The 72,089-nt window shown below is 37.5% G+C and overlaps 1 protein-coding gene and 2 pseudogenes across 1 annotated transcript; 2 read left to right on the top strand and 1 right to left on the bottom strand.

The window, feature by feature from the left end:
* The first annotated feature begins 7,655 nt into the window (after positions 1–7,655).
* LOC145108317 (putative UPF0481 protein At3g02645) lies at positions 7,656–9,464 on the top strand (annotated as a pseudogene).
* Positions 9,465–26,360: 16,896 nt separating this feature from the next.
* LOC145126611 (uncharacterized) lies at positions 26,361–26,987 on the bottom strand. Its single transcript, XM_079061945.1, has one exon. The coding sequence runs from the start codon at positions 26,985–26,987 to the stop codon at positions 26,361–26,363; it is 627 nt and encodes a 208-aa protein (XP_078918071.1).
* A 3,717-nt stretch (positions 26,988–30,704) lies between these two features.
* On the top strand, positions 30,705–32,248 carry LOC145108308 (putative UPF0481 protein At3g02645; annotated as a pseudogene).
* The last annotated feature ends 39,841 nt before the right edge of the window (positions 32,249–72,089 follow it).

Raw genomic sequence — 72,089 nt, 5'->3', positions numbered from 1 at the left:
CGGAAATTGCGGTAAGGGAAATGAGGGACCTTTTCGGTCCGGGTTAGCTTGCTACCTGTGTGGGAAGGATGGGAATATGGTTAGGGATTTCCCCAAGGGATTTCGGGTTTGCTTCAATTGCAACCAAACGGGCCACGTGAAGGCCAATTGTCCTCAACTTGAATCTTGGGCGGTTCAGACTCTGGCCTCAGCAACCCTACGTATAACTGATGGATGGCAGGGGAAGGCGAGCCACCGAGGGTTCGGGGAAGAGCATTTCAGTTGACAGCAAAGGAGGCCCGTGCAGCTCCAGATGTCGTGGCTGGTATGTGTCCTTTATATTTTACTGTTGATTTATTTATTCTTATATTATCAATTGTGTAGGTACTTTTCTTGTGAATTTTGTGCCTGCGCTTGTGCTGTTTGACTCGGGTGCGAGTCGATCATTTGTGTTATCATCATTTTGTCACAATTTTAGTATTCCGCGAGAGACCTTGAGCAAGCCTTTGAGAGTCTCGATACCTGACGAGCGTCCTATCTTAGCTATTGATGTCTACCGTGGTTGTTTGTTAGAGATCTTCAGTGTTGGATATCCGATAGACTTCATCCCTATCACGATGGGGGATGTTTGTGTGATCGTGGGTTTAAATTGGTTGAGCCGGTTTGGGGCTCTGATTGACTGTGAGAGTCAGCTAGTGATAGTTCGGGATCCTAGTGGGGGAGTGCTGACTATCTATAGCGAGGGTACAAGATCGAGATCAACCTTCTATTATGCCGTCAGGGCAAGACAGAGTTTACAACATGGGTGTATGAGTTTTCTGGCATATCTAGAGGATACTCGGGTTGAGGAGAAGGGATCGACCTATGTTTTTTGATGTTCCGGTGGTATGTGACTTTCCTGATGTTTTTCCCGAGGAGTTACCAGGTGTACCTCCTGATAGGCTGGTGGATTTCAGGATCGATCTGGTTCTGGGTGCGGTACCGATCACAAAGGCACCAACCCGTCTTGCACCTCCTGAGAAGCAGGAGTTATCCTCTCGGTTGTAGGAGCTATTGGGGAAATGGTGATGGACTTTAAGCATAACAAACAATCCTATGTGTGCATGCAACCTTCGGATAATGTTTATCAAACTTCTTTATCAAAATACATGCATATTTGTGAATATAAATCGTTATATAAATCATTAAACCTTAGAATAATGTAGCTATAGATACTATACCTAGTTATAAGCTATGATATTATGCCTAAGAGTTATGATGTCCGATAGTCAAGGAAGGGATATAACCTACATGTCATAACGGCCAATTTCCAACGATAACATAGTACCTATATGTAATGCTGGTCAAATATAGGGATATGCACTGTACCTAATCGTTACTCTATCCAAATATCTAGTTTTCAAATTAACCATGATTAGGGCATATATATATGCCAAATAATATATACATAAATATATATAAATATAAATATAAATATATATATATATATATATATATATATATATATATATATATATATATATATATATATATATATATATACTAGATAATTATGAGATCTAAAATATCAAATATAAAAATAAAAGGTTTATATTATGATAGTTATAGGAAATCACTAAGAAAGAAATATAAAAGATAAAATACCTAAGGTTAGTGCGTTAGTGACCTGTTATTATTCATCCTTAGCCTGATTAAATTCGGCTACCATGGACCCGAATCGTTAATCTTGCGAGATCCAAAAAGATATGTATAGATCTATACGGGGATTCACACCCCACCTGCGATTGCTAGCTACAATCCCGGTAGGATAACTTTCTTATTACTCACTATTCAATGTCCGATGAAGCGTCGTGCGGGGAAATCACTAGTCAAACAACGTTGATTATGGGGGCTTATGGTAATACATTACAACCACCTTAGAGATCCGACTACTAAGAGGGACGCCTTTGAGTAGTAGATAAAATACGTTAGGATTAATAAAATATCCTAAAAGATAATAAGATAGGATCGGTAAATATCCTACAAAGATTCTAAATGAGGATTGATAAAATATCCTTAAAGATAATAAGATAGGATCAGTATATATATCCTACAAAGATAGTAAATTAGGATTGGTAAATTACCCTAAAAGATAATAAGATATGATCGGTAAATATCCTACAAAGATAGTAAGGTAGGACTGGTAAAGCATCCTATAAAGATAATAAGATATGATCCGCAAAATGTCCTAAAAAGATAATAAGATAAGAGATAATAAACCATAGGAAAACAGGAATTTTAGAAAAATGAATATAACCATTGTAAAAATATCTAGATAGTTTTCAAAGAAAGTTTATCATTTATCTCAAAAACTATGAACTCACCAACATCAAGTTGACATTTCCAATTCCTTGGATGAAGTAAGGATCAATGCATGGAAGGACTCTCAACTCGAAGGTAAACATGTTTCGTTTAATAGATAGTTATGGTTTACGCTCTGTGATTTGGGTAATCAATGTAAATATCGTCACCACTCGGCATTTTTGCCAATGGCCGGGGAATGTGTGACAGTTAAGGACCCAAGATTGAGAAAGTGGTGTGTTATTGACTTGGATAGTGTAAATACCTGATGAGGACGTCTTGATCTTTCCATCTTTCAAGTCTAGCAAGAATTTTGGGCAGCTTCTTCTCCAATGACCCTTTTCGCCACAATGGAAGTAGGTGACGTCTTTTGGATCACTGATCGTAGGGACATCAAAGTTGGGCTTCGTCTTGGATCCACTGCTAACCCCTACAACATCGACCTTCCCTTTCCTGTTGGATTGGGAAGGAAACTTCCTATTTTCCTTTTATTTATATCCAATAGTTAGGATAGGAGCGCTTGTTGCAGAGGGAGCATGATTCTTCTTCACCCCTGACTCTAGAGTTTGCAACAAGTTATGGAGCTGGTCAATGTCGTCTCCGTGTTGTTCAAATGATAAGTAAGAACAAACTGATCATAACTAGGAGGCAAAGAGTTGAGGACCATGTCAATGGCTAACTCCTCGTCAAATGACACATTGAGCCTTTATAGTTGCTCCATGTACATTTTCATCATTTATACGTCAGCAGAAATAGATTCTCCTTCCTTAAGCTTGCATGCCATAAGAGAATTCAGCACTTCGTAGCGCTCTTGTGTCGCCTTCTTCTGGAACTTTCCTATAAAGTCAAAACTCATCACATATGGCATGTAGTCCTCATAGAACATGGCCAGATCAGGTGCTATAGTGGCCACCACGATGCAAGAAACCTTTGTGGCGTCATCATAATGTTTGTTGTAGGAAGCAATTTCCTCAAGATTACTAGCTGTGGAATGACTGATTTCAACAAGAGGCTTCTCGAGAACATATTCTTTTCCCTTGTATAGAAGATTCATCTTCAATTTTCCAATTCAATCCATGTAGTTAGGACCAGTTAGCTTCTCTTTTGACATAATCGAGAGTTGGGAGATGTCTGAGTTGGAGGGGGCGGATTGAGTAGTAGCGAGATCACTAGTTCCATAGATCTATATAAAGAGACATAGTTTTATTTAATGATATAAATCCTTAATATTTTAACCCAAAAAAAATATTCTAGTCTAGGATCTAAAATACAATTCACAACAAAGAAGAGAGATGTCGTAATCTAATTGCGAATTTATTAAGGTAGGTAATACAAATTTTCTAATTTCAATCTAACATGAATTTCCTAGATCATTTTGAGATTCATTGAATCTTATCAATGACATTTTTAATCTTAGATTATGCTCTTCAATTTGTGACTGGGATGCCGAGGATCACAAATAAGATGCGAATAACCATGCAAACCTTCTTGATAACCTCGAGGTCATTTAACATCTCAAATTGACGTGTCGGTAAGCCCCACACACTTCATCAATAATGATAATTTTTGATCTGTCCATCACTCAAATTAATCGTCCCTAATTAGTATGCTGGTTAACCAAGCATACTCTACTAACGACATATAAAGAGTGATGTGCGTTTTCATGGATTAGCATACACTTCACATTTTGTCCTAAAGTAATTAGATTTGAGATTTATAAAAGTTTTTATGACTTTATAGTATCATACTTTTAGAGGTTATGTCCTATCAAACCCGATTGGCTAACGACCCTCCACCATACAAGGGAGCGGTGGGTGAGAGTGGACACACATTCAACAGTCATTTTATAGGTCGTTTTTTTATACCTCCCTTAGAGTATAGCTTCGTGAATGAGGCCTACTATTGATTTGACTGGTTTGTCTTATACATATCTTATACTATATTATAAAACATATTAGTCATATCTTGAATTTGAAGAGATATAAATTACAAAGCATTTGGTACAAATCAATTTAGGATAAATAATTCATTAATACTTAACAAAAGTTTGAAGACTTGAATTAAGGAAAGTAATTAAGAAATTCAGTTTGGAGCAAAACAAAAATTTTAAAACATTAAATTCATGTATATAAATTAATTTACATTTTTTAAACTAGACCAATATTAATTAACCTACATCCATAGTATAAATACGGAATATAAATATAAGGTATAAAGATAAATATTTTATTTAAATTTGGTAATTTTTTATTACATATTTACTAATAATAAAATCTGATAATTATTTTTCCCGTAAACAATTATTTGCCAAAAAAGATATTTACCGCCGCCGCTTTGCGCGGACACACATCTAATAATATTTTATACATTTAATCATATATATATATATATATATATATATATATATATATATATATATATATATATATATATATAGTATAAGGTGTATTTTAAATTTTTTTCAAAAGACAAGGTTTAAACATTAATTATCTAAATTTTTTCAAAATGAGTTTTATAATTATCTTTTAATTACTTTACAATTAAATTATTTATTAAATTCATAACGGATAATTCAATTTAATTAATCTAATTAAAATTTATAAAATAATGATATCTCATAATATTTAGGGTTTCAATAATTATCACACAAGGTGTTCAAAATTCAGAATCATATAGAATCAATATCAGAAAATTATAAAAAATAATACCATAAATCATATTAGGCATATAATTACTGAAAAACAAGAAAATCACTTGCCATGTCGTGGCAGAAGCACTTTTTTGCGAAAAAACAAGTTTTTCCAGTTCATCTCATGTGCAATCAATGTTTGACAAGCCTAAGCTCTAATACCACTAATGGGTTTTATAGAAAGCAAGACTTGTACAATGCGGAAAACAATTAACAATTAATAGGGTACTTGCATCCTATAAAAGATCTATGTCATACACATTGAAATAAACATACAACGAACAACTAAACCTAGCATAACCCTAATGAATTTCGAAACTATCAAGCTTAGGATTACATACCTTTTGATTTGTTGTTGCAAAATTGCACACACTAATCCTTGTGGTTGTAGGACTTGGAAAGCCTAAAACCAAAGAGATGATGCCTCTAATGTTTTGTACCCAAACCCTAGTAACAAGGGCACAAGAGGAGAGAGGAGAGGGGAGCAGAAATTCGACTCTTCTAATTTTATATGAGTGCACTAAAATTGAGAACCTAGTGGGTCTTATTTATATATGATAGGGTAACCTTGGAAACCTAAATCTGGAATAAAATAATAATATATTTAATTCAGGTAGTTATCAAGTTTCCTTATATCAGGGAGGCTTCCAGAATGCCCCATAACGGCACTCCAAAACCGTCTACAAAGGAAGGTTCTGGAACCTTCCTTTGTTCAACTTTTGAACATTGTTAACTATAGTCCATGCACCTTAATTAATTCTAAATTCTAATTAATCTCAAAATTAATTCCATTTAATTTTTGATTAATTCTAAATTAATAATTACAATTTCCAATTATTATATTAATCATATAATATATTAATAAATCATTTATTTCAATTTCGAATTAATTTATTATTGTCATAATAAACTAACATCTTATCTTCTCTCTCCAAATGCAATCATTGTTAGTTGCTAGTTATGGGGGAAACCTAAAAAAGACTTTGCTCCTAATTGAAAAATATATCAATTTAGTTATTGACTTAGACACCCCTATTCTAACAACCATAACGCATACAAAAACTCAAAACACTTTTCTTTTTCTGTTTTTATATTATCTGTTTAATGTTTACTAATTAAAAGAATTTAATTAAAAAAAATTTATAAATAAGTGTGTCTAACCACTCCATACTTCCTCCTCCATTACCCTCTACTGTCCACCTCTACCAACCTCTCTGTTCAACCACCACAATTCATCTCCATTCGCCTTTGGCCGGACCTCCGTTCAACTCTCGACGGTTCACCTCTATTAACCACCACTTGTCACCATACCAAATCAAAAGAAATTCAAAAAAAAAAAACAAAACAAAAAAAAAAAAACAAAAACTCTACATAATCAAAATCAAAACTTCTAATCAAACCAAACCTACCTCTGTCGTCAAACCACCACTTCTGCCATCACACAACACTAACCTATCCTCCATCAACAATCACTACCACCACTCTTTACAAAATCAAAACCACACCATAATCAAAATAAAAGGTTGTGTACAAGATCAAAACCTATAATCAATAATAAACTGAACTAAAATAAAAAAGAAAATTGAAAATGGTTCCAAAAATGGAAAGTGTTCCTTAAAATGGTTCCAAAAATTGAAATAGTTCCCGAATATTGTTTCAAATGTTAGAATTGTTCCATAAATCAAAACATGTTCCAAAAAATTTTCTTATTTGCATTTTGTGCTCCTTTATTTTCTTCGGTTCACGTTTCAAAAATGTTAAATTATTTTTTAGAAGAACACACTAACGATTTTTGTCCGCGCCATGTTTTATTTAGTCGACCTGATTGAGGTACTCAGAGTTTCAAGTGAAACAATTTATGTGGTGGACTATGCAAATGTATGTGTTGGAGGTTTCTTTAACGTTGTCGGAGTTGGAGAAGGTGGTGATGTAGTCATCGGAGTTGTAATAGTTATGATGCCACGGTGGTGATGAATAGGCGGCATATCTTATTTAGGGTTGGATTTAGTTATTCATAGAATAAGAGGGTAAAGGTAGGTGAGGTGGAACCAATGCTATAATTTTAAAATATAATTAAAAATATATATAGTAAGCGTAATATAATATTTTTACGTTAATTAGGGATGAAAATCGCAACAAAAATAATTCCCAAGGATTGTCCAAATACAAGAAAAGTTAGGGACAAAAATCCAAATTTACCCAAACCATACGTCCAAATTTATTACGTCCAAATCTATCCAAACCATATCGACATTTCAGTCATTTGTTCTAATTATTATGCATTAATTAAAGTGTGACATGGGTATAAACTTTTTTGTGTTATAAAGGTGGAAATCGAGAGTATTACACAATAACGAACAATAAAGATAGTAACAAAGACAATTTTATGTCACCAAGCAGGCATTCAACGACCAGTATTATTATTATACCAATATTTTGGCTGGTTGGTTAGGTGTGAAATGTGTTATTATTTCGTTTCATTAGCTTGTTTAAAATACTAACCACGTGGTTGTCAAATAAATATTAAAAATTATGAACAATTTTTTAAGACGTACCTATCACGTGCTCGACGTTGACGAAGCTAAAGCATTTGAATCATTTAAAGTACAAAAAATATACAGAGAGCATTTGAAGCATCGGACCCATTTGGGAGTATCAGATGGCTTTGGTAAACCCATTTTCCAGCCTAACCTCCGGTGATAAGCAATGGGTAGATCACATCAGCAAAACCTTGAAAAAACAGCTTGCCATTAACGTCGATACACCTCCACTGTCCATATTTCAAATTCCTCAAATTCTAAAAGACGAAAAGCCCGAAGTTTACGTCCCTCAACGGATAGGGCTTGGCCCTAATCACCATTTCCAGCCAGAGCTCTATCAGAACATGGAGCAAAACAAACTCACTTCCGTGAAAAGGGTACTTAAGTCTAATAAAGTTCAAGTCTCTGAAGACCAAGTCGTAGATAAAGTCAAAGAGATCATCCCTATAATTTGTGCTTGCTATGATTTGTACCTTGATGCTGATGATGACACCTTGGCATGGTTATTCACCATTGACAGTCTCTTCTTTATTGATCTACTTGGTGCTTATATTGATCAACAGGTTGCAATAGATGCAAAAGATTTTATCATGTTAGAGAACCAGATTCCTCTAATTGTATTGAAGGAAATCCAAAAGGTCCTATCTGGTAGCTATGATGAAACCCAAGAAGATTTCTGGGAATCTAAGTTTGGGTATTTCTGTAAGTGCCACTCACCATTTATCCTCTCTAAAGAGAAAATCGATTTAGTAGAGTAAACCATTTACTTGATTATATGTACCAATCCATCGTGACCAATGAAGAATCGATCTCACCAGAAGTTTACTTTCAAAAATCTGGAAGTGGTCCATCTGAAAAAGACGATAAACTAGAACTACTTGAAATGTTTCTCCAACTTATGACACTGATCCCAGGGACTAAGCCATTTCTTCAGATCTTTGAATCCTTCATGAAAACTTTCTCAGAAAGTATTGAGAAGATGGTGACAGCTGATGAGATCAAGGTGCCTTCAGTTTCAGAGCTTCGTGATATTGCAGGAGTGAAGTTCCATTTGTCACCAACTGACGGAGGCATCAGAAACATAAACTTTGTAGGCGAAAATGAGCGGTCTTGTTATCTCCCTCTAATTACACTTAATATTGATTCAGAGGTGATATTGAGAAACTTGGTGGCTTATGAGCAATTAATGGCAAAGAAAAGTTTTACCACTGGATATGGTCTTGAACTCACTGAATATGTTGATTTCATGTGTGGTATCATTGACAATGTTAAGGACGTGTGGTTGCTACGCGAAGAAAAGATCATCAAAGGTGACTTGGGTGATGAGGATATTGTTAAATTGTTTAACGGGATTGGGAGATCTCATGGGAAAATGAATAAGGTGTCGGATTTGAGGAAGACTGTTTATCAATTAAACAAAGTCTACCAAAGCACGCCGAGAGTTTGGGTCCAGAAGCAACTCCGGGCTTCTGCCAAGATGATCACATTCCTCATTAGCATTTCGAGCACACTGATCTTGATTCGTGAGGTGTATTTGAAGGATTATGGTTTGAATCCACCAAACATGAATTTGGATGATATTGTTAGGACCACATTGAGTTCTTTTCTTCATTGATAAGGGGATGGGTTTGTGTATTATCTAACGTACTTGTTTTAATCATTCGATGTACTATATGCCATGAGCTAACTTAGTTATAAATACATCTACAACAACAATATCCGATACTGCCGAACAACTACCAGTACATGAAGCAGCCCAGTTATCACAATACGAGATTCACTCGGCCCAAACGAATCATCAAGAAGCCTGGCCGATTTCTAGAATAAAGCATGTAAGCTTTACCAAGTCAAACAGGTTAGCATTGGATAGTTTTCATTTCTTCTGTTTAGCATGTGTTCCTAATAATTGGGTTCTACATTGGGAGTAACGCACGATTATAGTAGCTGCATTTTCTATTTTTCTTACTCTTAGTTATTGGAGGTTGACCACCTCGAATACGAACCGTTCTAATCATTTGGTGCTTTCATTCCCGATATCCCAACTATGCCTCCCCGGAAAGATACTACAACCGATATACCTCCTAAACCAGAAAATGAACCCAATGAACCTCTCTGATGGACCACCTTCAAGCACTTCTCCATCTCGTTACCGCCACCAGACCAACACCCAGCTCGACAGCCCTCCAAAATTGCTTTATTTCCGGTTTGCGTTCCAACATTCAAAATGGGATCGCATTACACCACCCACCGACCATACAGATTAATGAAACTTATCGAAGAGAAATTAAACACCAATCAAAATCGCTACAAGCTTACAACTCCTTCTCTAGCATCTTCCCCTCTTCTTCAACCTGATACCAAAAAAACAGCTCCACCTTCCTTTTCCTACAGGTGTCGGCCACTACCATGCTACCGCCACCCCAAAACTTTTACACCACTTACCTTTATAAACTTTCCGCCGAAGTAATTCAAAAAAGACATGCTGAAGGTCTTTGTTTCGAATGCGCATCCAAGTTTCACTCAAGTCACGTTTCCAACCCACCTCAGTTCCTTCTTATAGCCGAAAACGAAGAAGCCTACAATACCACAACCACCATTACCAACCCTGCTGCCATCACGAACTTTCACAACCATACATATTAAAATTCAGACCATGACTTCACAACACCTCCTCACTTCCTGTCCCTGTCCCTATCAGATGTGGCTTTCTTGGGGTTGCAACCCCCACGAACACTTCACGTCACCGATTACATCAATGGTCACCCCGTCACAACTCTCATTAACTATGGAAGCACACACATAATTAATCAACCAAGAATCGCCTCTCTCATCAAAACAAGACACCCCCATCAACCCATTTCTTGTCATGATCGACACCGGTTAAAATTTGAAGTTTATGGGTTCTTCCCCATTATACCCCTTAAACTCAACAAAACCACATTTATAGTACCTCTATTTTTACTTCCTGTGGTAGGATCTGATATAATATTAGTGATGAGTTCTAGGTTACAATTAAACATAAAACAACGCAGCGAAAATTACAAAACTATTTGTGGGCACATGTAACCTAGAGTTATATGGCATTTTCTCATTATAGCAACATACTATGAAAAACCATTTAATCTACTGTTTGCAAAAATAAAATAGATTATAAAACATACCTTTTCGTATAAACAATTTGTAACGACGTGAATTTTTCAAACAATTTTTCACATTTTATAAAAACACATTTCCATTCATCATTGTCATAAAACACCAACGGTAATCATAAAAACATAATGTGTCCACTGTAACATAACAAAACATGTCCCAAGATCTCATATACATAAATCCTCTGTGTGTACGAATCATGTCGGCGCCTTCCCGCGATCCTCGCTGGTACCTGAAACACATATCACAACAACTGTAAGCATAAATGCTTAATGAGTTCCCCAAAATACCACATACCCCACATACACCTTTCCAGGCCATAACTCTATAGGATCTTCCGATCCATGTGTCTCAGGGGACTTCCGTCCCAAATCCCGGTAGACCTTCCGGTCCTACCCGTATTGACCTTCCGGTCCGTAACCTCTTGACCTCCGTAACCTCTTGGCCTTCCGGTCCGTACCCTCTTGACCTTCCGGTCCGTAACATACATAACATACACAACATATACATATCACATAACCGCATATAGTACATACATCATAGCATACAAGACCTTCCGGTCAACTTATACATCTCATAGCATATAAGACCTTCCGGTCACACATAGGTACCCTTCCAGGTACAGTATAGTGAGAAGACTCACCTCGTATGATGTCTAGTAACTCACGTGCTCGATATCCCTGAATCTCGAAACAACGACCTAGACCCGCCAAATCACATAAGGTAATTATTTCAAATCATTAACGGCTCTCAAGGCTAGATTAAATCCCTTTCTAAAATCCCACAGAAGGGTAAAAGACCATTTTACCCCTCCTTGACTCAAAAGTCCACATGTTGACCAAAACCCTAAAAGTCAACAAAAGTCAACAGCAAGCAGTACGCGGGGCGTACCAACTCCTGTACGCGGGGCGTACTCTTGCAATCCAGAATCGGGGAGCGCGACCCCTTACGCGGCGCGTACTGGGATTACGCCCAGCGTAAATCCCAGTTTCCTTCTTTCTTCACTCTAGGTCTTAAACAGTTAAGACACTCCTTCAACTTCCAGATCTGACTCTCCTTAAACCTCTTATCCCATAAAGTCGGAACCTTTAAGGCTTTGCATGGCTGTAAAGGTCCTTACACCCTCTAACACCTTTCATTTTCCCTCCAAAGGTCTAGATCTCATGCATTGCTCAATAACAACGACCAAGATGGAAACTTTATGGATCTATAACTCATATATCACTGAAAAGGGACAGATCTAGGTTCATGGAGTCCTTTATGCTCATAAAGTCTCCACCTTTGGGACTTTATCCCTAGAAATGGTCCATGAATCACAAATCAAAATAACAAGGAAAGCTTTGAGCTTTATACCTCCAAGTGAAGCTCTTCCCTCTGTAGAACTCAGATCCAAGCTTGTACTCCAACTTCTAGCCTTCACAATAATTTCCTCTTCTTCCTTACTAGCACACAAAGGCACTTTAGCTCCAAAAACACTCACACAGGTTTAGAACGAAGGTTGACTCTCTTTTAGGGTTTCACTCACTCAAATGGTGGCCGAGGATAAGGCCATAACCTTCTTTATATAGGGCTCAAGTCTAAATTAGGGTTTTTCATCTGGGTCGGTTACGCCCAGCGTAACCTTGGTACGCCCAGCGTACCCGGATGGATCCGCGTCCAAAATGAAGCGCGCGAGTACGCGCAGCGTACTCCTCAGTACGCCCATCGTACTCACAAGCCTAGCATTTCCTTTTTAAGGGCCAAGCTTGACAACTTGGAAAAGACGAAGGGTTAAATGGTTGTACCTGAATTTCAGGATGTTACAATTCTCCCCCACTTAAATTAGGCTTCGTCCTCGAAGCCTGTGGCAACACTAACTACTGGATGATACTCCCATAATGCATCCACAGATCCCGAACCGACCCAGATTCTCTAAACGCAGATATCGAATCTCCAAACATCCATCTCTTCCTTTGCAGGGTCCTGATCAACTGCCTCAAGCCGGCCACCGGCTTCCTTTCTCTGATAACAACACTCATCAGCTAAGTGTCACCTGAAGACACTACCTTACTTCTGTCTTACGCATTCATTCGCAACCTGCGAAATTGGATACCACAACACCCACTGAGCTCCGCCAAGACACTAATCCAACTTCCTTCGCCCAAGATTTGCGACAACCCCGACAACTTGCAACCTGGAACGAATCCTCCTGACGGAATACCCCAGGTTGGAATACATCCACATATATAACTCAAGTCTACAACCATACTCGGAACTAAGGACCTTGTCCTTGCGTCACCCTCGAACCCTTCGGTTCGACACAACAGAGTGCAACCCACTCGCACGTCCCTATTGTTGGATATAGTGTCTAAGTCCATAACTTTATTTGGTATGTACTTGACCCGACCCGGCATGGTCCATTTGGGTTGCATGGCATTGCAATACTTGGATAGACTAGATGAGAGAATAAGGCACTTATGATTATTAATATATTATAAGTTCTAATATATTAATAATATTATTATTTAATTAGTATTGATCAAGTATTAATCTAGTGTTAATTTGGTGATCAAAGTGAGACCAATTAAATATATAAGGGTTGATTATGACAATCATCAATTCTTTTATGGTGGATTAATGATCCATGGTTTATGGGTTTGGTTATAACCATATGGAGCTCCATGGATAGTCCATGAGAGTTACAAACCCATGGGTCATGAGAAATCAAGAGTCATGACAATTAAGGGCATTCATTTGTAAACCCTAATTGTGACAACACTATAAAAGGAACCCTATGGCTAGCAAAATCGTGACCTAGTGTTACTAGAGAGGGCATAACCGATTTTGAGTGTAAGAAGTATTCTCTCAAGTTATTCCAAGTCTTGTGGTGTTGTGTGAAGCATTTGAGGCACAACATTTGGGGTGCTAGGCTCACAAAGTCTTGAAGGAATCCAAGCAACAACAAGGTATGTATTTCTACTAGTTTTATGTTCTATGTAATCCCCATGCCATGCTAGTTAGGAAATAACCTTGAAAAGAAATTTGCATGTATATAGAGAAAACATAGATTCAAGGTTATTAGGGTTTCATGTACACTTAGGAAGTGTTAGAATGCTCAAAACCCATCACCTATCACGACCTCTAGGTCCTTGACCTCTGACTGTAATATTCTTATACAGTCCCCAGCACCGGTCCAGACTACTCCCGAGTCTGTCAACCTGCTGTCTCACCTTCCTCTGTCCCAATCTCCAATCTGGAACCACTTTCCTCCTCCTCTTCCAAGGAGACTGAAAACATGCTTGCGCATCATTCAACATTGCTACAACCTCAACGACATCCAACCTATATGTGCTCCCATATATCTGATACAATCCCAGTGCTTACTACCAGTAACCAAAGCACTTCTGATCATCCTTTTACTCTGCCGCCTCCCTCTCAGAGGACCCACACTCCTTCCGGAGCTACCTACATTTCCTTTCCAGGAAGTTTACTCCACAACCATAACCGCACCTATATGTGCCACTGAGCTAAACTCCACTCTACCGATCCACTAACACAGACAGAGTCTTCAGCATGACTGGACCGCCCTTCCAGGCCTTCAGCCTATCTGGACCACTCTCAGAACCTTCAGCATGTCTGGACCACCCTCCTGGGCCTTCAGCCTATCTGGACCGTTCCCCGAGCCTTCGGTCTGACTGGTACGCCTTCCGGCCTTCAGTCTATCCGGACCGCTCAAATGCCGTCGCACATCACCCTGAACCATTCCTTCCGGGAGTCTCTCCCATGTAGTCTGTTCTAGCCCTCTAGGGGTTCCGAACTACAACTCCATTCTATCTACTCAGATCCCGGCCTAATCCTAGGCCTTACTATAACCATTCACCTTTTTCCGAAAACCTTGGACTGCACCCCGCCCTATTTGTCTGTCACTTACTCTTACCAGTCCACTCCCTTGGCTGACTGAAACATTGTTGAACCTCAAACAGCTAATCAACCTCTAAATGCTTGTCGATCCTCCTGAGAATTTTCCAATTCTCTCCACTTGGAGCACTGACTACCATCCACCGGTGACTCATCCAGCATAAATCAATCATCTGATACTCTTCGTTGGACCCTTCGGTCCGGTCTATAGCGTTGGACCCTTCGGTCCGGTCTATATCGTTGGACCCCTCGGTCCGGTCTATATCGTTGGACCCTTCGGCCCGATCTATATCGTTGGACCCTTCGGTCCGGTCTAGTCAACACACTACTAGGACTCAACTCAACTCGAGAGTTTGGTCCGAGCCGTGGTTGGAATCGCTCGTTCCAATGACCCATTCAACTCATGCGTACTTTACTTATTCAATCCCTTCGGATTGTGATGTTCACACTTACTCAAAACATAATGATTCATAATCATTGAGGAGACCCTGGTCTCACCCCTGGTCCGATCACCAGGCTACCAAAACTCATGCGTAGAGTTTTCCAAGCCTAAAACCCTCCTGAGCCATGCTCTGATCAAGAAAGCTTCCTCATCACAACCTCTCGCTAACTAGTGCGTATTACGGCTTCCCGTAGCATCAAAACACCCTCTTTCTGACTGGTGAGTACTACGACTCTCTGCAGCATCACAACACCCTCTCTCTGACTAGTGTGTGCTATGGCTCCTCGTAGCATCACAACACCCCCTCTCTAACTAGTGAGTACTACGGCTCCCCGTATGATCACGACAACCTCTGACTAGTGAGTACTACGGCTTCCCGTAGCATCACAACAACCTCTGACTGCAATTGTCACAACAAAACACCCTTCCCTAGCAGCTCCTGAAGCTGCAAGGATAACTCCTGCGTGTCTGGCGGCATAAGGCGATAAGGCGCCTTGGCGACAGGCGCTGCCCCTGGAACCAAATCAATGTGGAACTCTACCTGCCTTTCAGGAGGCACACCCGACAACTCCTCGGGAAAAACATCTGGGAACTCATGCACTATCGCAACGTCATCCACCGAACTCGGCCTCCCAGTGGCCTCTCGTGTGTCTATCACATAGGCCACAAACCCGCTGTAGCCCTGCTGTAAACTCTGTCTCGCTCTGGCAACCGAAAAGAATGCTGACCCACCTCGGGTACCTTCGCGGTACACCGTAAGCACTACCCCACTGGGGTCTCGTATCGTCACCAACTGTCACTCGCAGTCTATCACAGCCCCAAATCGGCTCAACCAATCCATGCCCACTATGACACACACGTCCCCCATCGCTATCGGGACCAGATCTATCGGGAACTCCACACCGAAGATCTCGAGTACACATCCTCGTTTCACCTCTTGCAACATACACTGCTCGCTCGTCAGCTATGGAAACTCGCGGAGGTCGACTCAATGCCTCTCGTCTGCTACTGATGTGCCGACTAAACACTATCGTCACAACGATCGACTCGCGCCCGAGTCAAGTAACACTAGGGTAGGTACAGAACTCACAAGAAAAGTACCCACGCATATCATAATATAATCATAATATCTCATCTCAGCATAAATAAAGAATACGTACCAACCACAACATTGGGCGCTGCGCGGACCTCCTCCGCTGTCAACTGGAAAGCTCTCCCACGAGCCCTCGGTGCCTCGGCCTTCGCTGGCCGAATCTCAGTAGCCCTAGCAGCAGGTGTAGATCCCTGTGCTGATCCCTGATGTAGCTGCGGGCACTCGGCCTTCCGATGGCCAGTCTGGTTGCAATGAAAGACCTTCCGGTCACACATAGGTACCCTTCCAGGTACAGTATAGTGAGAAGACTCACCTCGTATGATGTCTAGTAACTCACGTGCTGGATATCCCTGAATCTCGAAACAACGACCTAGCCCCGCCTAATCACATAAGGTAATTATTTCAAATCATTAACGGCTCTCAAGGCTAGATTAAATCCCTTTCTAAAATCCCACAGAAGGGTAAAAGACCAGTTTACCCCTCCCTGACTCAAAAGTCCACATGTTGACCAAAACCCTAAAAGTCAACAAAAGTCAACAGCAAGTAGTACGCGGGGCGTACCAACTCCTGTACGCGGGGCGTACTCTTGCAATCCAGAATCGGGGAGCGCGACCCCTTACGCGGCGCGTACTGGGATTACGCCCAGCGTAAATCCCAGTTTCCTTCTTTCTTCACTCTAGGTCTTAAACAGTTAAGACACTCCTTCAACTTCCAGATCTGACTCTCCATAAACCTCTTATCCCATAAAGTCGGAACCTTTAAGGCTTTGCATGGCTGTAAAGGTCCTTACACCCTCTAACACCTTTCATTTTCCCTCCAAAGATCTAGATCTCATGCATGGCTCATTAACAACGACCAAGATGGAAACTTTATGGATCTATAACTCATATATCACTGAAAAGGGACAGATCTAGGTTCATGGAGTCCTTTATGCTCATAAAGTCTCCACCTTTGGGACTTTATCCCTAGAAATGGTCCATGAATCACAAATCAAAATAACAAGGAAAGCTTTGAGCTTTATACCTCCAAGTGAAGCTCTTCCCTCTGTAGAACTCAGATCCAAGCTTGTACTCCAACTTCTAGCCTTCATGATAATTTCCTCTTCTTCCTTACTAGCACACAAAGGCACTTTAGCTCCAAAAACACTCACACATGTTTAGAACGAAGGTTGACTCTCTCTTAGGGTTTCACTCACTCAAATGGTGGCTGAGGATAAGGCCATAAACTTCTTTATATAGGGCTCAAGTCTAAATTAGGGTTTTGCATCTGGGCCGGTTACGCCCAACGTAACCTTGGTACGCCCAGCGTACCCGGATGGATCCGCGTCCAAAATTAAGCGCGCGAGTACGCGCAGCGTACTCCTCAGTACGCCCAGCGTACTCACAAGCCTAGCCTTTCCTTTTTAAGGGCCAAGCTTGACAACTTGGAAAAGACAAAGGGTTAAATGGTTGTACCTGAATTTCGGGATGTTACACAATTATAATAACTCTTGAGTCTTTAAAAGCTCCATGGAAAGCAAACATCTATAGTGTGAATGTCTCTAATGGCTCACACCCAAAAAGCCTAGAACATGAGACTTATGAAATTCATATTCCACCTTGTGTAAGGTAAAATCCATGAAATTTTGATGCCAATGGAAATTATTTATAGCTAGGGGATCTCTAGGATAAACTATTATTTGAGTAACTAAATATTAGATTTAATCTATTAAAGACAGTTATCCTTATCAAATATACGAGCCTTCCAGAATAAATTCTAGAACCTCTAAAACCGTCCAAGCTTATGGAGGATTCTAGAATTGCTTTTCCTTGCTTAATTATGAATAATAACAATTCAGCCCTTTCACCTATAATTAATTCTAATTATTCCCGAACTAATTCCAGATTAAATCTGATCAACAATTATTTAATTCCAATTGTTTCTAATTAATTTATTAATCATATAATAAATTAATAAATAATTTTATCTCTCTACTAAAGTCATTTATGGCCATTTCTAGTTACTGAGGACACCTCAAAAAGGACTTTACTTTTGTTTCATAAATTTATACCAATTTAATTATGACCTTGACCAATTTAGTTATAGCCTTGGACACATATTCCAACAATTAGGAATCACTTTGCTAAGCTTATTGGGATATATGATTGCTGATTTCTCTATCCCACAAATCTCTTTATAGTCAACGATACCCATGCACTCTACGAGAGGACCCTTTTCATACCTGTTTCAAGCAGCTCATTACACACCCTCATCCGCAAAGATTCCATTGCCTCTTTCCATGCCAAGATAGTTCATCGCCAACTACCAACTTCAATGCAAACTACCCAACAACCACACACTAACCCTATCATCAAACACCTACCTACCAAATTCAAACCTCTATTTGAAACACCCAACGACTTACCTCCACCACGAGATGATGACCAACACATTACTCTTTTACCAAATTTCAAACATGTCCTCATCAAACCTTACTAATACCCCTACTACCAGAAAGAGATCAGGACTTCACTCATCACTGACAAGCTCAAAGACGGTGTCATACAACCAAGTCAAAGCCCTTATTCATCACCATTGTTACTAGTTCCAAAAAGATGGAACGTAGCAGTTCTGCATCGACTATCGGGGTCTCAATTCCATCAAAATTAGAGATCGCTTTCAAATACGAATATCAGATGAATTTTTTGGACGAACTCCATGGCGCCACCATATTCTCCAAGAGTGACTCAAGAGTCGGCTATCATGAAATTTAGGTATCGACAAACGTCATTCACTACTTTTTAAACAATTGATGGCCACTAAGAATTTCGGGTCATGCCTTTCCGCCTCACCAATACACAATCCACATTTCAAGTAGCCATGAATGACCTCTTCCGACCGATCTTACTTAAGTTCGTCTTGGTTTTTTTCAACTATATCCTTGTCTAAAACCCCTCAACCGACGCCTACTAAGAACACCTTCAAATTTTGTTTTTTCAAATACGAATGACCAATCAGTACCATGTCAAAGCTTTTGAGTGCATGTTCGCAATATACAAGATACCCTTCTTAGGTCATATTAGTTCAGTCCAAGCCTGGCCCACTCTAACATCTTTTACTACTTTACATGCCTTCTTGGGCCTCATTGACTATTACTTTCGATTTGTGTAATCATATGCCCACATTGCCTCTCCTTTAAGGAACCTCTTAATAAAGTAATACTTCATATGGACAGAAAAAGACACAATCACCTTCACCTCCGCTAAACAAACCATGACACGCCTTCTAACCCTAGCTCACCCAAACCTCATTAAAACCTTTGACATAGCTATCGATGCATCGGGTGTCGCCATTAGCGATGTGCTCTCCAAACATGGAAAACCCATCCACTTTTTTAGTAAGAAACTTTGTGATCGAATGCAAAGTAAACCCACTTACATTTTTGAATTATATACAATCACAAAAGCCATAAAAGCGATGCCAATATCTTTTAGGCCACAAATTTTTGGTGTACACGGATCAACGCAATTTAAAACATCTCCTCACTCATACGATTCAGAAGCCAAACCAACACAAATGGCTAACCAATCTATTAGGGTACTATTTCAAATTAGATTATATACCCGACTAGGAAAACGAGGTCGTAGATGCCTTGAGTCGCATTGACACTCCAACACTAGCAAAACACTTCACATCCACCATACTAGCATCTATCTTCCTACAAGACATATAATGCCTTCATGACCAACCAAAATCTATCATATCAGACAAAGACCCACTGCTTTTAGTCAATTTTTGGCATAACTATTCAAGCAACTAGGTAAGAAACTCAATACCTCAAGTGCGTACCACCTGCAGATCGACGGTCAAACGAAAGTAGTTAAACGGTGTCTCGAATATTACCTTCTCGCATTCGCACACGATAAACTACGCTCATGTCAACACTACATGTACCTTGCAGGGTTTTGGTTCAATACCAATTTTCACACGACCATCAAAATGACTCCTTTCAAAGGCATGTATAGAACAGAAGCCACGACAATCCACGATTACACTCCGGGCCCGAACCACACAACTTCCACTGATTCATCATTGTTAGATCATCAAAATGTCATTGATCTTTTAAAATAATCTCGCTAACGAGAACAAGACATTTGAAAGAATCTCTATAACAAGAACAAGACATAATGATCTAATAGGCTAATAAACAATGGTTAGGCAAGCAATTTAAAGTTAGCGATTGGTCTATCTACCTCTACGTAACTACATACAACATTTCGTTGTTGTATAGACAACAAAAAACTTTCCAAATGCTTTTTCAACCCATTCAAAATTCTGGAACGGATCAGTCCCATCGCCTACCACTTATAACTTCCAGCCTTTTCTCGTATTCACCCTATCTTCCACATTTTGTTATTAAAAGAAAGTCATGATAAAACTGTATCCAACGAATTCCCAACCGAATGGCTAACCCAAAAAGCATTCTCCAACGTCGCCAAGCGGATGATATTGTTGGATTAGGTGTCTAAGCCCATACCTATTATTGGGATGTACTTGATCTGATAGTAGCATGGTCCTTTCGGGTTGCCTTCACAGTAACAACTTGACAGGATGACTTATGGAGAAAGAGGTTGATAGATGATTTATTAATATATTATAAGAATAATATATTAATTGAGAAACCATATTATTTAATTAGTATTGATCAAAAATTAATTTAATGATCAAAAGAGACTGATTAAAAGTAAGGGGACTGATATTGCAAATCATTGATAGTTGCAAGTTGGGCTGATGGACTCCTAAAGGAAGGAGTGGATGAAATCTATGGGAAGCCCATAGAGATTTTGTCCAAGGGGCTTTCTAAAAGGATTCCATGGATTGCTTAAGGCTTAAGTAGAGAATTAGGTTTTCTACCTAAAACCCTAGAAGCTCAGCTATATAAGGAATCCCTTGGCTAACAGTTTTCGGCCCTATGCATTCATAGAGAACCCTAGCCGAAATCAAGTAGCCGCAATCACCTCTCTCTTGTTCATCCTTTTCTAAGTGGTGTTTATGACTCCATTAGAGGTGTAACGCTTGAGGCACTAAGCACTTGAAGGTCAAGATCAAGCTATCAACAAGAAAGGTATTCTTCTAACTCTAATATGATTTATGTATGCTAGATTAGGGTTCTTGCTTTGTAAAATTAGTTTGCATGTATAACTTGAGAAAAACCTAGATCCAAAGCAATTAGGGTTTCATGTGCACATAGGAATGTTGTAATGCTCAAAACCCATCAGTGGTATCAGACCTTAGGGTGTTTTCCTGTTATATATGATGCAATTGTAATGTTTTCAAAGCTGGAAAAAAATTGTTTTTGGCCACTGTCTGTTGAACTCGACGAGTCCATGCCCTAACTCGACGAATTGGTTCATCTGTTGGCAGATTTTTCGGATTTCAGGCCTAAATTAGATAAGGATCATTACCTTAAATTGTTTTATCAATTTAAAATCGAATTTTATGATATGGTAATGAATATCACCATCTAATTAAAAGATAATGGTAAAATTTTAAGATAATGTTCAAAATTATATGATTAGTTCAAAATTATATGATGTGTGTATATGATTCATGAAAAGGTGTTCGAGTCAAAGAGTGACCTGAATATGGATGGTCACTATAGTTAAGTAGTTGTAGAATTCACATATCAATGTGAAATCTAAGTACATTATCCATTGTTTCTAATTGTTTCCAAGTTTCTAGTAGGTTATAACTTAGCTTCTACTTACTAAGTCTAGTATGTGTCGTGCCTATACGTGCAATTAAGTTTATTCAAACCTAGAATTGTCTCGAATTTTGACAGTTGTCACACCCAATCAAAATAGAAGAAGAAGGGGGACCACAAGAATGTTGGAAAAGTGTAGTATGAGGCAAAAGGATATGCTATAAGAGAGAGCGACGCACATCGTGTGCTCGACACGTTTGTTCAAATTTTTCAAAAATTGACACTTTTCATCCCAAAAAACTTTTGATACCCTAGATATTAAAAAAATTTATGAGCTTAATCTATTCAGAAGACTAAGGGTAAAGAAGAGAGATTACCCTAGAATCATAAGCAAATTTCCATTCTTGAGATAAGTTGCTATGGAAGCAACAACATCATACCATAATAAGGAAGCTCCATGAGAGTTGGTAATAAATCAACAGTAGCATGTCTTATCAGGGAGAAAACGAAAATGAAAGAAAAGGTACATAGGATGAAAGTAAAGTCTTTAGGTTAACACGCGATAAGAAGACAGGTTGCTAGGAAAGCAACTCTAGTAGCCTACAAATGAGAAAATAGTAGCATCACAATAAATCAAGAATAGAATGACAAACTCATTATGAAGAACGAGTAACCTTCTTGTTGTCATTTCAGGATAACAACCCGTCAATGCTAACCTTGATTGACCCAACCACCGTTCAGACCATGGTTTAATGTCAAGTCTCTAATACGTTAGGGAATCTCATAGCTAGTAAAGATGAGGGAATCAATAAGGAAGCTACTCAAATGAAAAAAACCTATAAATATTTTATTAACAATAAGTTGTTATCTTTTTATGGAGACAGAGGAGTAGATAGTATCCAATGGATAAAAGAGATAGAGAGCAAGCGTGCTGGTGAACATAGAGTTAACTTTGCAACTTGAACGTTTATGGGAAGAGCTCTCATCTGGTGGAGTATCCAAGTCAAGGCTTTAGGCATAGACGAAGCCTATGCAACCCCTAGGAAGAGTTAAAGAAGTAGATGATAAAGAAATTCCTTTATGGAAAAGACGTGGCATAACCAGAGTAGGATTTCAGTCATCTTAGCACTAACGAATTAGGCCTGACCTTCTATACGGTACGCTTTGAGTACCTAGGCACCATATGCCCTGAGTTGGTTAACTCAGGGATCAAGAAGATCAATGCATATCGCTAAGGGTTAGCTCCCCATATCAGGATCGAGGTCCAAGCATACTAGCCCAATATATATGAGAAAGCTAAATATTTGGCCTTCAGTCTGAAGGAACCAGTGACCCAGAACTCAAGAATTAGTAAGAAGAAGTCTAAAGAACTTAAGAACAAGTAGGAAGGAATCACCTAGGGCAAATCTGGTCAACCCTTGTGGAAGTAAAGACAGGAAAGGAAGCCTCATGAGTGATCACCAACTCCAGTAAGGAGATACTTGGGAATAATCCCCTTGTGTAGTAATTGTGGACTTCACCATCTGGGAAAATTTGAGGATTTTAGGTGTAACAACTGCGGAAGACCAGGGAACATCTCAAACGTTTGCAAGAATCAACCAGGACAGTAATAGGGAATACTAGATGTTAGAATAAGAGATTTAGGAAAAAGTCCCATAGAAATAATCATGTAGTGTTTAATAAGGGAATTGGAAACCTTTGGAGTTGTATTGATCATTATTATATATAAAGATCTATTTTGAGTACAAGTAGTAATAGACAAAGAAACATAGAAATCCTTCCAGAAATCCACAGCAATAGTAAGATAAAAAGTTTAGGTTTCCTATTGGTGTAAAATAAGGATAAAATCAAATAGAATTTTAAAAGACAAATGTCAGATTCTAATTATAAATTTGAAGAATTAGAATTACGAACTAAAAAGGAATTTTAGTTGTCTCAAAAAAAGGAAAAATAGACGATCCGTGATTAAGAAACCAGTCTCCCCTAATAAGGTTACCCTAAGGTTTGAATTTCAGGACATAAACCCTAAAACAGGGGGGAAATGTGACATATGGTAAATTCCCGTCATCGACCATCATTAGAGATTAGCGTTGAGAAATGATGATAATAAATCTTTTCATATTTCAGGAAAAATATGATCAGATATGTAATAGGGTCAAAAATGAGTGACCAAAAACTTACACCACTTTTAATAATGGTGAGTGTATTTGGAAAGTACACGACAAAGTGGCTCCAAGGATATAAACTTTTTAAAAATCTAACTCCGATTGGAGTAGCTATGATTTTATAAACAAATAAAAATCAATTGTGTTAATAATACTATTAGCGCCAAAACGGCACAAGGAAATCAGTTTCGTTTTGGCTAATGTCATTAAAAGGAAAATTGTAGTACTCTGAGAGATAAGAACTTTGAAAACAAGGTCAACAATGGAGTTGGTATGAGGAAGATATGATTTTTAGATAAATATAAAATATGGGTTAAAAATTAAAAGTTACAATTTGACAATGCAACCTTAAGGAAAGTTGTAGTACTAGTGGAGAGCTATAGAAATATATAAATAGGGTAAGATAAAAGATTCATATAAGAAAGATATGAATTTTTATAAAAGATTTAAATGTGCACGCTAAGTGCATGCCATGCTCAAAGAGCACGTCTGACACCTAGATTCTTCGAGATTAGAGAGACGTGGACCATCAAAAGTGTGACATGTGGCAAACTCTGGATGGAGCCACGAGTCGAGTGCACGTCATGCATGAAGTATATTTATATATATAAATATCAATCGTTACATAAATCATGAAACCTTAGGATAATGTAGCTATAGATACTATAACTAGTTGTAAGCTATGATATTATGCCTAAGAGTTATGATGTCCGATAGTCTAAGAAGTGATATTATCTAGATGTTATAACGTCCAATTTCCTAGGATAACATAGTACCTAGAAGTAATGCTGGTCAAATGAAGGGATATGCATTGTACCTAATCGTTACTAAGCCCAAATATCCAGTTTTCAAAATAACCATAATTAGGGTACATATGTATGGCAAATAGTATACATATATATATATATATATATATATATATATATATATATAGTAGATAATTTTGATATCTAAAAGATATAATTATCAAATATAAAAGTAAAAGGTTTATATTGTGATAGTTATAGGAAATCATTAAGACAGAAAGATAAAAGATAACGTATTTCACGTTAATGCGTTAGTGAGCTGTTATTATTCATCCTTATACTGATTAAATTTGGCTACCATGGACCCGTAATCGTTAATCTTGCAAGACCCAGAAAGATATGTATAGACCTACACGGGGTTTGACAACCCCACTTACGATTGCTAGCTACAATCCCGACAGGATAACTTTCTTATTACTTACTATTCGACGTCTGATGAAGTGTAGCACATGGAAATCACTACTCAAACAACGTCGATTATGGGGGCTCATGGTAATAAATTACATCCACCTTAGAGATCCAACTAATCAGAGGGTCGCCTTAGAGTATTAGATAAAAATACGTTTGGATTAATAAAATATCCTAAAAGATAATAAGATAGGATCGGTAAATATCCTACAAAGATACTAAATTAGTATTGGTTAAATATTCTAATAGAGATTAAGACGGTAAATATACTACAAATATAGTAAATTAAGATTGGTTAAATATCACTAAAAGATAATAAGAAAGAATCGATAAATATCAATAAATATCCTATAAAGATAGTAAATCAGGATTGGTAAAATATCCTAAAATATAATAAGATAGGATCCGTAAGTATCTTACAAAGATAGTAAGTTAGGACGGGTAAAGCATCCTATATAGATAATAAGACATGATTAACAGAATGTCCTACAAAGAAAATAAGATAAGAGATAATAAAGCATAGGAAACCATAAATTTAAGAAAAATGAATATAATCATTGTAAAAAATTGAAGAAACTTTTCAAAGAATGTTTATCATTTGTCTCAAAACTTGTGAACTCACCAACATCAAGTTGACATTTCCAAAAATCGCATGTGTTCCTAGGATGCAGTAAGGACCAAGGCAAGGAAGGACTATCAAGTCGAAGGTAGATAGGTTTTTTTAAATAGATAGTTATGGTTTGCACTATGTGATTTGGGTAATCTATGTAAATACTATCACCACTCGGCATTTTCGCCAACGGCTAGGGAAGGTGTGACCGTGAAGGGCTCAAGATTAGGAAATTTGTGTGATATTGACTTGGATAATGTAAATACCCGATGAGGACGCCTTGATCTTTCCATCTTTCAAGTCCTGCAAGTATTTGGGACAACTTCTTATCCAATGACCCTTTTCTCCATAAATAAAGTAGGTGGCCTCTTTTGGATCACTGATTGTAGGGACATCAAAGCTAGGCTTCTTCTTGGACCCACTGCTAACCTCTATAACATGGACCTTCTCTTTCTTGTTGGATTAGGAGGGAACCTTCCACCTTTTCCCTTTTCTATATCCAATGGCTAGGACATGAGTACTTGTTGAAGAAGGAGCATTATTCTTCTTCATCCCTAACTAGATAGTTTCCAACAAGTTATGGAGTTGGGTCAATGTCGTTTCCATGTTGTTCAAATGATAAGTTAGGACAAACTGATCATAACTAGGAGGCAAGGAGTTGAGGACCAGGTCAATGTCTAACTCCTCTTCAAACGGTAGATTGAGCCTTTGTAGTTTCCCTACGTACCTTTGCATCTTTTGTATGTGAGCACAAACAAATTCTCCTTCCTTAAACATGCATTCCATAAGAGACTTGACCACTTTGTAGCGCTCTTGTCTCACATTCTTTTGGAAATTTTTTGTAAGGTCGAGACTTGTCCCATATGGCCAGTAGTCCTCATAGAACGTGGCCAACTCAGGTTTTATAGTGGCCACCATGATGTAAGCAACCTTAGTGGCGTCATCTGAATGTTTGTTATAGGAAGCAACTTCCTTAATAGTACTAGCCGTGCAATGATCGATTTCAACAAGAGGCTTCTCGAGGACATATTCTTTGCCCTTGTATTGAAGATTCATCTTCAAGTTTCTCATCCAATCCATGTAGTTAGGATCAATGAGCTTCCCTTTTGACAGAATCGATAGTAGGGAGAAGTCTGAGTGGAGGGAGACAGATTGAGTAGTAGAGAGATCACTGGTTCCATACATCTATATAAAGAGACATAGTTTTATTTAATGATATAAATACATAATATTTTAACCCAAAATAAATATTCTAGGCTAGGATCTAAAATAAAATTCACAAACAAAGAAGAGGGATGTCATAATCTAATTGCGAATTTATTAAGGCAGGTAATACATATTTACCAATTTCAATTTAACATGAAATTCCTAGATCATTTGAGATTCATTGAATCTTATCAATGGCATTTTTAATCCTAGATTAGGCTTTTCAATTTGTGAATGAGATACCGAGGATCACAAATAAGATGTAAATAACCATGCAACCTGCTTGACAACCTTGAGGTCATTCAACATCTCAAATTGACGTGTCGGTAAACCACACACGCTCCATCAATAATGATAATTTTCGATCTGTCCATAACTCAACTTTATAGTCCCTAATTAGTGTGTTGGTTAACCAAACACACTCCACTAACGACATATAAAGAGTGATGTGTGTTTTCATGGATTAGCCTGTGGTTCACATTTTGTCATAAAGTAACTAGATTTGGGATATCTAAAAGGTTTTGTTACTTTATAGTATCATATTTTTCAAGGTTATGTCATATCAAACCCGTTTGGCTAACGACCCTCCACCATACAAAGGGGCGGTGCGTGAGAGTGGACCCCCCTTAGAGTATAGGTTCGTGAATGAGGCCTACTATTGATTTGAGTTGCTTGTTTTATATATATAATATATTTAACATTTAATAATATATATAGTATAAGCTGTATTTTAATTTTTTTTCAAAATACAAGCTTTAATCATTAATTATCTAAATTATCATATAACTATTTAAACAATTTAAACCTAAAATGAATTTTATAATTATCTTTTAATTACTTTACAATTTAATTAATTATTAAATTCACAAGGGATAATTCAATTTAATTTATCTAATTAAAAATTATAAAATAATGATATCTCCTAATATTTAGGGTTTCAATAATTATCACACAAGGCATTCAAAATTTAGAATCAAGTAGAATCAGTACCAGATAATTATAAAAAATAATACCATAAATTAGATTAGGTAGATAATTACCGAAAGATAGGAAAACCGTTTTCCATTTCGTGGCAGAAGCACTGCAACGTTGTGTAAACAATTTTTGAAAAAAACAGGTTTTTCTAGTTCATGTCATGTGCAGAAGCACTGCCACGTTGTGTAAACAATTATTGAAAAAAACAGGTTTTTCAGTTCGTCTCATGTGCAATCAATGTTTGACAAGCCTAAGCTCTGATACCACTAATGAGTTTTATAGAAAACAAAACTTATACAACGTGGAAACCAATTAACAATTATTTGGGTACTTGCATCCTAGAAAAGATCTATGTCATACACCTTGAAGGCAATGTACAATGAACAACTAAACCAAGCATAACCCTAATGAATTTCGAAAATATCAAGTTTAGGGTTACATACCTTTTGATTTGTTGTTGCAAACAAATCACACTAATCCTTGTAGTTGTAGAACTTGGAAAGCCTAACACCAAAGAAATGATGTCTCTAATGGTTTGTACTAAAACCCTAGCAACAAGAGCACAAAAGGAGAGAGGAGAGGTGAATAGAAATTCGGCTCTTCTAATTGTATATGAGTGCACTAAAATTGAGAACCTAATGAGTCCTATTTATAACCGATAAGATAATCCTAGAAAACCTTAATGTGGAATAAAATAATAATATACTTAATCCAGGTAGTTACCTAGTTTCCTTATATCTGGGAGGCTTCTAGAATGCCCTATAAGGGCACTCTAAAACCGTCCACAAGGGATGGTTCTTGAACCCTTCCCTTGTTTAACTTTTAAACATTGTTAGCTATAAGTCCTTGCACTTTAATTATATCTAATTAATCCCAAAAGTAATTCCAATAAATTTTTGATTAATTCTAAATTAATCATCACAATTTCCAGTTAATATATTAATCATATAATATATTAATAAATCATTTATTTTATTTTTCAGTTAATTTATTATTCCCATAATAAACTAACATATTACTCTCTCTCTCTCTCTCTCTCTCTCTCTCTCTCTCTCTCTCTCTCTCCAAATGCAATCATTTTCAGTTGCTAGTTCTGAGGGCAACTAAAAAATGACTTTGCTTCTAATTCAAAAATATATCAATTTATTTATTGGCTTAGACACCCTAATCCAACAACTACAACACATACAAAAACTCAAAACACTTTTCTTTTTCTGTTTTTATATTATATGTTTAATATTTACTAATTAAAAAATAATTTTAAATAATTTATAAATAAGTGGGTCCAACCACTCCGTAGTCCATACATCCTACTCCCTTACCATCCACAGTCCACCTCCGTCAACCTCCATTCAACCACCACAGTTCATCTCCATTCACCTTTGGCTGGACCTTCGTTCAACCCTCCACTGTTCACCTCTATCAACCACCGCCGGTTACCATACCAAATCAAAAGAAATTGAATAAAAAAACACAAACTCATAATCAAAATCAAAACTTTTAATCAAACCAAACCAACCTCTACCGTCAAACCACCACTTCTGCCATCAAACAACACCAACCTATCTTCTATCAACAATCACTACCATCACTCTTTACAAAATCAAAACCACACCATAATCAAAATAAAAGGTTGTGTAGAAGATCAAAACCTATAATAATAATAATAATAATAATAATAATAATAATAATAATAAATTAAAAAGAAACTGAAAACGGTTCAAGAAATGGAAATTGTTCCTTAAAATGGTTCTAAAAATCGAAATAGTTCTTGAATATTGTTTTAAAAGTCAGAATTGTCCCATAAATCAAAACATGTTCCAAATTTTTTCTTATTTGCATTTTATGATCCATTTTTTTCTCCGGTTCACGTTTCAAAAATGTCAAATGATTTTTGGGATGAACACACTAACGATTTTTATCGGCGGCCTGTTTGATGTAGTCGACGTGATTGAGGTCATCGAAGTTTCAAATGAATCAATTTATGTGGTGGACTATGCAGATGTATGTGTTGGCGTTTTCTTTGACGTTCTCAGAGTTGGAGAAGGTGGCGATGTAGTTGTCAGAGTTGTAACAGTTATGATGCCACGGTGGTGATGAATAGGCGGTGTATCTTATTTAGGGTTGGATTTTGTTATTCATAGAATAGAATAAGAGGGTAAAGGTGGGTGAGGTGGAACCAATGCTATAATATTGAAAATATAATAATATAATAAATAGATTATATAATAAGCGCAATATAATCTTTTTACGTTAATTAGAGACCAATATCGCAACAAAAATAAATCACAAGGATTGTCCAAATGCAAGAAAAGTTAGGGATAAACGCCCAAATTTATCCGAACCATAAGGACATTTCATTATCTTGCTCTAATTATTATGCATTAATTAAAGTGTGACATGGGTATAAACTTTTTCGTGTTATAAAGGTGGAAATTGAGGGTATTACACAATAACGAATAATAAAGATAGTAACAAAAGATAATTTTATGGCACCAAGTAGGAATTCAACGACCAGAATTATTATTATACCAATATTTTAGTGGTTGGTTGGGTGTGAAATGTGTTATTATTTCGTTTCATTAGCTTGTTTAATTAAAATATTAACAACGAGGTTGTCAGATAAATATTAAAAATTATGAACAATTTTTTTAAGACGTAATCACGTGCTCGGAGTTGACGAAGAAGCTAAAGCATTTGAATCATTTAAAGTCAAAAAAATATCCAGAGAGCATTTGAAGCATCCGAACCATTTGGAAGTATCATCAGATGGCTTTCGTAAACCCATTTTCTAGCCTAACCTCCGGTGATAAGCAATGGGTAGATCATATTAGCAAAACCTTGAAAAACCAGCTTGCCATTAACGTCGATACACCTCCACTGTCGATATTTCAAATTCCCCAAATCCTAAAAGACGAAAAGCTGGAAGCATATGTCCCTCAACGGATAGGGCTTGGTCCTAATCACCATTTCCAGCCAGAGCTCTATCAGAACATGGAGCAAAACAAACTCACTTCGGTGAAAAGGGTACTTAAGTCTAATAAAGTTCAAGTCTCTGTGGATCAAGTCGTAGATAAAGTCAAAGAGATCATCCCCATAATTTGTGCTTGCTATGATTTGTACCTTGATGCTGATGATGACACCTTGGCATGGTTATTCACCATTGACATATCTTCTTTATTGATCTACTTGGTGCTTATATTGATCAACAGGTTGCAATAGATGCAAAAGATTTTATCATGTTAGAGAACCAGATTCCTCTAATTGTATTGAAGGAAATCCAAAACGACCTATCGGGTAGCTATGATGAAGCCCAAGAAGATTTCTGGGAATCTATGTTTGGGTATTTCTGTAAGTGCCACTCACCATTTATCCTCTCTAAAGAGAAAATCGATTTTAGTAGAGTAAACCATTTACTAGATTATATGTACCAATCCATCGTGACCAATGAAGAATCGATCTCACCAGAAGTTTACTTTCAAAAACCTGGAAGTGGTCCATGTGAAAAAGACGATAAACTAGAACTACATGAAATGTTTATCCAACTTATGGCACTGATCCCAGGGACTAAGCCATTTCTTCAGATCATTGAATCCTTCATGAAAACTTTCTCAGAAAGTATTGAGAAGATGGTGACAGCTGAAGAGATCAAGGTGCCTTCAGTTTCAGAGCTTCGCGATATTGCAGGAGTTAAGTTCCATTTGTCACCGACTAACGGAGGCATCAGAAACATAAACTTTGTAGGCGAAAATGAGCGGTTTTGTTATCTCCCTCTTATTACACTTAATATTGATTCAGAGGTCATATTGAGAAACTTGGTGGCTTATGAGCAATTAATGGCAAAGAAAAGTTTTACCACTGGCCATGGTCTTGAACTCACTGAATATGTAGATTTCATGTGTGGTAACATTGACAATGATAAGGACGTCCGGGTAATACGTGAAGAAAAGATCATCATAGGTGACTTGGGTGATGAGGATATTGTTAAATTGTTTAACGGGATTGGGAGATCTCAGGGGAAAATGAATAGGGCGTCGGATTTGAGGAAGACTGTTTATCAATTAAACAAAGTCTACCAAAGCACGCCAAGAGTTTGGGTCCAGAAGCAACTTCGGGCTTCTGCCAAGATGATCACATTCCTCATCAGCATTTCGAGCACACTGATCTTGATTCGTGAGGTGTATTTGAAGGATTATGGTTTGAATCCACCAAGCATGATTTTGGATGATATTGTTAGGACCACATTGAGTTCTTTTCTTCATTGATAAGGGGATGGGTTTGTGTATTATCTAACATACTTGTTTTAATCTTTTGATGTACTATATGCAGGGGCAGGGGCGGACCCAAAATTTTTTCCAAAATGGGGCAAAAAATAATTTAATTTTATTTATGGGGGCAAAAAAATTTTAAAGAGTAAAAATATATTATTTTGAAGAGCAAAATAATTTTTCAAAAAAATATTCCTATTTTTTTATTATTATTTTTTTGTTGTGGGGGCAAGTGCCCCCACTGCCCCCATTGTAGGTCCGCCTATGACTATATGCCATGAGCTAACATCGTTGTAAATACATCTACAACAACAACAATATCTGATACTGCCGAACCACTACCAGTACATGAAGCAGCCCAGTTACCACAATATGAGATTCACTCGGCCCAAACGAATCATCAAGAAGCCAGAAACCTGGCCGATTTCTAGAATAAAGCATGTGAGATTTACAGAATTTTTTCGAAGAGGGGGCAAAAAATAATTTAATTTTATTTATGGGGGCAAAAAAATTTTAAAGAGTAAAAATATATTATTTTAAAAGAGCAAAATAATTTTTTCAAAAAAATATACCTATTTTTTTTTATTATTTTTTTGTTGTGGGGGCAAGTGCCCCCATTGCCCCTATTGTAGGTCCGCCTATGACTATATGCCATGAGCTAACATCGTTGTAAATACATCTACAACAACAACAATATCTGATACTGCCGAACCACTACCAGTACATGAAGCAGCCCAGTTACCACAATATGAGATTCACTCGGCCCAAACGAATCATCAAGAAGCCAGAAACCTGGCCGATTTCTAGAATAAAGCATGTGAGATTTACAGAATTTTTTCGAAGAGGGGGCAAAAAATAATTTAATTTTATTTATGGGGGCAAAAAATTTTTAAAGAGTAAAAATTTATTATTTTAAAAGAGCAAAATAATTTTTTCAAAAAAATATACCTATTTTTTTTATTATTTTTTTGTTGTGGGGGCAAGTGTCCCCATTGCCCCTATTGTAGGTCCGCCTATGACTATATGCCATGAGCTAACATCGTTGTAAATACATCTACAACAACAACATCTGATACTGCCGAACCACTACCAGTACATGAAGCAGCCCGGTTACCACAATATGAGATTCACTCGGCCCAAACGAATCATCAAGAAGCCAGAAACCTGCCCGATTTCTAGAATAAAGCATGTGAGCTTTACCAAGTCAAACCAGTTAGCATTGGATACTTTTCATTTCTACTGTTTAGCATGTGTTCCTAATAATTGGGTTCTACTTCTTGGAGTAACCCACGATTAGAGTAGCTGCATTTTCTATTTTTCGAGTAGTATTTAAACAATGTACTTTGGTTTTAATAGATTATTCAGAAAACTGATCCGGTTACTATTTTCTTTCTCTTAGTTATTGGAGGTTGACCACCTCGAATATGTACGGTTCTAATCATCTGGTGCTTTCAATGCCGATCTCCCAACTATGCCTCCCCAGAAAGATACTACAACCGACATACCCCTAAACCAGAAAATAAGCTCAATGAACCTCCGATGGACAACCTTCAAGCACTTCTCCATATTGTTACTACCACCAGACGAACACCCAGCTCGACACCCTCACCACTAATGTTGCAAACCTTGTCCATCTCCTCATAATCTAACCACCCCCACCCGCACCAAATCACCAACCACGACCACCCAAGATACGGCTTCCCAACTTCGACGGCTCCAATCCACTTGATTGGATTTCAGTCAAACAACTACTTCATCTATTACAACATATATACCACCCAACCACCGCATCACACTATCTGTTTTTTTATTTGTTTTTTACTTCACCGGAGAGGCCTTGAGTTGGTACAAGTATATGTAAAACAACCACCTTTTGGGAACATGGCCAAAATTTACAACTTCACCAAGTTTCCACCGTCTCGGCTTACCAAGCAGAATTCGAAAAAATCAGCAATCGCATCGATGGCCTTTCCACAACAGCCCTCCAAAATTGCTTTATTTCCGGTTTGCATTCCTACATTCAAAATGGGATCACATTACACCACCTACCGACACTCCCCCAACCATGCATACTAATCAAACTTATCGAAGACAAATTAAACAACAATCGAAATCGCTACAAGTCTACAACTCCTTCTCAAGCATCTTCCCCTCCTCTTCAACCCGATATCAAAAATACACATCCACCTTCCTTTTCCTACGAGCGTCGACCACTGCCATGCTACCTCCACCCCAAAACTTGTACACCACTTCCTTTTACAATACTTCCCCCCGAAGAATCAATTCTAGAACCTCTAAAACCGTCTAAGCTTATGGAGGCTTATAGAATTGCTTTTCCTTGCTCAATTATGAATAATTACAATTCAGCCCTTTCACCATTAATTAATTCCAATTATTCCCGAATTAATTCCAATTTAATTCTGATTAATAATTATTTAATTCCAATTGTTTCTAATTAATTTATTAATCATATAAAAAATTAATAAATAATTTATTTTTCTCTCTACTAAAGTCATTTCTGGTTATTTCTAGTTATTGAGGACAGCTCAAAAACGACTTTAGTTTTATTCCATAATGTTATAGCAATTTAATTATGACCTTGACCAATTTAGTTATAACCTTAGACACATATTCCAACAATTAGGAATCACTTTGCTAAGGTCATTCGGATATATGATTGCTAATTTCTTTATCCCACAAATCTCTTTACAGTCAACGAAATCCATGCACTCTACGAAGGGACCCTTTCCATACCTGTTTCAACCAGCTCATTACATACCCTCATCCGCAAAGATTCCATTGCCTCTTTCCATGCCATGATATTTCATCGCCAACCACCAACTCCTATGAAAACTACCTAATAACCACACACCAAATTCAAACCTCTATTTGAAACACCCAATGACTTACCTCCACTACGAGATCATGACCACCACATTACTCTATTACCAAATTCCAAACATGTCCTCATCAAACCTTACTAATACCCCTACTACCAGAAAGAGATCATGACCTCTCTCATCACCGACAAGCTCAAAGAAGGCGTCATACAAGCAAGTCAAAGCCCTTATTCATCACTGTTGTTACTAGTTCCAAAAAGATGGAACATAGCAGTTATGCATCAACTATCGAGGTCTCAATTCCATCACCATTAGATATCGCTTTCAAATACAAACACCAGATGAAGTTTTTGGACGAACTCCATGGCGCCACCGCATTCTCCAAGATTGACTCAAGATCCATCTATCATCAAATTTACGACTTGAAAAACAACATTCACAAGAGTACTTTTTAAACAGTTGATGGCCACTATGAATTTCGGGTCATGCCTTTCTGCCTCACCAATGCACCATCTACATTTCAAGCAGCCATGAAGGACCTCTTCGGATCGGTCCTACTTAAGTTCGTCTTGGTATTTTTCAGTTATATCCTTGTCTACAGCCCCTCAATCGACGCCCATGAAAAACACCTTCGGTTTTTTTTTTCAAACACTAATGACCAATTAGTACTATGTCAATGTTTCGAAGTGCATGTTCGCTGTATACGAGATACCGTTCTTGGGTCATATTATTTCTTTCAAAGCCTGACCCACTCGAACATCTTTTACTATTTTACATGCCTTCTTGGGCCTCACAGACTATTACTGTCGATTTTTCTAATCATATTCCCAGATTGCCTCTCCTTTAACGAAACCATGACACGCCTTTGTATAGACAGACAAAGCCACAAACACCTTCACCTCCCTTAAAGAAACCATGACACGTCTTCTAACCCTAGCTCACCCAAACCTCATTGAAACCTTCAACATAGCTACCGATACATCGGGTATCACTATTAGCGATGTGCTCTACAAACATGACAAACCCATCCCCTTTTTTAGTAATAAACTTTGTGATCGAATGAAAAGCAAATCCACTTACATCTGTGACTTATGTGCAATCATAAAAACCATAAAAACGGTGCCAATATCTTCTGGGGCACAAATTTTGGGTGCACACGGATCATCACAGTTTAAAACGCCTCCTCACTCAGTCGATTCAGAAGCGAAACCAACACAAGTAGTTAACCAATCTATTTGGGTACTATTTTAATTGGATTATAAACCCGACTAAGAAAACGAGGTCGTAGATGCCTTGAGGCGCATTGACACTCGAACACTAGCAAAACACGTCACATCCACCATACTAGCATCTATCTTCCTACAAGACATATACCACCTTCATGGCCAACCCAAATCCATCATATCAGGCAAGACCCATTGTTTTTTAGTCAATTTTTGGCATAACAATTCAAGCAGCCATGTGTGAAACTCAAACACTCAAGTTCATACTACCTGCAGACGGACGGTCAAACGCAAGTAGTTAAACGTTGTCTCGAATATTACCTTCTCGCATTCACACACGATAAACTATGCTCATGTCAACACTACCTGTACCTTGTAGGGTTTTGGTTCAATACTAATTTTCACACGGCTATCAAAATGTCTCCTTTCAAAGCCATGTACGGAACAGACGCCATGACAATCCACGATTACACTCCGAGCACGAACCACACAACTTCCATTGATTCATCATCGATAGATCATCAAAATGACATCGATCTTTTGTTAAGAATCTCTATAACAAGAACAAGAGATTTGAAAAAATCTCTATAACAAGAACAGGACAGAATGATCAAATAGACTAATAAAAAATGGTTGGAAAAGCAATTTAAAGTTAGAGACTTGGTCTATCTACATTTACGTAACTACAGACAACATTTCGTCATTGCATAGGACAACGAAAAACTTTCCAAATAGTTTTTCAACCCATGTAAATTTCTGGAACGGATCGGTCCCGTTTCCTACCACCTATAACTTTCAACCTTTTCTTGTATTCACCCTATCTTCCACATTTTGTTATTAAAAAAAGTCATGATAAAACTGTATCCAACGAATTCCCAACCGAATGGCTAACCCACATTCCTATCCAAACACTAATCCCAAAAAGCATTCTCCAACGTTGTCGAGCAGATGATATCACTCAATTACTCATAAAATGAGCCACCCAATCCCCTTTAGGAGCAACATGGGAAGATGAGCAAGATCTCACACTCTGATTCCCCAATTTCAATACAGGACTCATGGACGAGTCCATTTTCAAGGTGGAGGGAATGATACAACCCAAAAACTACCAGTCTATGAAGCAGCCCAGTTACAACAATCTGAGACACTCACTTAGCCTAAACGAATCATCAAGAAGCTTGTCCGCTTTCTAGAATAAAGCAAGTGACCTTTACTAAGTCAAACCACTTAGAACTGGATACTTTTCATTCCTTTTGCTTAGAATGTGTTACTAATAATTACGTTTCAGTTTTGGGAGTAACCCATGATTAGAGTAGTTGCATTTTCTATTTTTCAAATAGTATTTAGACAATGTACTTTGGTTTTAATGGATTATTCAAAAAAGTGCTCCAATTACTGTTTTCTTTCTCTTAGCTCTTGGAGGTTGACCACCTCGAATGCGGTCTTATCAATATTTGTGTCCCATAAAATGTGGTAAGGAAGGTAGGATTTTCAAAGTCTCTACCAATGTTTACAAGGAATTTCCATGATTATCTCTACATATTGAAAAATACAAGCCCACACTCAGCTATGGATCATGACCACCAACACCAATAGGGCATTTATCTATAACCGTAGCATCCATGGTAACAGGAAAGATTTATTAAAAATAATTTTATAATGATAAAAAAATAATAATACTTGATCATTAATTCTTTCATTAAATTTCATTCATATACTAGTTCAAAAGTTATTAATAACGATTGGGAATCAACAACACATTTTTGTACTACTAATATCATTGAGAAACGTTAAGCAAGAAACTAGTAAGGTAAGGACGCCTTCTAGGAGGGCAGGGAGAGAGAAAACTACATGATTCGTCTTAAGCAAATGTTGTGTATCCACTTTATCACTATTATAATATTACTCTCATTTGAAGCTGCTCCACCATGAGAAATCATCAAGCTTCCATTAAAGATATCCAGACTCAATTTGGGCATTTGACCACATTGGTTAATGAGCGATTAACTCCTAAGAATCCCAATAATAAACCACAACCGCATGTCATGGCCATAGACACTGAAGAAGACACTATTTCCGAGTTCTTAGAAGCCTTGGAAGAAGAGAAAAAGCAACCCAAATTACAGCTAAAGAGAATAAAAATTGAAGAGAAAAAACTTGTTGAATTACCGACCTCATGACGTGAGGATTTAATACTCACGACGTGGGATCAGTCTGGGCATAAATTTTTTTCTGGTGCTCAAGTTTATCAACCTCCTTTACTGTTTCCTTCTCGAGCTAAAGTTCACCCACTGGAGCAAGAGCATATCAAATTTATGAAGCAAGTAAAAGGAATTCTGATTAATACTCCATTTATTGACTCCTTGGCAAAAGTTCCTGAATATGCTAAGTTTCTTCAAGACTTACTTGACACTCACCAACAACTAGAGAAGACATCCAAGGTTGTCCTTAGTGATCAAAATTCCATGGTTATTATGGGAGAAATACCAAAGAAGATGGGATATCCTGGACACCTTACACTTCCATGTGATTTTGGAAATAGCACGAAGACATACACATTAGACGATTCTGGAGCGAGTATTAATTTGATGTTGTATTTTTTTATAAAACACTCAACCTTCCAAAATTGAAAGCTACTAAGATGATAATTCATATGGCTAATTGTTCATTGTCTCGTCCTCGAGGCATAATTGTGGACATTTTGGTAAACATTGGAAAATTTATTTTTCCAATTAATTTTGTAGTGCTAAATATGAAGGAGGATGAAGATGTCCCAATTATCCTTGGACGCCCTTTACTCAATACCGCACAAGCTTTGGTGGATATTCTCGAGTCCAAGCTTACATTATGAGGAGGGGGTGAAGAAATGACCTTTAGAGTGGAAGACGGATTCAAGAAAGATTGTGCTCAAAATGAAGTATTCCTTATGGATGAAGAAAACGAGTTTGAGGAGTTGGAGAAATTGATGGAAGAAGAAAATCAAATAATAGAACAATTCAAGCATACTAAGCCTAAAGCTTCAATTCCAATGGTTTTTGAGGTCTTTTCTTATAAAACTCCAAAGTCTCTAGTTAGTGAGGAAAGTGAAGAAAGTTTGGTGTCAAGTGATGAAGAAGAGGAAGTTACACAATACTTGAGACAACCAACTTACGACAAGGTGGATTTTGAACCTAAGGAGCTACAAAAAGAAAGAGGGAAAACTAAACTTGTTATGAACAATGAAGGGGTGAAACGAAAATGCAAGGAAAGAGGTTCTAAAGTGAAAAAGGAGATTTCTAAGAAAGCATATCTAAGAAGTGTGTTAGCGTAAAAGAAAAGGTAGAAGTAACAGAAGGTGCCAATGGTGATCATATCTCCAAACAATACAATGTAGGGTGGCACGGAGTCCAGCTCATGACTCCAACAAAAAAAGCGCTTCTTTGGAGGTAACCCGAGCTCAGTTTACATTTTTCTTTTCGTTCTTCTATTAGTTTTTGTATTTTTAATTTTTGCATATTTATTTAAGTTTTAAGATAAATCATAATCATAGTCATCTTAAAATAGTAAAAAAAACAGCAAAAATCAAGTATGAGGTCCTTATCGTGAAAGAGAAATTATTTTATGAACAACATTTTAAAAAAATAATAAATATAATGATTTTTAGAATTTAACTAAAAGGGAAAAAGACTAGTTTTATGGATCATTTGGACTAAAGCAATCAGTCCATATGGTCTAAATAATAGATCCCAATAACAGCGGCCTATAGAGTCGGCCCAGACAGGTCCATGACATGAGTTCAAAGTCGCGACGTGAAGTAGTCAAAGTCACGAAGTATGTTCATCATTTTAGTCGCTTTGCTTTCTTTCAAAATTAATTTTCTAACATTACAACATGAAGTGCGACTGGTCCCCCCCCCCCCCCCCCAACACACACACACTTTGATTTCAGCCAAAATTCTTGTTTTTCCTACTATCTTTCATTACATTATCAAAGGTATGTTCTATGAGTTTATTAATCTTTAATTTCCTATATATTTAGTAAATAGAAGTTAGGGTTTGTTCTCAAAGCTTTAATTCCAAAAATGCGTTGATTTTTCAAGTGAATCTTGACTGCATGTATGATTAAAAGGCTTAGAATAGCAGAATAAACAAAAACCAAACTAGAATTTGAGTTCGATTTGACCTTAGAATGAATGACGACAGTATACGTGTCACACCCTGCTAAAGCGGAAACACGAGGCGTGGCAATATAAAGGGTTTCATAGCAAAAGTTAAAAGACAACACCAACCATAGTATTAAAAATCATTACAAATTTACAATGGGTTTGAACAACTTTTAAAAGAAATCACAATGTAAATTGAAATACAACACATACGAATGTTCCTAAAAGTGATGTGTCCCTAAGTGCCACTTACTCGATGATTCCTGAAAAAGCATGTAAAACGAGCATCAACTATAAAAATAGTTGGTGAGTACTCACAGATAAAAAAAATAATAATAATATTGGTTTCATGAATCGAAATCAAAGTTTTGATAAAAGTTTCCATAAATAGAAATATATTGCAAAAATGAGTATTAAGTTTGCATAAACAAAGTTCGTTGTTGTAATGAGAAACAAAGTTCATTGCTATAATTAATAAACAAGTTTATTGCCATAATAAATAACAAGTTTGTATGTGTATGAGCAAACAATGAATTCACAACCAAGCCTATGACTGATGCCCTATCAAGATCTATGCTTATCGTTCCATAGATTATATGGTATCATGCAGTCCAGCAATCGGGCGAGTGAGGAAGTGTTAATTCCTAATAGCGCTATCCATAATGACCATTGGCTCAAAGAGTTAACGGTTGGATTAAAGTATAAGGGAAGGGACTTAAGACGATAAGGCCTCATGTTTCGTGTTGTATAGACATACATAGCAAAATATAGCAATCAAGTTTGATACAAATCAATTTAAATACAACGAACAATAAACAGTTTTTCAGACATGCTTTTCCACCCCAAAACAATAAAACCAAAAATAGGGGGAGTCGTGAATACTCGCAATATGCATTGAGATGATGCAAATGGTGCCTTCAACTACGATCCACTTGTACCACTATCGATTCCTACACGATGTTACACACTAATGAGTCTCTAATAGAAAGCTAACACTAGTATATTTCCTACTACAATAGAATTATGCCAATATTGTGTCAAAATTTAATATTGATAAGTTAAAAACATATTTCTGTGAAAATTAAATTTCAATGAATCAATTGTTATATAACAATTTAAGTGGAAAATTCTCATTATTGAAATGTTAATATTTAACATTTTAAGAGGTGTTCCAATGACTAAATATTCAAAAACTAAATCAATTTGGTTCTAAACTTTCCCAAACTTTTCATCTCAGTTTTAATTGAAGTCAAAGACTTTAAGATAAATTTTCTTGAATTTTTGATTTGTCTAATTATTTTTCCCCATTTAATTCCTTGAATAATCATAAAATCATGGAAAAATAGTAAATTATCATGAAAAATTCTTATAATTTTTGTGTAACTGTTTTATAGTGTACATAATCTGGGAAAAATATTAATATGTGTTTTCAAAAAGTTTAACACAATTTTTCTGATTTTTGTGTATTTATTCTATAAAAATAGAAATAAATAGATAACAGTTTCAAAAATTCACAAAACCTTTTTTTACAAGTGTTATTACACATACCTAAGTTGGGAAAAATATAAAAATGGATTTGTGAACTGTTTAACCCAATTTTATGATTTTTGTGCATTTAAGTGTATTAAATCTTGGGAAAATAGAAGAAAAATAGCATACAGAAGAGAAAAATCATGAAAATTTATATGCAACATCGTAATATATTAAAAGGTGCTCTGGTAAATTTTCATGAATTTTGGATGAGGAAAACTATTTTTTCTGTTTTTAGTCGATTATAAACAAAAAAAATCATGGAAAAATAGATATACATTTTTAAACGTAAGTTAGAAGCTACAAAAAATAATAGATAATATTTTCACCTTCCCTAAAGTGGTTTTATGATTTATTGGAGCTAAATAAAAAGAAAATTCAAAACCATACTAAACAGTAACAATAATTCATGAAACTTCATGAGAGATGTTTATTAACTAAAAGGATCATCCACAAATTGTTCCAGAATTTATTTACAAGTGTAAGTATTTTATATACTTTAACACTCTATTTTCTTATTATTTTCATGTAAAAATAAATAAAATATATATTGAGCTCAAAATTTCCAGAATGCATTTTCATACAATTTAATATCAAAATCATTTTCTTATTTTTTATGTGGAAAACATGCCTAAAGGCTCAATAAATTATAGAGAAAATTTGATACTTGTGATTTTGGTAAAGATTATTAATGTTACTTTGAGAATTTTTGCAACATGTTTCAAACACTTTTGAATCAAGATCTTTTGTTACCTCTTAATGCATGATGTTAAGTGCTCAAATTAATTTTTCCTAGATTTTTAGTGAGGAATAAGACCTTTGAACATGTCATACAAAACTAGTATTCACAAAAAGGTGCTGATTGAGCAACAATTTTGTAAAAATTGCTAAAAATCGAAATATTGGAATTTTCCAGTGAGGTCAGATGGGTTTGAAAGCTAACTCAACATATTATATTTCAGAAAAAGAATCTCGAATTTTGGTTAAGAGATGAGTGAGATATGGCAGTTTAAAGTCAGGTAAAGAAATCTGGCACATTGCATGCATGATGATTGGTTAGAAAAGTGAGTTTTCATAATTTCTTTGAGTAAATCTTTTGAAATATTTTAAAGATATCATGATCAATGCATGTTATGGTCATGTTTCCAGAGATCAAATATATTTAAAAATCATAATTTACATACATGCATTAAAATACAAAAATCTTATTTCTCAAGAACTCTTAAAAATGAGTTTGATGTTTTGATCCTTAAAATCGATTTTTGCACTAAGATCATTAACATGCAACCTTGTTTAACATACATGCATGGTGTTAAAACACATCCATGATGTTATAATAACCATTTTAACAAAAAGAAAAAAAGTTTGAAGAAGATGAAGAAGTAGAAGTCGGTTTTTGAAGTAAAATGCACATGCATGGCTTAAATCATTGTTGTGGATCTTCAAGAGATGTATGTTCCTTACCTTAAATTTATTTGTGGCTTGAAAAACCCTTATGAATATCCATAATTTCGTGGTTAAGAGGCTGTGGTTGTGGTGTTTGGAGAAAAAAAATTAGAGAGAAAGTAGAAAGAGTTTTCTAGAGATAGAAAGAAGAGAGATGTGTGTGTGTTGGGGAATGAGAGTGTGAGAGAGAGATATGGGAGGAGAGGGGTCCGAAATTTTGAATATAATACCCCTTTGTCATTCATTTTGTTTTATAAAATTTATGTTCTTTTATAAAATATATAAATTTTATATAAAATGTGCACTAAAATCAAGTTTTTATTCATAAAACCTTTATTTTTTATTTATAAATTAAGGGTAAATGTTAATGAGTTAAATTTTATTTTCCTTGAATGAATTTTTATAATTTTAATTATTATAAGATCATATTATGATGCTCATAACTATTTTTATAGAATTTTTAAGGTTAAATTTCATACATTTGGGTTTTTAGGGCATTTAGGGTTTTTGAGATTTTTAAATCTTTGGATATCAAAATCAATAGAATCTTTGAGACTTCAATTTATCTTATGGTATTATAACTCTTTTCATAGTTATAAATAATGTTTGTAACTTATTTTATCGGTTTATTGGCATTCTATGTAGTGATTCCGAGATTCAAACGAAATTGAGGAATCAAGTATACTAGTCCTAGTTTTCAACTCTGACTTAAGTTCCAACAAGACTAGGACCTAATTTCTACCACTAGGTCAAGTGCATGATGTGTGTATATGATTCATGAAAAGGTGTTCGAGTCAAAGAGTGACCTAAATATGAATATTCACTACAGTTAAGTAGTTGTAGAATTCACATATCAATGTGAAATCTAAGTATAATATCCATTGATTCTAAATGTTTCCAAGTTTCTAGTAGGTTATAACTTAGTTTCTAGTTACTAAGTCTAGTACGTGTCGTGCCTACACGTACAACTAAGTTTATCAAATCTAGAACCGACTCGAATTTTGACGGTTGTCACAATATGTTTCGCACCAAAATCATGACCTAGTCTTCGTGACCACGACGTGTAAACTGGGTAATCAGTTTCCATAGTTTTCTACTTTTTGCTTAACTGTTTGGTGGTTTTGTTGTCTTTATTGCTGTTAATTTTCTAGGTACCGTGGGACCAAGGCGTGCAATTCTTGAAGAGCAAGAATACATTGATGTTCCAAGTATATATCCAATATACTGATTCCCTTAAAATATTTTGCAATCCATGCTAAAAAATTATTCAAATAAACTTGGATGGTTATATAATCGGGAGTTCGCGTTAGCACCCATGATCGATTGCTCACGGCTAAGTGGGGTCGGCGTGGTAACAGAATTGGAGCGGTATTGGATCAATTTATTTGTAGGAGACAGTTTTACTTTCCAATGCAACAGGTGGCGTAAATTATTTTCTACTCAGGAACCAGTTTACCAAGAGTTGTCCATTGACTTTTTTGCCATAGTCAGTTATGAAGAACAGACAACCGACTCGACTTTCAACTAGGCCCTTGCGTTTAGATTGGGAGGTATTTATCGTGAATGTAGCTTGCAGGAATTTTCTTGGCGAATGGGTTTGTACACTGAAGACGAAACACAATCACCTCATGTTATCTTATTTTCGCAAGGTTTTGTTTGTGACATCACCACAAGATTGCTTGACGTACAGTTTTGGAGATCAATTTCCAACCATGAGTATGGTTCGCGAGATGCTAGAGAAGGACAGATTCGGTCGATTATCTATCGTTTCTTGAATCGCCTGATCACCATCACCATTAATCACAAACGTCATGGTCACAAGGTGCCTTCCAAGAATTTATTCTATCATTGGAGCATCATCACAAAAGGAATGTTTTATGATCCTCCATACATGTTAGCAAGATTTTTAGAAACGAAGGCGGTAGATTCTCGGCCTGGTAGTCCTATTACTGGTGGACATTTGGTCACTCAATTCGCTCGATCATATGACATTTTGAGTCCTAAATTTATTCGAAATCTGACATGTTTTAAGGCCTCAGATTTGATGACTCAATTTGTGAGTCTTACGCGACTTGTGGTGAATACTAGTGGGGGTTATGTTATACCCCCCGGAAGATGAAGAAGTCCAAGTTGGTCAACCTGAGTAGCAGCTGCGTCCAAGAGGAAGAAGGAATGTGAGGGGGTAACGAGAGAGAGGTCAATCGGTTCAACAAAATGCACCCATGGGAGGAGGACCTTTTTGCGATGAGATGATGGCAGGTTATTTTGATCGGATTAGCATTAGTATGAATTTGATAGGTGGTACTATGGAAAACATTATCCAACATTTTCAAATTGCACAACCACCTAAGTTGGGAAATCAATACCCTATTTTCCCTTCATGGAGCGAGTATTGGGCGAGGCATGGAGATGGAGCCGAGACGAGTGGAGCACAAGATGACGATGATGATTATTGATATCTTTCCCTTTATTCGTTTTTATTTTCTTTGTTATTTTTGGTGTGTTTTAGTTTTTGAGATTTTATTGGGTATGTTTAAAAACTTGTAACCAAATTATGTGATGGTTGTTTTCTACTTTCCACCAAATGGTTTTTTTTGTTTCAGATTTATTAGGATATTAAGAGGGAAAAATGAGAGAATAGAGATAAGAGCGTACGAGAAAAGCCGTGTGATTTAGAGTTATGAGTCGAAGCCCATAATCTTTAATAAGTGTGGGGTCAATTTCGTGAGAGAAAAGAGATTAGAGAAAGAGAGGGTCAAGCAATATAGAGTTTTTATAAGAGTCTTAATCCATTAAGAATGTCAAATGTACATCACTTGCATGGAAGAAGTCTTGCAAAAATGTTTTCAGGTGCACCCATTTTTCACGACGTAGCCTTTATTCCCACATTGTGACTTTGATGCCATCACAATTCAGAGTTTCATTTATATCGACATCATGACATGACTTCTCTAACCACATCGCGAGGAGTAAAATATGGCATTTTTATTCTACTCTTTCCGATTTACAATGTGGCATATGCTTTCCTACATTGAGATACTATGCTTTGAAGATCTTATGCACCACACATTTTAAAGATGCAAGTTTCTAATTCACATCTTGCCTACATATTTACGAGTCTCAGAAGATCCCAATTCCAGTCACATATTCAAGATTTTCAAGTTTTGCACACATGCATAATTCGATCTCGCCACTACTATCCCAAAGGAGTATGTTCCTTTTTCTCCCTTTTATTGCTTTTAAATTGTTTTATGCATACAATGAGGTCATTGTATGAAATAAGTGTGGGGTAGGGGTTCGAAAAAGAAAATTGCTAGAAAATTTTAAAAATTTTATGGATTTGAAATAATAATCTAATAATTAAATATACTGATAATTAAAATAGTTAATTTGCTAGTGTTACGTGGGATGATCCAATGCGAGCTGAAATGTTTAATTGAGCCAACAAATGTTACAATATATTTGTGGTTTCCCAAGTTTTAGTGAAAAACCATGAGATATGAAAGCTAATCTGTTAGTTTATATGGCACAATAAGTTTTGCAGCCTTCACCTAAAATCTATCTAGGAGAACTTATGTAGTCAAGGTTGAAGTTAAGCTCCCTTGCTTAAGTATGTAGAATTTTAGCGGAAAAAGTGAGGTATTTAAAAAAAGTGAGAAATTACAAAAAAAGTTGTAAAAATTTTGGAGCTATCAAAGTATGAAGATCAAAAGATCAAAATTCTGACAAATCAAAAACTTGAAAATACCAAAAATCAAACAAGAAGGTGTTAAATTCGAAAAATTCAAGGATCAAATATCAAATAAGTGAAGAATTCCAAGAGTTCCACTTTGGTATCAAAGTTGTAATTTTTCTACATTATGTATGCTCGGGTAGCTTAACCAAAAATATCTTGAGGTTAAGAAAGATTTCCGAGGATGGATTCGGAGGGTTGCAAAAATAAGTGTCGTATAAACTAACGGGTGCAGGTTCATAAGGATTGTGAGTATTTAGGATTGTGAAGTTATAAGGATCTTTAAATACAAATATGCGCATTGGGGTCTTAGTATAACATGTGAGTTAAAAATGGATTATCTTATGTGATATTGGTAATGAAAGTTTAATTTAGAAATTAGTTTTCCTTGAGGGAAAGCAAAGCACAAGTGTGGGGTATTTTGATATTGCCATATTTATACACATTTTTAGGCAATATTTTAATACTATTAAAATATTGGTTAATTACAAAAGTATGTGCTATTTATTGAATTAAATTGTATTTTGTAGCCAAATGGAACACTCTTGAAGAATATGGACAAGGGTTGGAACTTTGGAGGATGGAAGCTTAAAAGAAGAAAATTTCAGTGAAAAACCCAAGTCACGACGTGACATCTCAAGGTCACGACGTGAAGAGTGCATTCTAGGAGATAAGTGCGTGGGAAGTCAGAATCCTTGTCCGATACAGATATCTACTAAAATCATGATGTGACACCGTATTTTGACGTCGTGACACACGTATTTTCTAAATCAATAAATACTCTTTCACACTTACGATTTAGAAAGCTATTGGGAAGAGAGGTATTTTTAGATAACCAATTTTGGAGGCCAGAAAGGTTCACAAAACATTTCTTCGAAGGAGATTTAGCTAGGAGATTAAGAGATTGAAGAACATATAATCACATCGATTTGATTTACTTAATCATGTTGATTTATGTTAAACTTATGCTTTTGTTTTCAGCCATGAGTAGCTGAATTTGTTTGCTTTCATTTAGCTAGAGGAAATTTTGACTTTATGGTTTAATTTATTAATTTATAGATTTTAATAGTTGGTTTTGTGCTTGTGTTTGATTATCGTTACCATGCATGTTAAAGTTTTGATTTTGTTGCGTAAATGCGAGTTAAGTGTAGCCTAGTGACCATTAAATTACATGAACTTGATTACCTAGTGATTTAGTAACCATTAAATTACTAGAGTTAGGATCGACTAAATCTTAGATAAGTAATAAAAGTAACAAATTTAGCTGTGTTGGAGAACATAATTTTGACCATAATTGTGTTTGTTTAAATAAATCTTAAATAGCCTATTATAAATAATAACTAATTATGTGTTCTGCTTCTGTATGACCATACACAGGTACTTCATGAATTGGTAAAAAAATTAGTAAATTTGGACTTGAATTGCTAATTACATAATAATTGGTAACCATAGAGAAGAAGTCGTTTCAAACTAAATGAAAGTGTTTTTAGTATATTGAATAAAATCGTTAGTTAACCGTTTAAGTTTGTCTAAACTTGAAAACCAGATAAAAGCCTTATTAACTTTTACTTGTTTTAGATTAATTTTTAGTAATTATCTTAGTTAATTAAATCTGTTCCCTGAGTTCGACTGTCACAACCCGAACATTTTTCCATTACCGTTAACCGATTTCCGTTAATAAAATTTGAATTTTACTGAGTTCCGTCAAATTCTGTTGGTTTGGAAAATCATTTAGTTATATAATTGAATTTTATATGTGAGTCGGTATCCAAAAACCGCGAGAGAACCTAAGTTACTTAGAAAATCATCGAAAAACCGACCTAACTGGTGTTCACGGCTGTAAACCCATTCACGGCCGTAAACCCGTTTACGGCCAGTGACAGGTGGCCCCCACCACCGACAATGCAACCCCCTATATATGAGCCCTTACCCCTCATTTACACTTTTCTGGCCGAAAATTCCCTCATTTCCCTCTCTAACCTCTAGACCGTAAACACCAAAAACACCCTTATTCTTCCGAAAATCATCAAGAATCACCTTTGGGGGTTGTTTTGGAGCATCTAAAACGCGTTTTTCATCGAAATCCAACATCATTGTTCTTGAGTTTACGGCCGTACACCCTTCAAATCTCCAAATCTTCAAAGGCCACAAACTGTTTACGGCCGTAAACCATTCAAGGGGCAGTTCGTGGTCGAAAACCCTTCACGGCCATAAACTCCCTCACACCGTGAATCTTGGCTGCAAACCCACTTTTCCACCTCGATCGAGTCTCGGTAACATTCCTAAACCAATAACAAGTGTTTTACCAACACAATAATAAATGGTTTCGCTAATAAAATACATATATGTATTAATTGTTATTAGGATTCTGTTGAGTGCCGTGTACATCAACTCAGGGGTCTTCATTCCTAGTTTCGTTGTCCGACGCTTTCACACAACTAACTGTGAGTTCATACCTCTATGCTTTTACTGTTTTAATGTTTTCAGCGGGAATACAAGCCAAACACAAATGATTTTGTGAATTGATACAAAAGGATTTCAACACATTTAGAACTGATGCAATTAATACAATCTTACAGTTTCCACATGTTAATAAAATATTTAGATATTATATCCCTTTTGTAACATGCTGAGCATAAGGGACGTTTTCAACGTACAATCAAAATTGCATTGTTTTCAGATCAATACATAAACCAAGTACATAACATACATGCATACTATAATAGGTATAGTATGGGATTTCAATACATAGTTTTATGAATTCAAAGTTATACATTGCAAAACATATAAACTATGACAGATTTAGTTTATGATATACATCACTACATTTGGACTTCAAGATTACAACATTAAATAATTATTTAATTATAATTATTATTACTCTACAAGGTATACAAATAGATTCAGATAAAAGAGAACTATACAAACTATACTTAAACTAGTTAATACAGGGTTGTGAGACATCACTTCATTTGTACCCTTCGGGGGCGGGCTAAATCCTATCATAGTATAACCAGAGTCTCCTGGAGGGAGAGCGTGAAATTTGTGAATATATCTATTCAAGAATGAAAATCCCACACCTGAACCGCTAGCTACAGTTAGGCAGGCATGCCTGGGGTGACAAATGTCATAACGTCCGACGCCTGAAGAATGTCGTAGAGGTCACTACGTCATATCAAGCATGGTTATACGACTCACATTAGTATAAAGTAACGATTGTTTACCGAAAAATTCATTCTTCATTAGTTTTATTTTAAGTAATGAAACTACTAAACCTACTGGTGGTAACAATGGTTTTCAAACAGAACATCCTATACATTACTGGTGGTAACCAGGGTTTTCAAACAACAACATCTTTTACATTACTGGTGGTAACCAGGGTTTTCAAACATAACATTTTATACAATACTGGTAGTATCCAGGGATTTGATACAAGACTTTTATACAAAGCAACATTATACGACACAACTGGTTGTAACCCGGCGTACATACTAATGTTTTCACTCACAAGTACAGAACACAGTAACAAAGACATATGTTAGAAAATATTGGATTTTCTTGGGAGGCATACAAACATTTTATACAGGTTTAATGACAGGTTTTCATTACAAAAACATGCTTATGAACTCACCAGCTTAATGTTGATACTCTTTTCAAAACCGCTTGTATTCTCAGGAAATCAGTAGACATGTACCTTGGCAGACTTTTGAGAAGACGGAGCGTATAGAGTCACGTCTTTTATATTTTGATATACTTTTAGTGTATACAAATATGTATAAAACAAATGTAAATATTCTACTTATTCAATGTAATGGTTGTGTTTACTTTGCTTACTATGATGCAATTGTTATGATACTTTACATGACGTCCTCCACCCCCGAACCTTTCCGCCGTTCCATTTGGGGGTGTGAAAAATTGGTATTAGAGCTCTCATTTATAGTGAACTAAGTATACCGAACCTTACATGGTATACAACAATAAACACTAAAGGAGCCGAAGTGCTCTGAAAGTAAAAGTATACTCTAAAATTTATGTATTTTACAATAGTATACAAGTATACATATGAACATGAAGCTTTGACATCGTAAGAACTACATAAAAGTATTTAGGGCGAGTTGGACACTGTGGTTACACCTGAATAGTTATGAAGTCATATGTGGGGCCAATATAACCTGATCAACTATATTTGTCCGAGATATGACCAACATATGTTTAGGAGTGACTGTGGTGTTGCGACAAGTCTAAAACTCACCAAATCATATACGAACGAAGAACATAGTTACAATACTATAGGAGTATTTTATAGTTCTATAACACTGCACAGAATTATCACAAGTGGTACAAATCCTCACAAATGAAAGCCTGCAATTCCCTGTTTATATTAGTAAACTTTTATTGTAGATCTCTATTATCACTGTAGGATTAAGATACATCTTGTACGAAAATATCCAACTCATGATCGGTACAGGAGGTTTACCGTTATTTTTCCCTTGTATCTTTTAGAGAAAAGATGCCTCCCAGAAAGATACCCAACAAGAAGAACAACGATCCTCCACCGCCACCACCTCCTCAGTTCGATCCTGTCATGTTCCAAGAAGCAATTACGATCGATGTGGCTGATGCAATGTCGCAGATGAATTATGGTGGCTATAGCGGATCCGTAAGTGGTACCCATCTCCAAAACCTTGATGGAGGTCAAGGACACCAGAAGGAGTGTTCCTACAAAGATTTCATGAATGCGAAGCCCAAATCCTTCGATGTCAATGGAGCAGTCATTTCCCTAACCTGGTGGTTCGAGAAGATCGAATCAATTTTCAAGATTTGTGCATGTCTGTCACACCCCCAAACCGGAACGGCGGAAACGTTCGGGGGTGGATGACATCATATGTAGTATCACAACAATGGCATCATAGTAATCAGAGTAAACACAACGATTACATTGATTAAGTAAAATATTTACATCGGTTTGATTCATGTTTATATACATCAAAAGTATAACAAAAGTAAAAGACGTGACACTATACGCTCAGTCTTCTCAAAATCTGTATAAGGTACCTGTCTACTGATTCCCTGAGAATACAAGCAGTTTTGAAAGAGTATCAGCATAAACCTAGTGAGTTCATAAGCATGGTTTTGTAAGGAAGATCGGTTAATGAATCAATGAAAGTATTTGTATGTTTCCAAGAAAATCCATTATTTTCTAACAAGTGTATTTTGTTACTGAATCTCATAATGTTTTAGTTCATATGTCTAATTACCATTGAATGTGTTATGCATTGTTTGTTTGAATGAGGAACCCCTTTTTACATGAAAAACCCTGGCTATCACCAGTATGTATAGTAAGTTCGGAAAACTCTGAAAACTTTAATATGTATAGTAGTTCTATTACTTTTTAATAAAACTAATTGAAGTTATTACCATTCATACATTAATCGTATATTCTTAGTACCAAATATATGAGTTGTTATAACCATACTTGACCATTGAATTGCCTGAACGACGTTCTTCAGGCGTCGGAATCGAAATGACTTTGTCACCCAGGCCTGCCGGCCTAACTTTAGCTAACAGTTATGGTGCGATATTGTCAATCCCAAATAGATCTATACACAAACTCACGTTCTCTCGCAAGGAGACTCTGGTTATAATCTCAGGACTTTTGTTAGTACTTAGGTAAGTACGAGAAGAATGCTCACTCATAAAATGCTATACTAACGATTAGATGTAGAATAAAATGAATTCTTGAATTTAACTAGCTGAATATATGTCTCATAAACTATACTCCATATAGCTTATATGTTTGATCACATTGATTCTATGTGTGTACATTGATAAGTCAATTGTTCCATAAACTATACCTATTATAGCTTATATGTTCGTTAATGTGTTCATGTTAAACACTGAAAAACTCTATGATTTGTATTGAAAACCTCCCTTATGCTCAGCAATATACAAAAGGGATGACACATCTGAATATTTGATAAAAGTATGAAAACTGTGTGGTCGTGCATTGAAATCCATTTTGTATAATTTCACAAGATCTATAATGTTTGGCTTGTATTCCCCCCTGAAAACGTTAAAAACCATAAAGAAATAGGGGTATGAACTCACCCGAAGTGAGTGATCTGGAAGGTGAGATAGATATAGGATGCTTGAGTTCACAATTGAAGTTCCAAAGCACAGTTGGATCCTATAAGGCATATATTCACATATATGTGTGTTCAATTAGTGGTTATTACTACTAACAAGTATAGGAAACCACCTAAGATTGTAGGAAACACCCTAAATGAAGTGTTAGGATCACAAATGGAAGCTTGGAAGGGGTTTACGACAACCCATGGATGGGTTTGCGACCTTAAGCAGTTCACGGCCTCATGAGGTTCACAGCCTCATGAGGTGTTCACATCCCTAATGAATCTATGAAGGGTTCACGACCCTTATGACGGGTTCACGGTCGTGATCCCTTCAAGCTCATGAAGATGATGATGAAACTTGACAAATCAAGGATAGGATCTAGTAGTCCTTCAAGTATGACAAGATTAAGGATGAAACACTTATGTTTTTGAGGCTTTAGAGTGTTCACGGTTGAAGCTTTTTGAAAGAGAATGGATGTGTTCATGGTTGGGAGGAGGAGAAATGAGAAGAAAATGAGGTCACTCTAATATATATAGGAGGTGGTTCACGGCCGTGAACCTAGTTTGCGGTCGTGAACACCTTGTGAGTGATTTTCTGGTTCGAATTTAACCTCCCGATCTCGAGCTAACTAATCCCACCATCCATTCATACATTACACTAGGCTCAAAAACTCTCAAATAGGTCCTTAACAGTGCTAAAAGATAGCAGAAACTAGTCTGACTTTGATTGAATTGTATGGTTGTACAGGATAGAAATTTTGGGTTGTTACATCATCCCCCGATAGAGGGAATTTCGTCCTGAAATTCGATCGTAGAAAACAATTATGGACTCGGAAAAAGAAGCGGGTACTTCTGTTTCATCTAATCTTCGCGCTCCCAAGTGAATTCAGGTCCCCACTTGGCATTCCAGCGGACCTTCACTATCGGTATACGACTTTGTTTCGTTCGTTTGACTTCCCGATCCATGATTTCTATGGGTTCCTCTACGAAGTGTAAGCTCTCATCTAGTTTGATCTCATCGAGGGGTATCACAAGTGTCTTATCAGACAGACACTTCTTTAGTTTCGACATGTGGAAGACGAGATGTACGTTGCTAAGTTCTCGTGGTAGACGAAGTTTGTATGCTACGGGACCGATCCTAGCGAGGATCTCAAATGGTATTATGTGTCTTGGATTTAGCTTTCCACGCTTCCCAAAGCGTATCATGCCTTTCCAGGGTGAGACCTTCAACAGGACACGGTCACCAACCTGGAATTCGAAGGGTTTTCGTCTCTTATCTGCGTAACTCTTTTGTCTATCTCTTGAAGCTTTTAGTCGTTCTCTGATTTGTACGATCTACTATGTGGGTTCTCGGATGGTTTATGGGCCTGTGAGAGTGCTATCGGGGACTTAACCCTTAACTAGCTGCGTGTCGCCCACCTCAGCCCAACACAGAGGGGATATGCACTTACGCTCATAGAGGGCTTCGAACGGCGCAGCCTTGATGCTGGTATGGTAGCTGTTGTTGTAGGAAAATTCAACCAAGGGCAAATGTGTGTCCCACGACGTGCCGAAGTCAATGACGCATGCTCTCAACATGTCTTCCAATGTTTGAATGGTTCTCTCACTCAGCCCATCTGTCTGTGGATGGTAAGCTGTGCTCATATCCAGCTTAGTTCCAAGAGCCTTCTACAGTGCCTACCAAAATCTCGAGGTAAACCTGCTATCCCGATCGGAGATAATAGACACATGCACACCATGCAGACGGACTATCTCTCGAATGTAGATTTGTGTCAGTCTCTCCATTTTGAAGTTTTCTTTGATTGGCAGGAAGTAGGAGGATTTAGTCAATCGATCGACAACTACCCAGATGGCGTTGTGCCCACTCAGAGATTTGGGCAACTTAGTGATGAAATCCATCATAATCCTTTCCCACTTCCACTCAGGTATTTCTGGCTGCTGAAGTAGACCTGAGGGCTTTTGATATTCTAACTTCACCTTGGCGCAAGTCAGGCACTTACCCATGAAGGTAACGATCTCTGCTTTCATGTTCAGCCACCAATAGAGTTGTTTGAGATCCAGATGCATCTTATCTGAACCTGGGTGAATGGAGTATCTAGTCTTGTGAGCTTCGTTCATGAGAACCTTCCTGTAACCACCGTACTGTAGTGATTATAGAACATGGTTTGGCATGCGGAATTAAAGAATGCACAATGAACACGGTGATTTCGGTGTTTAAGAGATGTATTGAATATGTATGGTGTTACAAAAAGGGGCATAGATCTACATCTACATAAGTAACACACACTTACACACTCACTTTTACACCTTTCAAGCACACCTCCATAAGTGGAATAAACCCAACTTATATAGAGGTGTTTATATGTCTCTCTCTCACTCTCTATCTCATGAGTCAAAAGGCTAATACACCACATGCAAGTGGGTCTACAAAAGTCAAAACATTACAAAGTCATACATGAATAACTTTGTACCCCAACATTCTCCCCCTCAAAGTTAGGAATGGATGAGCCGCTTCAAATCTTCCAAAATCAAACAACTACGCGAACCGAGCCTCAAGCGTGACACATGTTGAGATGAACTTCAAATCTTCAATTCTTCCATGATTCTTCAATTTGGGCTCTAGAATGTGAGGCCAAACGAACCGAGCATCAACGAATGATCAAGAGCTTCTCAAACTCCAAATAATTACCCTAAAGTTTAGCATAAAAACACACCCCAAAAATCTTCAATAAGTCCAAACCCATCTCGAACCGAAATCACTTCCGAATCTCCAATCGCATCATTTCAAAAACTTAAAAAATCCAAGGTCACTTCGGTCTTCGAGTTCGCGTAATATGAAAATTTCAACGTCGAATTTCCATATAAATTTCTCCCCCTTTTATAATCGAAATTGGATTATAAAACCAACAAGGAAAGAGAATGTGCTTTATTCGGATTTTTTCTAACCAAACCCCCCCCCCCCCCCTTAACATGTAGCATAAACTTTTTGCTTCAATCCAAAAAACCGAAAAAAATTTCAATTTTTAGCTTCGTTCAAGGACCGCCTTTGACAAAATTTCTAAAAAATGGGTAGAAATTATCAATTTCAAAATTCTGCAGTGACCCTTTCCGCCCAAAACAGCCAAAAATGCAAAACTCTCCCCTTTTTCCAAAGCTGGGTAGAAAGCGTCAATTTGCACAAACTGCAAGGGCCTGAAATGCATATTCTTCAATTTTTCAGCAAAATCAGTCCTTTTTCAAAATTAGGCAAAAACTGTCAGACTTTCGAAACTTCAATGACTGATGTCGAAATTTCTGCTTTTTGGGCCAAAATATCGAAAATTAACCCAAATGTCGAATTTGGGTAAAAACTGCAAAAAAAATTCGAAATTGCATGGCTGACTTTCGAAATTGTTGTTACTTGCATCAAATTGTCGAAAATGCCCACATATTGTCAAATTGTCGAAATTTCAAGGGCAGTTTTTGAAAATTCTTCCTCCTTTTTCAAAACTGTCGAAAAAGTACTCCAAATGTCGAATGTGTGCAAAGGGTGTCTAACTTTCGAAAGTGCAGGGACCATTTTCGAAACTTCATGTTTTCTTCTTCCCCAAATCTAACGAAAATACTCAGACCATATTAACGAAATATTTTCAACACCAATTTAACAAAAATTTTCATTCAGATTAACGAAATCGAAGCATGTCGAACGCTTAATGGTGAACAGTAACCTCTTAATCTCGTCTTAACCATTCAACCTCTGAATCGACATCATCTCAAAAATTTCGTGATAAAAAATCTTCGTTCTTCCTTATCAAAAATTTTCTTCCCTTTTACTGATAAAAAAAATTTCAATTCGTTTGTTTCACAGTTTGCAACCAGCAATATCAAACCTTCGATTCGTTATTTCCTCAACCCAATTATTTGCCTTTTTAATTCACAAACCCAGTAAAGCTTCGTTACATTAATACAAGCCCATCGACAATTCACAACTGTATCTTCTTCCCAAAATCAACAAAACTCCAAAATCGACATTAAAATCATCGACCACAGTCCTTCGTTTTCCAGTTAATACACATCCAAAATTCATCTTGACCATCAACACATCCAGTCAAAATTAAAAGGAATTCACATTGACATCTACATCGTCAACTAAAGCCACTGAAATATCGATTATCAATTTCCCAGTCACTCCCCTAACCTTCATTCGTTGAGCCCATCTTCTGATTTTGTACTGCTTTCTCCTCTTCGTTGATTCTGGATGCGAAACGAAAACAAGAACATTAGTCAAAATAGAGTTTGACTTGAGTTTATACAAAATCAGTCGAAATCGATGTTGCTGTCGATTACAAGTAACTGATACAAATTCGTCTTTCAAGCTTCCCAAATCAATCAACAATTTATAAACCCTGGAATCACTATTTCCCTTCGAAATCAAAATTGCAACATCAAAATCATCAATCATCGATTCCTAATGTTTCGATTTTGACTTTCGTTACTCATCCCAAATCGATTCTCAAAACTCATCCCAGCCATCGACCCGTCGATATCGATATACCAAGACATCAAAACATCGACTTGAAAAAGTGACATCAACAACTTTGATTTGTACCCCCAAGCCTTCGTTACATCAATAATTTCCAACCTTTCGAAAATAGATGATGACATTTGAGAACTCATCGAATGTTCATAAACACGCATCAACAACATCCCAGTGCTTTCGTTCTCAAGAATGCATTTGACATCAAAATTCAATTCCAAGCTAATTTTCAAAATTGAACCTCAAATAACCCTTGATTTCGACATCCATAGCCTCAAAACAACTTGTATTATCTAATTTCAGCTTGTAATTCACAGAATCATCACTTGAACATCAACATTGACTTTTTCTCAGTTTGACTTTGCAAAGTCAAAGATCATCAAACAAGAAATTGATGATTTAATCAACAAATTTCAGATCAATACATGATTAGCCAACAGTTCTTCATCACAATCATGTGTTCTTTGAACAATTTCATTCAAATCAAAGGATTGACTGTTACTTGATCCTTATCGAATTTGAGATTGAAGACATCAAATAAAAATTGATTCGTAGGTTTACCAACACTAATCGGTAATCGATTTGCAAGAACTATGAGAAGAAATCGATGCACAAGAACTCGGAAAGAAAAAACGTGTTACGGACATCAAGAACGTACAACAGATAAAGCAACGATGATGAATGGTGAACAACGAATAATGGACTCAAAAGGTTATTATCGGATCATAAAATGTTTGGGCTCAATAATAATGAACAGTAGTCGTGATATTAATTTGGGCTCTAAGCTTTGGATCTATGAACAGTAATGAAATTTGGTTTTAGGCTTGATCTTAAGAAAAATTTGTTGAATCACCAATGGGGTAAAAACATATTAGATTCAACGAAACAAATCGATCAAAATTCAAAAACGTAACGCACGATTCAATTATTACGAGAGATCATAGAGAGAGACTAACCAAAAATGCTCCAATTGTGACAAATGTTGCCAAACCGAGAATCGTTCTTCAACAAATCACGTTGATCATTGAAGACCCGCTCTGATACCAATTGATGTGGTTATAGAACATGGTTTGGCATGCGGATTTAAAGAATGCACAATGAACACGGTGATTTCGGTGTTTAAGATATGTATTGAATATGTATGGTGTTGCAAAAAGGGGGCATAGATCTACATCTACATAAATACCACACACTTACACACTCACTTTTACACCTCTCAAGCACACCTCCATAAGTGGAATAAACCCACCTTATATAGAGGTGTTTACATGTCACTCTCTCACTCTCTATCTCATGAGTCAAAAGGATAATACACCACATGCAAGTGGGTCTACAAAAGTCAAAACATTAAAAAGTCATACATGAATAACTTTGTACCCCAACACATACTTCAGGGTCCAAATCCGGTTCATGAAATAGTACACTCCATCACCTTTGGTCTCCAGATTCTTTTCCATTCCCCTCAAAGCTTCATCCAACATGTTTTCTGGTTTTAAGGCCTCCAACTGAGCCTCTCTGATTTGAGCGAATAGATGGGAATGGATGGTCATTGTCAGTGCCTTCACTCTACGAACTGAATACTCTTTCCGGCTGAGGGCATTAGCTACCACATTGGCATTGCCGGGATGATAGCGTATTTCGAACTCATAAGCACTGAGTAGCTCTACCCATCGTCGTTGCCTCATGTTTAACTCCTTCTGATCGAAGATATGTTGTAGGCTCTTGTGGTCGGTGAAGACGGTACACTTGCTTCCGTATAGATAATGACTCCAGATTTTAAACGCAAAGACCACTGCTCCCAGTTCCAAATCGTGAGTTGTATAATTAACTTCATGTGCTTTCAGCTGTCTCGAGGCATAGGCAATAACCTTTCCTCGTTGCTTGAGCACACAACCTAGGCCCTGATTAGATGCATCGCAGTAGACAACGAAGTCCTCCGTCCCTTCTGGCAGGGATAAGATAGGTGCGCTGCATAAGGCCTGCTTCAATGTTTGGAACGTAGTGTCTTGCTTTTCTCCCCAACTAAAGGTTACACCTTTCTGAGTCAGGGTGGTTAAGGGCTTAGAAATCATGGAGAAGTTCATGATAAATCTACGATAATAGCCAGCGAGACCCAAGAATTGACGAATATTTGTGAGTGTCTTTGGTGCTGACCAATTCTCAATCGTTGTGATTTTGGAAGGGTCCACGTGTATGCCTTCCTCGCTAACCACGTGACTATGGAAAGTTACTTTTCTGATCCAAAATTCGCACTTGGAAAACTTTGCATAAAGCTTCTCCGCCCTAAGGATTTCCAGCACTAGTCTCAAGTGTTGTTTATGATCTTCCTCACTCCGAGAGTAGACAAGTATATCATTAATGAACACTATGACAAACTTGTCTAGGAAAGGGCGGCACACCCCGTTCATCCGGTCCATGAATACCGCGGGTGCATTAGTTAGAATAAAGGGCATCACTACAAACTCATAGTGACCATACCGAGTCCGAAAAGCTTTCTTGGGAACATCACTCTCATGGACTCGCAAATGGTGGTATCCTGATCTTAGGTCTATTTTTGAGAAGTAGCCGGCTCCTTGGAGTTGATTGAAGAGGTCGTCGATTCTGGGTAAGGGATAATGGTTCTTGATAGTATGCTTGTTCAATTCACGATAATCTATGCACATACGAAAGGATCCATCTTTCTTTTTCACGAATAGAATCGGCTCCCCAGGGTGAGGAACTTGGTCTGATGAATCCCTTATTGAGTAGCTCATTGAGCTGGCTCGATAACGCTTGCATTTCTTCCGGCGCTAGACGGTATGGGGATTTAGCTACAGGACTAGCTCCGGGAATTAAGTCGATACGGAACTCGACTTGGCGCTCGGGAGGGATTCCGGGAAGATCTTCGGGGAAGACATCAGGAAAGTCGCAGACTTCGGGGATGCTCTCGAGGGCTTTAATTTCCTGTTTCTCGTTAACGACATGGGCTAGGAATGCATAGCACTCCTTGCGCAGATATTTTTGAGCCTTGATGCATGAAATGATATGGAGGTTCGAGCTGAGTTTATCGCCATATATAATAAGGGCTTCGCCAGATGGCAGATTGAGTCGTATGGCTTTTTTGTAACAAAGAATATCAGCACGATTGGGGCTCAACCAATCTATGCCAATGATAACGTCGAAGCTTTTTATGGAGATTAGCATAAGGTCAATTGGAAAAGAATAATCGTTTAAGGTAAGGGTACAGCCTATGAATACGTTGTTAGTAGTCTCTTTCTTTCCGTTAGCCATCTCGATGGTGAATGTTTCGGTTAAAGGTTGGGATTTACACTTGAGTAGATGTTTAAATGCATGACTAACAAAACTTCTCTCCGCACCAGAATCGAAAAGAATGCATATATAAGACTTGTCGAGGAGGAACGTACCGTAACAACTGTGAGATCAGCAACTGCCTCCTCCTGGCCCATCGCCAGCACCTTCTCTGTGTTACCACCTGTTGTTGCCTTGGGGCAATTTCTCTTGAAGTGCCCAACCTCTCTACAGCCATAACATGCTTGACCCACGCCTGCTCTAGAAGCTTGATTGGTCAGTTGAGCTGGTGCCTTGCAGAATCGCGCTGTGTGCCCCTTTCTGCCACACTTGTTACATTGCATCTCTCTACAAACTCCCAAATGATGGAAGTTGCATTTGTTGCACAAGGGTAGGTTTCCAGCATAGCGGCTGGGAGTTGTTGGAGTAGTGGGAATAGCAGCAGGAGTGGTAGCGGCACGAACTGCCACTACTTGTTGTTTCTTGGAGGGCTCTTGCGAATACTGGCCCTTACGCTTGTTACAAAATTTCTTCTTCCCACCACTCTCCTTTGGTAGTTCGGGAGCGGCTGTCACTTCATCAAGATTAGCCCCATGATATATCACGGTCTGTGCCAGGCACTTGGCGCTGTCAAAAGTGGAAGGCTTAGCAGCCAAGACATTTCCTTAAGTTGGGGGCGTTAATCCCCAAACGTATCTCTCTATTTTATTGCTTTCTGGGGTGACCATCCCCGGACAGAGAAGACCCAGATCGCAGAATCTAGCTGTGTAGGAGGCAATGTCCGAACCCTTCATCTTCAGGTACCAAAGCTCGTGTTCCAATTTCTTCATCTCGCCCCTTGGGCAGTACTCAGCAAGCATGAGTTCCTTTAAACTCTCCCAACCCATTGCATTTGCAACTGGCAGAGTTAGCGATTTAACCCGGCTATTCCACCAAGTCAATGCTCTGTCGGTGAAGGTACAGGTGGAAAACTTCACCTTGTTGGCCTCTGAACACGCGCAAATCTCGAAAATGGATTCGATCTTCTCGAACCATCGATTTAAGGCAATGACTCCTCCATTACCGTCGAAAGACTTGGGCTTTTCATTCATGAAATCTTTATAGGAACACTCCTTCGGATGTCCCTGACTGTCGTTAAGATTTTGGGGGTGGGTACCACTTCCTGACCTGCTAGAGCCACCAGGATTCCTTTGCGCTATCACTGCAGCCACAGCGGCTGTAACTGCTGCCTGGAACATAGCGAAATCGAACTGAGGAGGTGGTGGCGGCGAAGGATTGTTGTTATGTTTGTTGGGTCTCTTTCTGGGAGGCATCTTTCTCTATAAGATACAAGGGAAAGAATGATGATAAGCCTCCTATATGATCATGAATCGAATATTTTGAGCAAGATATATCTTAATCCTACAACAGTAATAAAGACCTATAATGATAGCTACTAACATTAACAAGGAACTGTAGGTCTTTCTTTATAAGGATTTGTACTAATAGTGATGACTCTATGCAGTGATATAGTACCATAAAATACTCCTATAGTATTTTAACTATGTGTTTTCATTAGTACATGATTTGGTGAGTTTTAGACTTGTCGCAACACCGCAGTCACTCCTAAACACATGTTGGTCATATCTCGGACAAATATAGTTGATCAGGTTATATTGGCCCCATATATGACTACATAACTACCCAGGTTTAACTGTGATGTCCAACTTGCCCTAAATACTTTTATGTAGTTCTTACTATGTTATAGTTTCTTGTACGTATGTATACCAGTATACTTTTTGTAAAAATACTTGTATTTTTAGAGTATACTTTTAGTTACAGAGCACTTCGGCCCCTTTTGTGTTTATAGTTGTATACCATGTAAGGTTCGGTATACTTAGTTTACTATAAACAAGAGCTCTGATACCAATCTGTCACACCCCCAAACCAAAACGACGGAAACGTTCGAAGGTGGATGCGTCATATGTAGTATCACAACAATTGCATCATAGTAATCAGAGTAAACACAACCATTACATTGGTTAAGTGAAATATTTGCATCAGTTTGATTCATGTTTATATACATCAAAAGTATAACAAAAGTAAAAGACGTGACTCTATACGCTCCGTCTTCTCAAAATCTGTATGAGGTACCTGTCTACTGATTCCCTGAGAATACAAGCAATTTTGAAAGAGTATCAGCATAAAACTGGTGAGTTCATAAGCATGTTTTTGTAAGGAAAATTGGTTAATGAATCAATGAAAGTATTTGTATGTTTCCAAGAAAATCCATTATTTTCTAACAAGTGTATTTTGTTACTGAATCTCATAATGTTTTAGTTCATATGTCTAATTACCATTGAATGTGTTGTGCATTGTTTGTTTGAATGAAAAACCCCTTTTTACATGAAAAACCCTGGCTATCACCAGTATGTATAGTAAGTTCGGAAAACTCTGAAAACTTTAATATGTATAGTAGTTCTATTACTTTATAATAAAACTAATTGAACTTATTACCATTCATACATTAATCATATATTCTTAGTACCAAATTTATGAGTTGTTATAACCATACATGACCATTGAATTGCCTGAACGACGTTCTTCAGGCGTCGAAATCGAAATGACTTTGTCACCTAGGCCTGCTGGTCTAACTATAGCTAACATTTATGGTGCGGGATTGTCAATCCCGTATAGATCTATACACAAAGTCATGTTCTCCCGCAAGGAGACTCTGGTTATAATCTCAGGACTTTTGTTAGTACTTAGGTAACTACGCGAATAATGCTCACTCATAAAATGCTATACTAACGATTACATGTAGAATAAAATGAATTCTTGAACTTAACTTGCTGAATATATGTCTCATAAACTATACTCCATATAGCTTATATGTTTGATCACATTGATTCTATGTTTGTACATTGATAAGTCAATTGTTCCATAAACCATACCTATTATAGCTTATATGTTCGTTAATGTATTCATGTTAAACACTGAAAAACTCTATGATTTGTATTGAAAACTTCCCTTATGCTCAGCAATATACAAAAGGGATGAAACACTGAATATTTGATAAAAGTATGAAAACTGTGTGGTCGTGCCAATTGTATCAGTTCTAAGTGTATTGAAATCCACTTTGTATAATTTCACAAGATCTATAATTTTTGGCTTGTATTGCCCCTTGAAAACGTTAAAAACTGTAAAGAAATAGGGGTATGAACTCACCTGAAGTGAGTGATCTGGAAGGTGAGATAGATATAGGATGCTTGAGTTCACAATTGAAGTTCGAAAGCATAGTTGGATCCTATAAGGCATATATTCACATATATGTGTATTCAATTAGTGGTTATAACTACTAACAAGTATAGGAAACCACCTAAGATTGTAGGAAACACCCTAAATAAAGTGTTAGGCTCATAAATGGAAGCTTTGAAGGGGTTTACGGCCACCCATGGACGGGTTTGCGGCCTTAAGGAGTTCACGGCCTCATGAGGTTCACGGCCTTATGAGGTGTTCACAACCCTTATGAATCTATGAAGGATTCACGACCGTGATCCCTTCAAGCTCATGAAGATGATGATGAAACTTGACAAATCAAGGATAGGATCTAGTAGTCCTTCAAGTATGACAAGATTAAGGATGAAACACTTACGTTTTTAAGGCTTTAGAGTGTTCACAGTTGAAGCTTTTTGAGAGAGAATGGATGTGTTCACGGTTGGGAGGAGGAGAAATGAGAAGAAAATGAGGTCACTCTAATATATATAGGAGGTGGTTCACGGCCGTGAAGTTAGTTTGCGGCCGTGAACACCTTGTGAGTGATTTTCTGCTTCGAATTTAACCTCCCGATCTCGAGCTAACTAATCCCAACATCCATTCATACATTACACTAGGCTCAGAAACCCTCAAACAGGTCCTTAACAGTGCTAAAAGATAGCAAAAACTAGTCTGACTTTGATTGAATTGTATGGATGTATAAGAGAGAAATTTCGGATTGTTACAATGTCCTGAGCATTGACATGGCGTAATAGCCGGGTCAAATCCCTAACTCTGCCAGTAGCGAATGCCATGGGTTGGGAGAGTTTAAAGGAACTCATGTTTGTTGAGTAATACCCAAGGGGCGAGATGCAGAAGTTGGAGCACGAGATCTGGAACCTAAAGATGAAGGGTTCGGACATTGCTACCTATACAACTAGATTCTGAGATCTGGATCTTCTCTGTTAGGGGATGGTCACCCTAGAAAGTAAGAAAATAGAGAGGTACATTTGGGGATTGACTCCCCCAACTCAAGGAAATGTTTTGGCTGCTAGACCTTCCACTTTTGACAGTGCCAAGTGCCTGGCGTAGACCCTGATAGATCATAGGGTTGATCTTGATGAAGTAACAGCCGCTCCCGAACCACCAAAGGTGAGTGGTGGGAAGAAGAAGTTTTGGAACAAACGAAAGGGCCAGTCTTCGCAGGAGCCCTCTAAGAAACAGCAATTAGTGGTAGTTCATGCTGCTACCACTACTTCCGCTGTTCCTACCACTCCAACACCTACCTGTAGATATGGTGGTACCCTTCCAAGGTGCGACAAGTGTAACTTCCATCATCATCGGCAGTGCCTTGAGATGTTGTGCAACAGTTGTGTGAAGATGGGTCATACAACTCGATTTTGCAAGACACCCGCCCAACCAACCAATCAGGCTCCTGGAGCGGGCGTTGGTCAAGCCTGTTATGGCTGTGGGGAGATCGGGCACTTCAAGAGGAATTGCCCCAAGGCAACAACAGCTGGCAACACAGGGAGAGTGCTAGCAATGGGCCAGGAGGAGGCAGTTGCTGATCCTACAGTTGTTACGGGTATGTTCCTCCTTGACAACTCTTATGCATGCTTTCTTTTCGATTCTGGTGCAGAGAGAAGTTTTGTTAGTCACGCATTTAAGCATCTACTCCAGCATAAACCCCAACCTTTAACCGAAACATTCACCGTCGAGATGGCTAATGGAAAGAAACAGAGTACTAACGAAGTATTCATAGGCTGTACCCTTACCTTAAACGATCATTCTTTTCCGATTGACCTCATGCCAGTTTCCATAAAAAGGTTCGATGTCATCATTGGCATGGATTGGTTGAGCCCCAATCATGCTGATATCCTTTGTTACAAAAAAGTCATCCGTCTCAATCTACCCTCGGGCGAAACCCTCATAGTCTACAGTGATAAAATCAGCTCAAACCTTCGTATCATTTCATGCATCCAAGCTCAGAAATATCTGCGAAAGGAGTGCCATGCATTCCTAGCCCATGTCGTTAATGAGAAGAAGGAAGTTATAGACCTCGAGAGCATCCCCGAAGTCTGAAACTTTCCTGATGTCTTCCCTGAAGATCTTCACGGAATCCCCCTCGAGCACCAAGTCGAGTTTCGAATCGACTTAATCCCCAAAGCTACTCCTGTAGCTAAATCCCTATTCCGTCTAGCGCCGGCGGAAATGCAAGAGATATCCAGCCAGCTTAATGAACTACTCAACAAGGGATTCATAAGACCAAGTTCCTCACCCTGGGGAGCCCCGGTCTTGTTTGTGAACAAGAAAGACGGATCCTTTCAGATATGCATAGATTATCATGAACTAAACAAGCTAACCATCAAAAACCGTTACCCCTACCCATAATCGATGACCTCTTCGATCAACTTCAAGGAGCCAACTATTTCTCAAAAATAGACCTGAGATCAGGGTACCATTAGTTGCGAGTCCATGAGAGTGATGTTCCGAAGACATCATTCCCAACTCGCTATGGTCACTACGAGTTTGTAGTTATGCCCTTTGGTCTAACCAACGTACCCGCGATATTCATGGATCTGATGAATCTGGTGTGCCATCCTTTCCTAGACAAGTTCGTGATAGTGTTCATTGACGATATAATTGTCTACTCTCGGAGTGAGGAAGATCATAGACAGCACTTGAGACTAGTGTTAGAAACACTAAGGACGGAGAAAATTTATGCAAAGTTTTCAAAGTGCGAATTCTGGAACAGAAAAGTAACCTTCCTTGGTCACGTGGTTAGCGAGGAAGGCATACACGTGGATCCTTCAAAAATCAAGGCGATTGAGATTTGGGCAGCACCAAAGACGCCCACAGAAATCCGTCAATTCTTGGGTCTCGCTGGCTACTCTCGTAGATTTATCCAAAATATCTCCAGAATTGCTAAGCCTTTAACCACCCTGACTTAGAAAGGTGTACCCTTTTGTTGGGGAGAAAAGCAAGACACTGCGTTTCAAACATTGAAGCAGGCCCTATGTAGCGCATCTATCTTGTCTCTACCTGAGGGGACGGAGGACTTCGTTGTCTACTACGATGCATCCAATCAGGGCCTAGGCTGTGTGCTCATGCAGCGAGGAAAGGTTATTGCCTATGCCTCGAGACAGCTGAAAGCACACGAAGTCAATTATACAACTCACAATTTAGAGTTGGGAGCAGTGGTCTTTGCGTTAAAGATCTGGAGACATTATCTATACGGAACCAAGTGTACTGCCTTCATCGACCATAAGAGCCTACAACATATCTTTGATCAGAAAGAACTGAACATGAGGCAACAGCGGTGGGTAGAGCTACTCGGTGATTATGAGTACAAAATACGCTACCATCTCGGAAAGGCCAATGTGGTAGCTGATGCCCTCAGCTGGAAAGAGTATTCAGGTCGTAGAGTGAAGGCACTGACAATGACCATCCGTTTCCATTTGTCCGCTCAAATTAAAAAGGCTCAGCTGGAAACCTTAAAACCAGAAAACATGTCGGATGAAGCTTTGAGGGGAATGGAAAAGAACTTAGAGATCAGAGGAGATGAAGTTTACTATTTCATGGACCGGATCTGGATCCCAAAGTTCGGAGGTTACAGGGAGGTTGTCAAGAATGAAGCCGACAAGACTAAATACTCTGTCCATCCAGGTTCGGATAAGATGTATCTGGATCTCAAAAAGCTCTATTGGTGGCCAAGCATGAAAGCAGAGATTGCAACCTTCGTGGGCAAGTGCCTGACTTGCGCCAAGGTGAAGGTGGAATATCAAAAGCCCTCAGGTCTACTTCAGCAGCCAGAAATACCTGAGTAGAAGTGGGAAAGGATTATGATGGATTTCATCACTAAATTGCCCAAGTCTCACAGTGGGTACGATACCATTTGGGTAATTGTCGACCGATTAACTAAATCCGCCCACTTCCTGCCAATCAAAGAAGCATTCAACATGGAGAGACTTACACGAATTTACATCCAAGAAATAGTTCGACTGCATGGTGTGCATGTGTCCATCATCTCCGATCAGCATAGCAGATTTACCTCGAGATTTTGGCAGTCACTGCAGAAGGCTCTCGGAACTAAGTTGGATATGAGCACAACTTACCATCCACAAACAGATGGGCAGAGTGAGAGGACCATTCAGACATTAGAAGACATGTTGAGGGAATGCGTTATTGACTTTGGTAAAACATGGGATATCCATTTTCCCTTGGTCGAATTCTCCTACAACAACAGCTATCACACTAGCATCAAGGTTGCGCCGTTTGAAGGCCTCTATGGCTGTAAGTGCAAATCCCTCTGTGCTGGGCTGAGGTGGCTGACAAACAGCTAGCTAAGGGTCAAGTCCCCGATAGAACTCTCACAGCTCTGTAAATCATCCGAGAAACCACAGAAAAGATCGTACAAATCCGGGAACGACTAAAAGCTTCAAGAGATAGACAAAAGAGCTACGCCGATAAGAGACGAAAACCTTTGGAGTTCCTGGTTGGTGACCGTGTTCTTTTGAAGGTCTCACCCTGGAAAGGCATGATATGTTTTGGAAAGCGTGGAGAGCTGAATCTGAGATACAGAGGACCATTCGAGATCCTCACTAGGATCGGTTCCATAGCTTACAAACTTCGTTTACCCCAAGAGCTTAGCAACATTTATACTGTCTTCCACGTGTCGAACCTTAAAAAGTGTCAATCCGGAGAAACCCTTGTGATCTCTCTTCATGAGATCGAGATCAACGAGAACCTTAATTTCGTGGAAGAGCCAGTCGAAATCATGGATCGGGAAGTCAAACGAATGAAACAAAGTCGCATACCGATAGTGAAGGTCCGCTGGAATGCCAAGCGGGGACCTGAATTCACTTGGGAACGCGAAGATCAAATGAAACAGAAGTATCCTCATCTTTTTCCGAGTCCATGATTCGTATTCTATGTTTGAATTTCGGGATGAAATTCCCTCTAACGGGGGGATAATATGACAACCCGAACCTTTTTCCATTACCGTTAAGCGATTTCCGTTAATAAAATTTGAATTTTACTGAGATCCGTCAAATTCCGTTGGTTTGGAAAATCATTTAGTTATATAATTGAATTTTATATGTGAGTCGGAAACCAAAAACCGCGAGAGAACCTGAGTTACTTCGAAAATCATCGAAAAACCGGCCCGACTGGTGTTCACGGTCGTGAACCTATTCAAGACCGTAAACCCATTCACGGCCGTAAAACCGTTTACGGCCAGTGACAGGTAGCCCCTACCACCGACCATGGAACCCCCCTATATATATGAGCCCCTACCCCTCATTTACACTTTTCTGGCCGAAAACTCCCTCATTTCCCTCTCTAACCTCTCGACCGTAAACACACCAAAAACACCCTAATTCTTCCAAAAATCATCAAGAATCACCTTTGGGGGTTGTTTTGGAGCATCTAAAACGTGTTTTCATCGAAATCCAACATCATTGTTCTTGAGTTTACGGCCGTACACCCTTCAAATCTCCAAATCTTCAAAGGCCGCAAACTGATTACGGCCGTAAAACCTTCAAGGGCAAGTTCACGGCCGGAAACCCTTCACGACCGTAAACTCCCTCACACCGTGAATCTTGGCTGCAAACCTACTTTTCCACCTCGATCGAGTCTCGGTAACATTCCTAAACCAATAACAAGTGTTTTTCCAACACTATAATAAATGGTTTCGCTAATAAAATACATATATGTACTAATTGTTACTAGGATTCCGTTGAGTGCCGTGTACATCAACTCGAGGGTCTTCATTCCCAGTTTCGTTGTCCGACGCTTTCACACAACTAACTGTGAGTTCATATCCCTATGTTTTTACTGTTTTAACGTTTTCAGGGGGGAATAGAAGCCAAACACAAATGATTCTGTGAATTTTTACAAAAGGTTCAACACATTTAAAACTGATGCAATTGATACAATCTTACAGTTTCCACATGTTAATAAAATATTTAGATATTTTATCCCTTTTGTAACATGCTGAGCATAAGGGACGTTTTCAACGTACAGTCAAAATTGCATAGTTTTCAGATCAATACATAAACCAAGTACATAACATACATGCAAACTATCATAGGTATAGTTTGGGATTTCAATACACAGTTTTATGAATTCAGAGTTATACATTGCAAAACATATAAACTATGACAGATTTAGTTTATGATATACATCACTACATTTGGACTTCAAGATTACAACATTAAATAATTATTTAATTATAATTATTATTACTCTACAATGTATACAAACAGATTCAGATACAAGAGAACTATACAAACTATACGTAAACTAGTTAATACAGGGTTGTGAGACATCACTTCATTTGTACCCTTCGGGGTGCGGGCTAAATCCTATCATAGTATAACCAGAGTCTCCTGGAGGGAGAGCGTGGGATTTGTGAATAGATCTATTTGGGACTGACAATCTCACACCTGAACCGCTAGCTACGGTTAGACAGGCATGCCTGGGGTGACAAATGTCATAACGTCCGACGCCTGAAGAATGTCGTAGAGGTCACTATGTCATATCAAGCATGGTTATACGACTCACAATAGTATAAAGTAACCATTGTTTATCGAAAAATTCATTCTTCATTAGTTTTATTTTAAGTAATGAAACTACTAAACCTACTGGTGGTAACAATGGTTTTCAAACAGAACATCATATACATTACTGGTGGTAACCAGGGTTTTCAAACAACAACATCTTTTACATTACTGGTGGTAACCAGGGTTTTCAAACATAACATTTTATACAATACTGGTAGTATCCAGGGATTTCATACAAGACTTTTATACAAAGCAACATTATACGACACAACTGGTTGTAACCCGGCTTACATACTAATGTTTTCACTCACAAGTACAGAACACAGTAACAAAGACATATGTTAGAAAATATTGGATTTTCTTGGGAAGCATACAAACATTTTATATAGATTTAATGACAGGTTTTCATTACAAAAACATGCTTATGAACTCACCAGCTTGATACTCTTTTCAAAACCGCTTGTATTCTCAGGAAATCAGTAGACAGGTACCTTGGCAGACTTTTGAGAAGACGGAGCGTATAGAGTCACGTCTTTTATACTTTGCTATACTTTTGGTGTATACAAATGTGTATCAAACAGATGTAAATATTCTACTTATTCAATGTAATGGTTGTGTTTAATTTGATTACAATGGTGTAATTGTTATGATACTTTACATGACGTCCTCCGCCCCCAAACGTTTCCGCCGTTCCGGTTTAGGGGTGTGACATTGACCCCAACTTACTTTACAATACTATAATCCAACTGGGTACACTGTCTATAGGTGCAATAGTAGATAAGTAGTTAGGATATAAATTTAAAACTAGATAGGTATAGTTTGCACCACATCAGAAGGTCAAAAATTAGGAAATTCCCATGGTTTTGGTCCTAAAATTATAAAGCTCCCGGGGTTTTAATCCCTGGAGCACTTGAAATGATTGTTTTTCTCTTTTAAATTTCTTCTTTTTACTTTCTATATTTACTTTAATACTTTATTAATCAAAAATAAAAATAAAAGAATTAGGCCCATCCTAACCCCACCATTACCTCTCTCTCTCTCTCTCTCTCTCTCTCTCTCTCTCCTAGTTGTTCTTTTTTTTTCTAAACTAACAAAGAATGCAACCTTATGAACCTTATGAAATCACTTTGAACCATGAAAAAGAGATTTATGAACATACACATAAAATAGATTTAAACACATAGAGACCAAAA

Source organism: Lactuca virosa, chromosome 1, assembly GCF_052849685.1.
Source record: "Lactuca virosa cultivar CGN04683 chromosome 1, Lactuca_virosa_CGN04683_v6, whole genome shotgun sequence".
Classification (NCBI taxonomy): domain Eukaryota; kingdom Viridiplantae; phylum Streptophyta; class Magnoliopsida; order Asterales; family Asteraceae; genus Lactuca; species Lactuca virosa.
This window is presented reverse-complemented; position numbering and strand designations above follow the sequence as displayed.

Coding starts and splice junctions, on each gene's coding strand:
- LOC145126611 (XM_079061945.1), bottom strand. CDS start 26,987: ATGTATGGAACCAGTGATCTCTCTACTACTCAATCTGTCTCCCTCCAC.